Below are 72,089 nucleotides of genomic sequence, written 5' to 3'. Positions count from 1 at the left end.
CAAGTAACGCTGTTGCTGCTGGTAAGGGTGCCACCTTTGGGAACCATTGATTTAAGCTATGGTAATGATTAAATATTCTATTTGGTTTCTTGCCATAAGTATTGAGACTACAAAGATGCTGTTTAGAAAGAAAGATGTGAGGGTATAGATGGGCCAGTATAAGTATCAAGCCAATATAAGTGATGAGATAATTTAAATACTGTATCTGTGGATTCAAAACCAATGAAGGAAATCTGCAAAATCAGGAGTTTTGTTAAGAGAGCTCTTGTTATGTTTGAAATAAATCCAACTGCTTTTAGCTCTTTCATTCTCTTCTGCAACATGACAATCTTTTGAAATCAGATGAACTAGGAATGGAAATTTTTAAAATAGTAAATTGTAAAATATTTTTGATGAGTTTGGGAAAGATTAATGCATTAGTTTTCTAAGGCTGTCATAACAAATATCACAAACTGGGTGGCTTAAAACAACAGAAGTTTATTCTTTCATGGTTATGTGTGTCAGAAGTCTGAAATCAATGTGTGAGTTTAAGTCCTAGCTGAGCTGTCTTTATCAATATTAGCCAAGAAGAGCTATCACTGTCAAACCCTGCTCAAGTTGCAGAATTATGAGCAAATAAAAAATGTTTTTAACCCACAGAGTTTTGTGGGGTTCTTTGTTATGCAGCAGTAGATAATTGAAATAGTTCGTTTTAAATTTAAACAACCAGTACATATATAATTAAAGAAACTGGTATTTGTTAATGAGGATATAAAGTAATGTCCCCTTATTGTAAGAAAATTCATTCTTTGTTTTATTAATAACTGTCCAATAAGTATCAAATGACTGTCTTCTGATTTTCTGTTTATTTCTATCAAAATTATTTTACCATGATCTGAGATGGTAAAACTTGAAAGGGTCAGGAAATAACTTAGTGAGAAAATGCAATTGTTAGACAGGGAAGGATGTTATTATTCCTTTCTTTCTACCTTCTTACTTTTTCTAGGAAGGGCCAGGTAAACATAAATATATTGGAGAAAGAGACATACATGACAACAAAGTTGTAAAGACGTTGAGCCTAGTTTAGAACATTAAGTTTCAATTGAAGGAATTTTGACTGAGCAGTAAATAGCCATTTTATGTAATAGATTTTTAAAATAGGAAAATCGAAGTTTTACTTTCAGACTGGCATCAATGCCTTCCCATTGCTCACTAATTAATCTGTGTTTATCATACTGCTCTAAACATCAGTAAAAGGGAATCGAGATGTTTGAATACTAGAACAGACGCTAGAGATACAACTCTAAATGAGATAGCCAATCAAGAACCTATGGTCCACAACTTCTTGCACATTTTTCCATTAAAATGGCTTCCCGTTGCTTGCAGGTGTGGTAAGCAGCAGTCTTTTGATGATAATGGAGAATAGCAATGGAGGCTGAAGAAGTAGAAAGCCAGTTAAGGAACCAGCTATAAAGGCTAGTTTTAATTATATTGAGCTTAAGGTGGCATTAAAATGTTAACAGATGATTGTGAAAGGAAAGGGGCAAATGCTGTATGCATGGATTTAGGATCAGACAAAATGACTGGAGCCGCAGCAATGCTTTTGGACCATGAGGAAAATATCAAAAGAAGAGCAGAGCCCTTGATTTTGACATCTTTGAGTCATTTAATCATGTCAGAAAACATTTACAAAATATGCTAGACTTCTCATTACACAAAATAAATTTAAATATAAATCCTGTGTGTTTAAGATTTGTAGACAGATCTGTTATTGTCTAACATAATTCCTAATTGTGCACTTCTATTGTTATTATGAATAAATTTATCAGTTAAGAAATGATTGCCTTAAGAAAAAAAAATAAATGAGTCCAAAGACAATGTATCATTAAATCCAAAAAAGAACAGTATCTCCAAAAGGAGTGATCTATTTTAAATATACTTTGTCTACAAATATATTTGTATATTCCCTTGCTTCCAGGATGTTAGCTGTAATCCCCAGGGTAACTATGAAGAAAATAACTAAGTATTATACAAAAAAAGGAAGTGAAAGAATCAAAAGGATACACTAAGAAAAAAAAACTAATATAAAATAAAGTAGCGGAGGATTTGAATGATAAAAAATATTATATATAGAACTTAAATGGCAAAATGGCAGACGTACTCCTTTATCTGTAATCATTTTAAATATAAATAGATTAGATCAATTAAAAGATAAAGATTGGCAGATGGACTCAAAAAATCATCTGTTGTGGTTAGAGATCCAACTATGTGTGGACTACAAGAGTCGCATTACAGCTAATGACACCATAAGTTGAAAATTATGTAAAAATATATTCTATACAAATATTACCAAAAAGAAAGCTGGGGTAGCTATGTTAATATCAGACAAAATTGCCTTTAAGTCAAAAATTATTACAAGAGACAAAAAATTATCTATTGATTAAAAGGTCAATTCATCAAAAAGACATAATAATTACAAATAAATATTCACTAAACAGTAGATCCTCTAAATATATAAAGCAAACTGACAGAATTGAAGAGGGAAATAGGTGGTCTACAAAAATAGTGGGAGACTCCAAATCCTTCTTTCAGTAATATTCACAAATAATGGTTAGAAATGTGAAAGTAACAAAAGTGACTCAAGAAGAAAGAAATAGAAAAATTAAAAAGACCAACAATAAGTAGAGATTGAAAAAGTAATCAAAGACTTTCTAACAAAAAACAACCAAGGACCAGATGGCTTCATTAGTGAATTCTAGCAAACATTTAAAGAATTAACACCAATCCTTCTCAAACTCTTCCACAAAATAAAAGAGAAAGGAACACTTTCTAACTTCTTATATGAGAACCACATCATCCTAATACCAAAGCCGAAACTATCACAAAACAGTAAAGATCAACGATCCTTATGAATGTAGATGCTAAAATCAAATATAATTACCAAACTACACTAACAGACTGAACAATAGCATATTGAAAAGGATTACACACCATGACCAAGTGGGATTTACCTCATGAATGCAAAGGTATTTCAATATAAAAAGTCAATATAATATATATTACATTAATATAACATAAGGAAAAAACTACATGATCATCTCAATTGATGCAGAGAAAGCATTTGACACAATTCAACACCTTTTTGTCAAACAAAAGCACTCAGAAAACTGAATAGAAGGGAAATTCCTCACGATGACAAAGGAAATTTATGAAAAACCCACAGCTGATGTCATATTCAATAATGAAAGACTACAAAATTTTCCCCATGATTAAGAACAAGAAAAAGATGCTCACTTTTACCACTGCTATTCAACATTATACTGGAAGTTCTAGACAGAAAAAAATGGGTAAAGAAAGGAAATGAAAGTCATCTGAATTGGAAAGGAAAAAGTAAAATTAATATTTGCAGATGACATGATCTTACAAAGAAAATCCCAAAGAATTCACCAAAAAAAAGACATAATGAAAGAATTCAGTAAAAATGCAGAGTGAAGATCACTATCAGCAACCTATAGCCAGAAAGTTATAAACCAGCAATAAACAATCTAAAAAAATTAACGAAATAATTTCATTTATAATAGAATCCAAAAGAATAAATTTCTAGGAATAAATTAACCAAGAAGGTGAAAGACTTGTATACTGAAAACTACAACAACAGTGTTGAAAACAATTAAAGACACAAAAGTGAAAAGACATTCCTTGTTCATGTATTGGAAGACTTAATATTGCTAAGATGGCAATAATACCCAAAGCCACCTACAAATTCAGTGCAAAATTCTACTGGTCCTTTTTTTCAGAAATGGAAAGATGATCCTCAAATTCTTATGTAAGTTCAAGGGGCCCTCAATAGCCAAGACAAAATTGAAAAAGAAAAACAAAAGGAATATATTTAGTAGTTTTAAAGCTTACTGCAAAGCTATAATAATCAAGACAGTGTGGTACTGGCATAAATATAGACCTCTAGACCAATGGAATAGAATTGAGAGTATAGAAAATACCCCAAATATAAATAGTAAAACAACCTAATATATATGGTAAATATAAGTGGTAAAACTAAAACTCTTAAGAGAAAACTTAGGTAAATTTTTATTCCAAAGCTTGGATTTAGCAATGGAGTCTTACAAATGACCCCTACAGCATAAGCAACAGAAGAAAAGATAGATAAGTTGGACCTCATCAAATTAAAAACTTTTGTGCATCAAAGAACATAATTAAGAAAGTGAAAAGACAACCTACAGAATGAGAGAAAATATCAGATATCTGATAAGGGTCTAGTATCCAAAGTACACAAAGAACTATTATACCTCAACAACAAAAAGTTAAGCAACTCAATTTTACAAATATGTAAATAGTTTGAAATAACATTTCTTCAAAAAAAAATAAAAATAGCCAAAAAGCATATGAGAAGGTGTTCAACATCATTAATCATTAAAGCCATGCAAATTAAAACCACATTGAAATATCTCTTCACACTCACTAGGATGGCAATAATTTTAAAAAGGGAAGGTAAGTCTTGGCGAGGAGGTGGAGACAATGAAACCTTTGTACATTGTTGGGGAATGTAAAACGGTGCAGTCATTATGGAAAACTTTTTTTGGTCCCTGAAAAAGTTAACATAGAATTAATATATGATGCCACAAGTCCTCTCCTAGGTGTCTACTTCCAAAATTAAAACAGGAATTAATATAAATATGTGTACATAAATGTTTATAGCAGCACTATTCAAAATAGTCAAAAAGTGGAAACAACCTAAATATCCAACAGTGGCTGAATGGATAAACAAATTGTGTTATGTATATCTATGTATATACATACATACATACATATGTATGTACACACACAATAGAATATAATCCAGCATAAAAAGGAAAGTAGTATGGATATGTGCACAATGTGTATGAATCTTAAAAACATTATGCCAACTGAAAGATCACATATTGTACGATTCCATTTATTTATTTAATTATTTATTGACTTTGTACATTTAATTTTATTTTTAAAATCTTTTTCTTAAAGTATAATTGACATATAATATTATGCTAGTTTTGGGTGTACAACACAATGATTTGACATTTATATACCTTATGATGTGATCACCACCCTAAGTCTAGTAACCATCTGTCTTTATGACTCCATTTATATAAACTATCCAGAAGAGGTAAATCTATAGAAACAGAAAGCAGATTGGCAGTTGCTAGGGGCTGAGGGAAGGGAAAAAGGAAGTGATTGCTTAATGGGTATGGGAGTTTTTGGGCGGATGATGAAAATATATTGGGACTAGATAGAGGTGGTTGTTGCACAATATGGTGGTTATACTAACTGCCATAGAATTGTGCATTTTAAAATGGTTAATTTGACTGTGGGTGGTGAACACAATGCAATATACAGAGGATATGTTATCAAACTGTACACTTGAAACCTATGGAATTTTATTAACCAATGTCACCCCAATACATTTAATGTAAAAAAGTAAAAAAATATTAAAAGATAAAATGATTTATTTTTAAATCCAAATTTTACCTCAATTAAAAAAATCAAATGAAATAAGTTATTGATTAGAAGTAAGAATGTCAAATAGGAGTCTGCAAATATGATGAATTCGTTAGATGAAATGACCCAATTTCAAAAATTTATAGTAATACTTTTTATCTTTGTTACCTATTCTAATATGTTATTTAATTGCTATAAATGCTATTAGATACTTCTAAATTATACTTGCCTTGAACTGAGGGGGAATGAGTGAATAAGAATTGGAATTAGAGTATTTAATTTACTAATCTTTTCTAAAACCAGTCAAGCTTTCTCAGTACTCTTCTACCAGCACAAACCAATACTGTGTACTAAAACAAACACATCTGATCCCACCTTGTCAATCCATGAACATTGTCTTTTTTTAAACACAAAGGTATCACCTTAGAATGATTTGTGATTGTACTGCTTGTAGTTCATTTTCTAATCTACTAGTTAAGTCCCTCTTCACAAATATATAAGCATATTCAGAACTTGATGGTCATATGGGAAATTGCCTTGGTGCAATGGTAATCTCCAAGTATACTTTACTGTTGAGCTATCCCAAAGAGGCTAAATTAAGATCCTTGAATCATTCTATTTATTAAATCAATTTAAAACAAACGGAAAGGAAGAAGAAGTGGTAGGTTAACACATTAAGTATAAATTGCAGATAGTATAGGACCAGACTATTTAGATCTTCATTTAAGCAATGGTTACATGACTTGCCACTCCCTCTGCTGCATTAGCATTTCATATTGATCTTAAAGTTATGAGAACCGGAGTTAAGGTTGAGCAAAGGAGGTTAGCAGATAGAAGGTCCTCAGAGTTAACATTACACGCAGTTGCTCTTGGAATACAGGGACAAATATCGACCACAGCTGAATTTCACCAATCAGCCTGATGAGTAGTTATGTATTTTATTTGTACTTCTTTCATTGACAAGTCTGGCCTGAATGGTGTCAACAATCAATATAAGATCTCACAAATAATTGAATGCTTAATATATCTCATATGTTAGTATATCATAAATATTAGGTTCGTCTTGGTCTTTTAATCCCTACCTTACATTGCTGTGTTCTAACATGCCTTACAGGTTAATAATTTACTTATCTATGTTAATGTACTTAAGGACTGCTGCCCATGTCATAGAAACCATTCAATTACTTATTATCTACACTTAGCACATTTAACAAGTCTTACCTATGTTTCGAAACTACTAACTTCTTTATTATCTATGCTTATCATGGCTCTTAAGTTTTATCCATCACACTTGGTTTTCTTGTGTTCCACAATAGAATTAAATATTCTCAGTTAATGTATGAAACAAATATTGCATTAATTAATTGGAAGTTACATTTTAATACCATGAGCTATGTTCATGTATTACATTATATAATAAAATTTACATATACATATACATATAATAAAACTTACTCCAGACTTTTAGCCAATAAGTGCAAAAGATCAGATTAAATAGTGATAACCCACATTTCACTGACTAATGCCATACTTCACTAACATAGGACCTAGTACTATCCAATTCTCTGGAAAGTAATTTGGGGAGTCCTCAGAATGCCTCAAATGTATTCTAAAACAGTCTGCTTCATAATTGTACGGTGCTTTTCTGATAGATACAGTGTACTAATATATTTCAGGAATAGAATAGTTTACCTTCTAGGAGGTATATGAGCCAGCAGAGAAACTTGTTTTCCATTGCCATTTAGAATTTTTTAATAATTTTTTATTTTTTCAATTACGGTTGACATACAGTATTAGTTTCAAGTGTACAACACAGTGATTAGACATTTATATAACATATGAGGTGATCTCCCTGATAAATCTAGTACCCATCTTATACCATGTATAGTTATTACAATATTATTAACTATATTCCATATATATACTTTACATCCCCTGACTATTTTGTAACTACCAATTTGTACTTCTTAATCTCTTCTTTTTCACCTGTTCCCCCAACCACCCTGCCATCTAGCAACCATGAAAATATTCTCTGTATCTAAGTTTGTTTCTGTTTTTTTTTTTAATTTATTTTGTTTTTTAAATTCAAAATGTAAGTGAAATCATATAACATTTGTCTTTCCCTTTCCAACTTATTTCACTTAGCATAATACCCTTTGGGTCTACCCATGTTACTTCAGATAACAAAATTTCATTCTTTTTTTATGGCTGAGTAATAAGTCTACTGTATATATGTACCACCCCTTCTTTATCCATTCATCTATTCATGGACATTTAGGTCTCCTCCCTATCTTGGCTATTGTAAATAATGCTGCAGTAAACACACAGATGCACATGTATTTTCGAGTTAGTATTTTGGGTTTCTTTGGATAAGTACCCAGAAGTAGAATTTCTGGGTTCTTCCTTATCTCTTATTTTAGCCTTTATATTAAAGTCATTTTGTCTGGTATAAGTATTGCTCCCTCAGCTTTTTGTTGTTGTTGTTCGTTTGTTTCATTCGCATGAAATATCTTTTTCCATCCCCTTATTTTCAATCATGTGTGTCTTTCAGTATGAAATGAGCCTCTTGTAGGCCACATATGTAAGAGTCTTGCTTTCTCATCCATTCAGCCACCCTATGTCTTTTGATTGGGGCATTTAATCCATTTACATTTAAAGTGATTGTTGATAGGTATGCAGTTATTGCCATTTTATTCTTTATATTTTGATATCTTATAGAAATTTCTTTAACATTTCTTATAATACTGATTTGGTGTTGATAAATTCCTTTCTCTTTCTCTTGCCTGAGAAGCTCTTTATCTGTCCTATAACTCTAGATGATAGCTTTGCTGAGTAGAGTAATCTTGGTTGTAAGACTTTGCTTTTCATCACTTTAAATATTTCATGTCAGTCCCTTCTGGCCTGCAGTTTCTGTTGAGAAATCATCTGACAGTCTTATGGGAGCTCTGATATAGTTAACTAAATGCTTTTCTCTTGCTGTTTTTAAGATTCTCTCTGTTTTTAACCTTCGGCATTTTAATTATGATGTGTCATGGCATAGACCAATTTGGGCTCATTTGGTTTGGGACTCTCTGAGCTTTCTGGGGTTGTATGTCTATTTACTTCACCAGGTTAAGAAAGTTTTTCATCATTATTTCTTCAAGTAGATTCACAATTTCTTGCTCTCTCTCTTCTCCTTTTGGTACCCCTATGATGTGAATGTTGGTACACTTGATGTTGTTCCAGAGGCCCCTTAAACTATCCCCATTCTTTTAGATTCTTTTTTCCTTTTTGCTATTCTGATTAGGTGTTTTCTGCTACCTTATCTTCCAAATCACTAATTTGATCCTCTGCTTCATGTAATCTGTCAATTCCCCCTAATGTATTCTTCATTTCAGCTATTGTATTCTTCATTTCTGACTGGTTCATTATTGCATTTTTTATCTCCATTTTTATGTTTCCTATCTCTTTGTTGAAGTTCTCACTGAGATATTGAGCATTCTTGTAACCAATGTTTTGACCTCTGCCTCTAGTAAATTGTTTGTCTTCATGTTGCTTAATTCTTTTTTCTGGAGCTTTGATCTGTTCCATCATTTGAGATATTTTTTTTGTCTCCCCATTTTAGCTGCCACCCTGTGTTTGTTTCTATGCATTAAGTAGGGCTGCTATGTCTCCCAGTCCTAGTAGAATGCCCTTATGTAGTAGGTGTCCTGAGGGGCCCAGAGGCACAGTCTCTCTGGTCACCTGAGCCAAGTGCTCCAGGTGTGTCCCTTATGTGGACTGTGTGTACCCTCCTGGTGGAGTTGAGCCTTGTTTGCAGTTGTTACTTCAGTGGGAGGGATTGACCCTCAGGCAGATTGGTTGTGAGGAGTGGCAGTGACTACAGTGGAAGAGCTATTATTCAGGGGCTGACACTATGGAACAAATTTTGCTTTAGCAGGGCTCTGGTGCTTGCTGTGTCTGCCCTTTGGTGTGTCATTTTGGAAGTGGTTGGTTGGAGTTCTGGTGTGATCTGAAGCTGGCTACTGGGCCACTAGGTGGTCAAGATCCACTGCTGCCTGTGTCCTGCATGGGGCCACTTGATATGAGCTACAATGTGATCTGCAGATGGTTGCCACTTGTGCTGGGCTTGGAGGTGCCTTAGAGAGGCTAAGCTGGTAACTGAGGCTGGCTCCCACTAGTGCAAGACTTGAGGCTGCTTAACAAGTGGTATTGGGCATGCTGAGGCCAGATGTTGCTTGTTTGTGTTTTGTGAACCTTTGAGAGATTTTAGGAAAGTCCTCAGCGTGAGCCTAGGCAGGCTACTTGTATGGAAAAACCACTGGAAGTGCCTCGGGTTACCCACAAGATCCCCTGCCAGGATCCCAGGGAATCACCAGTGCAGGCGAACAGTGATAGCCAGGTTGATGGAGGCTCAGATATGGTGCCTACCAATGCGTTTAGGCTTGGTGAGGGAAGTCTCAATGAAGAATAATGAGTTCTGCCACCACCTCTGTCTGAGAGAAAGCTACTTGTTTAGCCCTTTCCCTGAAGACAGACAAGTCAGTCCTTTTCATATGTCCCTGGGACCTTTTGAGCTGCTGCCCCAGTGCTGAAACTCAGAGCAAGTGAATCTGTCATTAAGTCTGTTCATAGGCTCTTGAGGGGAGTGCCTGGGACTCCAGCAGCCCTCAGTCTCACTCAGCCACAATCTACACTGGTTTTCACAGATAAAAGTTGTGCAGACATCTCTTCCTGACTCTGGAACCCTTTTGAGGCTGGTACTCATTGCTCCTCAGAGGGGAAACCTATGCTGCTGCTACATTCCTCTTGATTTTTAACCACCACATGAGGGTGTGGGACCAACCTTATCTGGGTCTCTGCCATTCCCACCAAATTCAAAGTGCCTTATTCTGTATTTCCATAGTTATAGGACTTATTATGTCCAAGTGGACTTCAGGCAGTTCTTAATGATGGCTTTTCTGTAGTTTAGTTATAATTTTGAAGAGGTCTGGGAAATGATGTACACAGTATTTACTTACTACCTTATCTCGCCTGGAGGTTTTTTAGAATTTATTTTGATTTTTTTTCCTTCATGTCACTGAGGTTTTTGTAAATCCAATGTTGTAACTGAGTAAAACCATACCTCAAGGATCTGAGTAAGTCTGAAAATAGTAGTATCTGAGTCTGTCTTGCTGGATCAAGCTCAATATTCTTGACCCTTCCTTAAAGAATCTCTCTTTTTTTAAAGACACCATGATCCTATTCCAATGGATTTCTTGTGGTCCTACCCCACTGATTCATCAAGAACAACCACATATATGTGTCAGTCTCTGACTCAAGCTGAGACACCTCACACCCACACATAAATTATATATTTATTATTCCAAAATTTTTTAGCAAGCTTGAATGATAGGTACTATTGTGATTGAAGACTGTGTGGTTCCATGGGATAAAGAAACTTGCCAGAGTATGATAATTCCTACCTAGGCCTGTCATGCTCAAACCCTCTTAGCTCTTGTCATGCTGGAGGTGAATGCACATATGCTTATATTGTTTCAAGGTGACTAAGGATAGGAAACACCTTCTCATTACTAACATATAACCTCCTAACAGTGAAGCCAGATACTTCTTGTGGAGAAAAAAATGGTTTCTGGATCCTGACTGTTAACTCCAAGTGACGGGGTTTGTATCAAGGTATAATTAATTATGCCCTTCTCGTTGCATCATGCTGATGGTAGCAGTACAAGTAGTCGTTATGTAGGTGAGTGAAAATTGGACAGACCATCAATCCAATATTGGTCTCATGGATTCCCTTCTATATCTTTTTGAGCCTTGGAAACAAGGAAATGGAAATTATTACAAGATATTATTACAATTTCTGTCCCATAGTCCCAGATTTTAATCTATTGACTGTAAGAGATATTGTACGCTAAGACCATGTCTCTAGCAGAAATCTTAATTTAAAAAAATTCTAAACAGCAGCCCCTTCATAAAGATATCCACTTGAGTATTGCAATTTGGAGGCTGAAAAATTATCTGCTTCCTTTAAGGAAAACTTTGGACCAAGAGGCAATATTTAAGCAGATCCCTGGTTCTCAAAGTCAATGGCATATTTCAGAACAATCAAATTTAATATGGTTTGAGGTTTTGCAATAAAATCTCATATGATTCTAAGCAAAGAATGAAACTCTGCAGAGTCCAGGAAAGAACTAATGATACTAAAAAATAGGTTAAACCAAACCAAAGGAAGCAGACAGTAGGATGGGAGGCTCTGCCAACACAGGGTGGATTGGAATAGATAGTCACATACATTATCATTTTCCAAAACATCCTCTCTCCTGAAAGCCAATGTTACCACTTGGCCTGCCAAAGGCTTTGTGACCAGCCATTAATAACATGCTCAGGTCAACCATATCCTATGAAACTCTTAACCCTTTAATCTCACAACAGTACTTTTTTGAAGATGAGTTGGCATATTTCTGTGTTGAAAAAATTTGAAGATTTGGAATTGGCCAAAAAAAGTTGTCTTTCAGAAGTTATGTAGTCTTTTCCTCTGCTGAATACTGCAGAAGACAGTTAAAATTGTGCCTCATATTTTAAGCCATTCACAATTTATGGAAAATTATTTGCTGTATTTGGATATTCCTCAAGTAAAAAAAAGTAAGTGCTATATTTAAGCACATGAAATAAAAATGTTATTAATTATTGAAATGCTATTTAAACTTTCTAGCCAGACACTGTATTTGGAATTTTCATGCTGTTCTAATTTAATCTTCTAAATAACTCTGTTTTGCAGAGTTGAAAGTTGGAGGAAACAGGCTTACAGGAGCTAAATAATGATTTTACTCAGTCTGGAATACTGGCTTTAAGGGATTAAAGTCTCCTACTCCACCCCTCTGCTACCCATATCATTCCTAGAGAAAGCATAACCAAACTTTTCTTTGCAACTTAAATATGTATTTCTTAGTAAAACTTCTATTTCAAAATTTTTGTGGTAAAATACTAATAACATAAAATGTACCATATTAATCATTTCCAAGTGTACAGTTCAGTGATATTAAGTACATTCATATTATTGTGCAACTATCACCACAATCAATCTCTGGAACTCTTTTCATCTTGCAAAACTGAAACTCTGTACCCATTAAACAATGAAGCTCAATCACCATGATAACTTTCTATCTTTATTACTTCGATTACTCTAGATCTCTCATATAAGTGGAATTATACAATATTTGTCTTTTTGCAGATAGTTTATTTCCTTTAGCATGATGTCCTCAAAGTTCATCCATATGTCAGAACTGCCTTCCTTTTTAAAGCTGAATAATAGTCTATTGTATGCACATATGACATTTTGCTTATCCATTCATCTCTTGATGGACACCTGGGTTGCATCCATGCTTTAAATATTACAAATGCTGCTATGAACATGGGTATACAAACATCTGATTTTAATTCTTTTGGGTATATACCTAGAAGTAAAATTGCTGGATTATGTGGTAATTCTATGTTTAATTTTTGAAGAAATGCCATACTCTTTATACATCAGTGGTGCCATTTTACATCCCTGTCAATAGTGCACAAGGTTCCAGTTTCTCCACATTCTTGACAACACTGATTATTTTTTTTCTTTTTTTTAAAATAGCAGGAGATGGTATCTCATGGTTATGATTTGCATTTCCCTAATTATTAGTAATGTTGAGCATCTTTTATTTGCTTTAAAAGATGAGATAGAATGAGTTAAGGAGTGTTCCCTTTTCGATTTCTTGGAAAAGTTGGAGAAGAATTCGTATTAGTTGTTCTTTAAATCATAGAATTTGCCAGGGAAGCCATCACGTCCAGGCTTTTCTTCAGTGGAAGATTAATGATTTTTGATTAGTTATTCAATGTCCTCCCCAGTTACAGGCCTATTGTTTAACAGCCACAAATTTTAGAAATTTTCAGTTTACTTCTGTTACAGATTTCTCACTTCATCCCATTGTGGTTGGAGAAGATACTTTGTATGATCTATCTTTCTAAATCTATACAGATATAGTTTGTGGCCTAGTACTTGTTCTATCCTGGAAAACATCTCGTGTGCACTTGAGAAAAATGTGTGTGCCTTTGTTATTGAGTAGAGAGTTGTGTATATGTCTGTTAGATATGTATATTATGTTGTTCAAGTCCTCTATTTCTTTACTTATCTCTGTCTGGTTGTCATATCCATTATTGAAAGTAGGGTATTGAAGGCTCCAATTGTTATTGTAGAAATTCCTATATCTTTCTTTAATTCTGTCAGTTTTTGATTTGTACATTTTGATTGTAATAAGGGGCATAAATATTGATAATTGTTATACTCTTTGCTTTATTGAAGATTTATTTATTAATACATGTCATTCTTTGTCTCATACTTTTTTGATTTAAAGGTAATTTTGTCTGATATTAGCCTAGCCACTTCTGCTTGCTCGCTGTTGGTTACTATTTGCATGGAACATCATTTTCCATCCTTTCATTTTCACCCTATTCGTGTCTTTGGATAAAGTGAGTCTCTTATAAATAGCACATAGGTAAAATCTTTTTTTGTTTAAGTTCAGTCTGCCAATCTTTGTCTTTTGATGAGAGAATTTAGTCCACTTATATTTAAAGTAATTACTGATAAGAAGAGACTTCTGTAATTTTTTAATTTGTTTTCTATATGGCTTATGTATTTTTTTGTCCCTCTTTTTCTGTATTATTCTTTCTTTTCTATTTAGTTGACTTTTTTTTGTAGTGAAATGTTTGTTTTAAGTCACTTTTTAATTTTTTTTTCATGTATATTCTAAACCTATTTTCTTCGTGGTTACTATGGGCATTGCATTCAACATTCTATAAAGTTTTAACATTCTGTTTTGAATTCATACAAGTTTAACTTCAGTAACTTACCAAAACACTGCTCATTTACAGCATGATCCTCATCTGCTATTGATGTCACAAAGTTACATTTTTGTACATTGTGGGTCTGAAAACATAACATAGCTGTTTTCTTAATGTAGTAATCTGTTAACTTATGTAGAAACGAAATGTGGAGTTGTAAACCAAAGCCAAAATGCTGCTAGTTTTTAGATTAATAATTTAAATATATATAATATATAATATGTAATATGTATATTAGTCTGTTAAATCATGTACAAAAAAAGTTACAAAATGCTGTTACAATAATTACAACTATTATAATTACCTGTGTAATTACTTTTACTGATATCTTTATTTCTGCATATGGTATTGAGATAATGTCTTTTAATTTCAATCTGCAGGCCTCCCTTTAGGATTTCTTGCAGGGCAGGTCTTGTGGTAACAAATTCCCTCCCTTTGGTTTATCTGGAAATGTCTTAATTTCCCCCTCACCTTTGAAGAACTGTTTTGCTGGATATAGTATCATGGTTGATAGGTTTCTTTTCTTTCTTTCTTTCTTTCTTTCTTTCTTTCTTTCTTTCTTTCTTTCTTTCTTTCTTTCTTTCTTTCTTTCTTTCTTTCTTTCTTTTTTAGCACTTTAAGTATTTTAGTTCACTGCTTTTTAGCTCCAGTTGTTGTTTCGAGAAATCTTCTGATAATTTTATTAAGTATCTCTTGTATCTGACAAGTCACTTCCTTCTTGCTACTTTCAAGATTCTCTCTTTCTCTTTGGCCGTCAACAGTTTGATTATGATATGTGTTGGTGTAGGTCTCTTTGAGTTCAACATACTTTAAGTTCTCTGAGATTCCTGTATGTTTACATTCCTGTATTTCCTGGTCATTACTTTCTCAAATAATCTTTCTGCCCCTTTTCTCTTTCTTCTCCTTCTGGGACTTCCACAATGAGTATATGGTGTCCCACAGGTTCCTTTACACTCTGCTCACTTTTCTTCATTTTTCTTTCTGTTTTTCAAACTCATTAATTTCAATTGTCCTGTCTTCATATTTGCTAATTCTTTCGTCTTCCTGCTTAAATCCCACTAGTGAATTTTTCAAGTCAGTAATTGTAATCCTCAGCACTAGAATTTATTTTTTAGGTTCTTTTCCAGTTTTCTATTTATCATATTCATATTTTTCTCATAAATTGTTTTCTTGACAATTTCCACATCTCCCTTTAGTTCTTTGGGCATATTTAAAACAGTTGTTTTAAAGTTTATGTCTAGTAAATCTTCCATCTGCTTTTTTTCCTCAGAGACAGTTTTTATTTGTTAGTTAGTTAGTTAGTTTGTTTTTCCTTTGAATTGGCTATACAACCCTGTTTCTTTGTATACTTTGTGGGTTTTTTTGGTTCAAAATTGGACATTTGAATTTAATAATGCAGTACCTCTGAAAACCAGGTTATCCCCTTTTCTCAAAGTTTACCATTTTTTGTATTAGTTTGTATTTGTCATTATAGGCTGTTTCTATGCTAAGCATCAGCCAATCTAAGTTATAATTGTAAGGTCTTCTCAGGTATATTTTAAGCCTGTAACTTTTCCTGAGCATATGCAGTGACTTTCATTTTCCTGCACATGCAGTTGATTTTGAGTGCCTTAGTCTTTAATATATGGCTACTAGATGGGTAAAATGAGAAAAAATAATGTGGTGAGGGGAAGGATACTGCTTTGTAAATCCCCTGGGAGTGCTTCAGCCAGAGGAGTAGCTCACAATAATAAGTTTCAACAATGGCTGCCTGCCTCTGTGCCTGTGCCTTCAGATTTAGAAGCAGCAATCAGCCACGAGAACACTTCTTCCTGATATTTGAAGGACAATGTGTTTTTCCTCACCTTGGCTCTCTCAAACTTCATGCAAGCTGCTCCAGGGACATGTGTACAACTTTCTGCCATTGTTCTAGAGGGTATAGATAGTTGCTGCTAAGAGCTGAAATCGATCGAAATTAACCACAATTTACCATCCAAACTTTCCTCAGGAAATATCAAGCCTTAAATATATTCTAGAGCTCCAAAATACTTACATTATACAGATTCTTCTAGTGCAATTGTTGTCTATTGTTGGGGAGGGAGAGAGACAGATTTCTAGTGCTTCCTACTACACCATCTTTCTGTCCTTAGTGAAATATTTTTAAGAAGTGGTTCATTCTGATCATCTTTCATTTGCACATCTTTTTAGATAATTTACACATATATTATTTTTATTAATATTTTATCATAACTTACATACTTAGTTTTTAGTTGAATATGTTTTGCCTTTTCCATTTTTCCTGGCTTTTTTCTCTCTCTTCCCCTTTTTTCTTCTACCTAAATCAGCCTTTCCTTTTTCCCAGTGATATAGCAGCAACCTACTATGCATCCACTTTCTTCATGTTCATATAATCAAACACAGCAATGTAAATATGTAGATAAAAGTTTTTGTCATTTTTGATAATGCCATTATATATAACTATTTGTATCTTGCTTATCTCACTCAAGTCATGAAATTCTCTCCTAATCTATTGGTATAGCTTTAACATATTAGAGTGCATTCTTCTACTAAGAATTCTGCAGCCTCATGCACAGGCATTTCTTTCTATAAGGAATGGCTTTTGAATCTTAATCATCACACTTTCACCATCAGTTATATTCATATGATTTTTCCCTTTTAATTTGTTAATGTAATAAAATATATTGATAAAATCTAGTAATGTTTCAAAATAAGAGTAAACTTTAATAATCAAATAGGATTTATTTTAGGATTCCAGTGGTGGCTCTACACATAAAAAAAAAAAAGCTTTATTTTTTAATATTTTGTGCAATGTATACATCTGTGTAAATGAGATCAGTATAATGTGTGTATGTGTATGTACACACATATATTTAATATTGTCTTTATCTGGTTTTAGTTTTAAAGTTATCCTGGGTTCATAAAATTATTTAGAGAGTTTTCCATTTTACATTAGCCTGGGATAACACATATTTTACATAATAAATTTTGAAACCAAGAAAGAAAAATTCCTAAGTACCTGAACCAAAAATGGAAACAAAGCTATAATGATGAGTAGGAATACAAGCCAGAACTGAGTTCTCTAAATAAAGTCAGGATTTATGTTGGGCCATCTGTTTTATGCGCCAAGGCTTAGAAGAATTGTACCTTACTACCTTGAGAAACTGTAAGATTCTTATCATCTGCCTAAGCCATTTCATTATGTGGAATAAAGAACTACCTTAAGACATTAAAACAGGTGTGGGGAACAAAACATATATTACCCATATAAACCCAAGCCAAAAAATTAACAGTGAAATACATTAAAACCACTTGATCCATAGGGGTTCTCAACAAAAGTGAAGGTTTTGGGGAATGCCTACATAACCTGTATAACAACCTCTGCTGGAGAGGTACTCAGTCCAAAATGAGAAACCACTGCAGACAAATCACCATGAAGGAAATTCAGGAGATAGTACAAACAAGAGAATCATTCAAAACTGGAATTGAAAAATATAGTACTTTAAATTTAAAAACTCAATAGATAAATTAAATAGATGAGACTAGCTAAATATAATTGATACATCAAAGGTTTGATCAATAGAAAATATTAAAAAGGTATTAGTAAATACAGATAGTAGGATAGAAGACACCAATTTAGGTCAAAGAAGTTTCATGAGGCAAGAATAGAAAGAATGCTATACACTGTACAAAGGGTTAGTGAAGGGAAAATTTCTAGAATAAAGACATAAATTTTTCAGAGTAAAAGATGATGCTCAGTCACAAATGCTACAAATTAAAACAAATCACAACTGGACACATTATATTAAAAAACAACTAAGCTTCAGAGATTAAAAATAATTTAAAACAACTTCTGGTACTTCTCCATATACTATATCCTTAGCCTATACACATACTTTTTCATTAACCACTTAATTCCTTCTTGCCTTAACTAAAATATTTCTGTTACCTCAGAGCTCTGTTTTAGCAAATACATTTTCATCTCCCATCCCAAATGTTATGGATGACCTTGTTTCACAAGCACATTAAGAAACAATTGTTCTTCCAATTTTTGTTAAAATTCCATCTTCTGAGATTATGGCATGTTATTATAGCACTCTTTCTATCTCTCACCATTTTTGTCATTGATTCTCCTGGTTGTTATTTATCATTAATTTATAAATATTTGTGGGCTGAAAGTTCAATAAAATAGAAGATTTCAATAACTCTGAAAAATGGTCTCAAGTTGTTTATCTAATGTGGTGATCCACTGACTTCAGTCTCTTTCAGTCAGTCTGGTCCTTTATCATTTATCCAGTGTTGCTCAATCTGGTCTTTTATCGTTTACCCAGCATAATTATAAATTTAATTATACCGGATTTCATAATTTATTATGTAACTATTATGCCAGCATTTTTAACTACCTCATTTATTAATCCTTCCTTTTTCTTCCAAAAAGCCAACCCTAGATCAATCCAAATGGCTATGGTTGATCATTATATACCCAGACTAGTAGCTCTGCATGGTTAAAAATAATCCGTGTAGATTAGTTACCGATTCAGGGTCTCCATGTCCATTTGGGCTCTTGATATTGTCTGCCATTTCTTCCACATATCTTCAGTTAACTCTTCTGATACTCACAATAATTACTTTGTACCTTACCACATTTATCAAGTGGTAACTTGATGAAACTTACCCATCACAGCGCCTATCCTTTACTTCATAGAAAATAGATGCTCAGAAGACTATGTTAAATGTTCTTCACAAAGAACAACACATAAAAAATTAAACTGGAAAAAGATTTATAATATTCATATCATAATAGGCAATGGACTATTTATAATATAAAACAAATGTAAATAAGAAAAATATTATATTTTCATTTAAAATGAAAACGAAACATTTTCATTAAAAAATGGACAAAGAACATGACCATCCATATGACTGACTAAAGTTTGCATGAGATATCATTTTTTCATCCATCAGTCTACCCAACATTGGGCATAGGAAGGACTTGTTTGACAAGTATTCAAGGAAATTGTTACTATCTGCAGGTGGTAGAAATAAGTAAGTTATACCAATTTGGGTACATATTGCTAGAATTTAAAAATTTAATTCCACTTTTAGGAATTCATCCAAAAAATGTGAAAATGATTTTTTTCTTATAATTTTATAGAAGAAAGTAGAGATAGACTACTAAGCTGAAAACTGATGTGTGAGCAACAGCTATTTGTAGGGTCTAAGATATATGAAATAAGCCAGTCAAGAGACTGAGGGAGGTAGATGAGAAATCAGAAAGTGCAATATCAAGGAAATCAGACAGGAAATGGAATTCCAACAGGAAGTCAACAGTATTAACATCTATAAGGAATCAGTTAACGTGATTTTCAAATGGATAAAATGTGCTGACTCATTTGAAAGCTGATATTGTAATACTGTTGAGAATGAGAACGTCTTTGACATTTAATATCACTTTTGGAAATTGTAAAATACACCTGTTGCTCACCAACTGGATAAACCTCTATGAGGAGTAAATACACATTCATATTTAATGTTGTTGCCTTTTTAAAGTCTCTTGTATTCAGATTAAAACCAAATGATAAATAGGTCTAAAGTTTGAATCTCAGGCTTTTCACTAGGCAACGTTGCATTGGTATTTTGCTCTAGGCCATCAAAATAAAAACTATTTGAGAAGTTGGCTGCTGCTTTAAATGTCATTTGGAAAGTCCAGGGAAGGGCCCTGAGCTGCTGCTGGGAAAGAGAAATTGTTCTCTGGCCCGTGAGCTGGTGTGTTTGTCTGCTGAGTGGCTTCAGTGGTTTCATCCATTGCTGAAAGAGCCAAGAAAAAGGGATAAAACGGGACTGTAACCCAGACCACAATGAGCAGGACAAGAACAGTAGCCAAGTGAGTGTTTTATTTGTGTGCTGCCTCTCCTGGCACATCAAATTGCTGCACGTATTGTATGGGCTTTTAATCATCATTTAAATATGAGCGATTCAGCCTTGGCATTCACTGAGTTTTTATACCACTTATGGATAATCCACAGGTGCTAGCACATCTAACTCTAAATTATGATTTTCCAATGTATAGTGTGCCATGGCAGGAAGGGTAAACACCTCCCTGTGTATATTTATTAGATCTTCACGGAGAGAAAAGGCTAGATAAAACATCTAGAATCTGATTTTTGCTTTCAGTTAGACAGTCTCTGGTTAAGCACTGACTCCATTTCAAATCATGAAAATAGGCTGTAGTCATATCACAATTTGGATCTCTGAGAGTCAAATAGTTAGTTCAACACTGGGCATTGAAAATTCTCTCTTCTAAGTCTTTTTACTCTTGATCCTGAAGTACTGAGGAATAAAACCAGAAAACATCTATAAGAATATTCCATTAAAAATACCAGACTAATTAATGAAGATAATAAAGAAAGAACAAAACTCGGTTTTTATGGAAATCACACAAGGAAATATGAAGATGTATACTTATTCTCATTGGTAAGAGAGAAGATTGTCCCATATCTTCCAGATGAAAATAGGACCCAAATTTTTAATTCTCTATTGACTTAGCAATGATGCTTATAGGAATTTATCATAAATATCTAATAAGACAAGTGTCTAAATATATAAGTATAAGGATAATTGTAATCTGGCTTATACTGTAAAAATTAAATGACCTAAATATTTAACAGTGATTGAATTGTATTCTACATTATAAATTTTATAGATTTAATCAGTCCTTTAAAATGTGTAGAAACATTTGATATGGGAACATGTCATATGTTCTTTTTCTCACTAACATTTTAATATGAAAAATTTTGAAAACTGCAGAAGAGTTGAACAAGGTGTACAGAGAACATCTACATAACTACCACCTAGATGCTGTAAATAACATTTAACTATATATGCTTTATCATATATCTATCCACCTGTTCATCTCTGTCTCCATCTATCTTTTTTAAAAATTCATTTTAAAGTAAGAGGCAGACATCAGTTTACTTCCTCCTAAATACTTTAGCATGTGTATTATTAACTAGAGTTCAATTTTGCTGTTCTTTTCTTAGGTAAAATTTACATACAATGGAATGTACAGATCTTAAGTTGCCTGTCAGATGAGTTTCATACATGCATATATCTGTGTAACCCAAATCCCTATCAAAAGATAGAACATTACAACCACCCCAGAAAGTTAACTTTTGCCCCATCCTCACTCCCTAACCCATTCTGCCAAGGCAACTTTTCTTATTTATTTTTCATCATAGATGAGCTTTACCTGTTCTAAAACTTCATATGAGTGGACTCATACAATGTGTACTTTTTGAGTAAAGCCGCTTTCACTTAGCATTAATTTTTGAGATCCATCTATGTTGTTGTGTGTGTAAGTGGTTCGTTTCTTTTTATTGATAAGTAATACTCTATTGTATAAATGTACCATATTTGCTTATCTATTCTCTTGTTTATGGACACCTGGGCTAGGAAAAATGTAATGTGTTCATAAGTGAAAAGAAAAAGACTACAAAATAAGATATATCATATGTTTTCATATTTGTAAAACAAACAGGCACTCAAATATATATCTATATGCATAGATATATGTATATCTATATATGTACATGTAGATACATATGTATATCTATATATAAATATGTAGATATATAGATATAAATATCAGTTTGATTCTCTTAGATTCATATTGTTGGAGATATATACAAAATAATATATTATATATAATATATTATATATTTTATATATAATGTATAATATATAATGTATAATATATGTATATCATTTTCTTAGAGCTTTCTATGTAAGTAGTATTTAAAAACTTTCAATGTAAATAGTACTCAAATGTTATTTTATATGTAATATGTATTTATATTGATATCAAGTATTAATACTTGAGTATTAAATAAATATATATGTATGACATATGAATAAATATGTATTATATATGTACTATATATCATTTATGTATTTAAATAAATATATATTTTATATTTAGTATCTATGCTAAATAAAAAAACACTTTTGAGTACTATTTACATAGAAAGCTATCTAAGGATAGTTAACAACACTATATCAATGTAACAGGCCATCTCCTCAGTGATAGAATTTTTTTTTGCTTCAATGCATTCTACCTTCTATAATAAACATTTAATAACTTAACATTATTTCTTTTTATTATTAGACTGCATGTGATGGGACCATAGGGAGCAGAGATTGAAAAAAAAAACATGGAGCTGTAACACAAGTCTCTTTCCCTGAAATCAGTGGGAAGAACAGAATGTAACTGCTTGGCTGGAAGAGCTGTGACATGATCGTCTCCCCACAGAGAGAGGTCTGGTTACTGTAAAGTGACCAAAGTGCTGTCTGTGGAGAAACAGCTTGTGAAAAACTCCTCTCTAAACAAAGACTCAGACTGGAGTCCTGTGCCTTGATTAGAAAGCCACCTCATAAAATTTCCCAAAGTTATTTTTTCTCTACAAAGATTGTAAATTAACCTTTTGTTGTTTCCTAGGGGTGAAGAAAAAAATGAAACATTTTACTAAAGGTGATTGAAAATAAGAGTGTCAAGTTTGTGTGAAAGGATAAAAAGATAATGCTAACTAAATGCATTGCATCATCTCATCTTTAAAGCCATGCCAGCTACACTGGCAAAGTGGGAATAGTTTGGTGATTGGGACTTCGCAGAAATCATGGGAAGCGATAGCTTAGAACCCTCATACCCTTGGTCATAAACCAAAACTCTCCCTGCTATATCTGTTAAGGGCCCTCAATTACATTATTATACTATTTAAAACATTTTTTAAGTTATATCTTTAAAAAAAGGTGATATTTGTCATTAAAGCTAAAAGGCAAAAGGAGTCATTTGAAATAGACAACAGTCTTCAGGAAAATACCGAGAAGAAAAGGGAGCATCAAACTTTGTGTTCCAGCCTTCCTGAGGAACCAGGTAGTTCAGTTTCCTGTTCTTGCAAAACAGATGGTAGGCTGAAGAGCTAGCCCTGATTTTTCTCTCTCCTTTTCTTACACAGAAGGGAAATGATATGAGAGCTCAGTATTATTTGTGAGGCAGGAACAGAACATAGACTTTCTCATTTTTGATTTGAGAGTCATGTTTTGAATGAAGCGTAGGCAGGGTCACTTGAGGGCCAGCAGAAACCTTGGTTCCATGGGTACCACAGGTCTCTGCATTTAGCCCTCATTATGGAAAAAAGAGTCCAATTACAACTTTAGCCGATCAACTGTGTGAGAGCCTCAGAGAGCAGCCCTCACGTCCACAGGAGGACCAGGGCATCCTGTAGCTCCAGGATGTAGATCTGGTAGAAAGACCATTTGGCTGAGTAGGCAAAGCGCTGGATGTGGAGTCAGAAGATGAATTTAATCCTTGTCCTACCCAGGGCATCAGGGCACTTAAACTCTCAAGTGTTTCCTAATATGGGTGGAAAATATGTCAAATAAAATACTTATCACATGAAAGCACTTTCTATAGGCCACCATTTTAATATCCCTTATTAGAATAATGAATTCAGATTTTTTGTTAGTGCTCATTTGTTTAACACTTTTTGCTAGGCATTGATGACTATATAAAGACAATTTAATGATTGAAAATCTAGACTCCAGAGTTAGGCTATCTCAGTTTAAATCTCAGCTTCACCACTGATTATCAGCAGGAGATTGGGAGGTTATTTAATATCTCTGCTCAGTTTTCTTCTCTGTAAAGTGAAAATGGTAAAAGTACCTTCTTCATAGGATATTTTAAGTATTAAATTAGTTTATCTATGTAAGACACTTAGAACAGCTCCTGGCCCGTAGTAGGTGTTATATAGTTGGCTATTATTACTGTTATTAGATATGATAAAGACAGGAATAATTACAGAGAGTAAAATATGTATACAGGTGCTATCTTGATGGAGGTATGCCCCCCTCCCACAAAAAAAATCAATAGTCAATTTGTATATGAGCTAGGAAGTTTATATGAACTAATTTGCCATCAGAATTAATCAACTGGCCAAGAATAGCTATGTACACCACCCAAAGAAATGTAAAGCAACTATTAATCTGCTCAAGCTTTCTAGGTCTGACCTGATGCAGTGTCCTGTGATGACATATGATTAACCAGGGCCATGGATCCCTTTGACTCTGTAAGCTGCCACAAGTAGCAGCTTGGGGAAAGGGGGTTGGCTGGGGAAGGGTCACAGGGAAAGAGCTGTAAACTCATTATGGTTAACTCAGGAGCCAACTTCTCTGACCCAGTCTGACTGTATAATCCTTTCTCTTCTTAGAAGCACAGCAAAAGGTATGCTGACCTTTTCCATTGCACCTCCCTATTCTTTTCTCCAGATTTATTTCTCCTTAGGGGAAGATTAAGAAGTATAAAAGAATTGCACAACATTTACCCTTTCTGCCTTCACTTAAATTATACTAATATACTGGCCACAAATCACCAGCAACTCTAAAACAGGAGTCTGCCAAGAGTCAGTTGTTGGGATAGAGACCACATGCTACAACCAGTTGGAGAAGGCAGGGCAAGATTGAGAAGGCAAGCCAGAATCAGAGACCAGCTGTCAGTATGGAAATTTCTAAGAGCTGCCTAAGGATGAAAACAAAGACCAAAAAAAGGAACCAGCTGAAGCAAGAAGCAAAAGGTGGTGGTTGAAGAATTATTAAATTATTTCTAGATAATATTTTAAGATGTAGAATCATCTTTTTAATAAATAGAATTAGGCCACATTCACACTTATCCTGTGAGACTTTTTTTTGTTTCTGTTTTGTTTGTTGGTTTATTTTGATTTTAGATTCTACATATAAGTGAAATCAATGGTGTTTATCTTTTTCTGACTTATTTCACTTAGTTTAATACATGTAAGACTTCTTAAAGATACCAGTTAGCTGAAATTGACAGAAATAATTTTTTTATACTACTTACTTTTGGGAAGAAAGTTATTGATTTTCAGGAAAAAAACTAAAAACATACCAGTACTCTGAAGGGAGAAATTCTCAGAGTTTTTGTTTTTTAATTTAATTAACCATTTGTGGAATAGACTATCCATGTAGAAAGCCCAAAGAACCATGAGGTTGAGTCAAGAAGCATGATGAGAGGGGTGAGATGTCTGGAGGCAAGAAGAAAGACTCTCCCTGGCATCAGAATTGAGTATCACCTCTCTCTTGGTTCAGGCGGATACCAAGAGCTTGGTCTCTGTGATACCTCCCGTGTACAGTACGGAGGCTGTCCTCTGCCAAACTACACTGCCTTCTTGATATCAAGAATCCAGCCTCTTCTTAAAGAAGCCTTATGACTGTTCTGGATCATTGAAAAGAGAGGCAGTTCAGATAAGACTGCAGTCTCGGGACACAGGCAGTTCTTCCTGACAAATTATCAACCGGTGATAGATGGGAGCTTTCCCTTTATGATAACTAGGAGAACAACCAATATTATCCTCTAGAAATGTAGTAGACTATGTAATTATTAGATCAAGATGGACAGTGATCTCTCTAGCGGAAACTAAGCCAGCTCCCAACTCTTGTGCATCTGGTCACTTCAGGTGCAGTCCCCCGCATGGGGCTCTACTGACTTCCTCTGAGGTCATGTTTTGTCCCCATTCCAGCCCTTTCTTCCCTTAGGGGGAGATGGTCACCCAGTTTTTCATCAAATCTCTTTCTAGGCTATGATTTATGTCATATACTCTATCCTTGATTCCTTAGTTTTATTTTTACTCTCAAAGTTTGTGTTGACAATGTTATTTTTTTAAAAATCATTAATTTCTTCATCACTTGTCAGGCTGGCTTACTGACACTTGTGGTTGATCTTTGTTTCTGTTCTCCAACTCCATGCCCACATTCTCCCTAAAAAAACTCCAGATATATCAGTACATGTGCTAACTTTTTTTTTTCCCACACAGTTCACCTTGCACACATACATTGAGATCTAGAGACCCTCAAGCAAGAACCTGATAAAGACCTCTCATTTAGAAGTTCAGGCATATCCTCCCTAGGAAATAGATCCTGTGGACAGACAACTATATAAGGTTCAATGAAGTCTCATATGTTTAAAATTCAATTCCCAAACTGGTAGGTGATGCTTTCAAATACTGGCTTTCTTTTCTATTAGGTAGGCATAATCTACTTTAGGTCCTAGTCCCAGGACCCCATTATAAAATACCCAAGCATTTCAAAGTCCCTAAAGTCACATCTTTTGCCCTCCTTATTTCCAACCCCAATTCAAAGGAATTAAGATAGCTACTCCTACCCACAGAGTCCTCAAACTGCTATAGCAGTCCAAACTTCGATAGATTCAACATTTGAGGATTTAAGAAGTGAAGGATGAGATGAAAGAGGAAACGAAGACCTCAAAAAAGACTTGTTCCTGCTTAGACAATGAGCAAACAGAATTAGAAGTCAACACATAAGCCACCTCAGATCCATGTAGAAACGAGTGTGAATGTGGGGAGCAGAGTAAAAGACACCTAATCATTTATTCTAGGTTTCAAGCCATAGTCTCTTTTCTTCCATTCTCCCTTTTATCAGCTCAAGTTTTTCAATAATTCCCTTCATGTAAGCAATTAAGAGTCATACAGTTCCTTCTTCATGTCACCGTGGAAAGTAAGTTCCAACTAGCATAATCAGGAGGTCCTCACAAATGAGCAGGGTCAACGTTCTTTAGTTCCTCATACCTGGGATCTATGAGAATGTTTCAAATCCCAGCTATATTAGGTAAACTTTCACCTTTGGAGAATATTTTTAAAGGACTCCATTGCTGTTGATGATTCTGGTTTAAGTCAGCGTGTATGTGGGTGGGGGGAGAAAGTTCTGCTCCAGATCATTGCTCTAAATGGCTGAAGTCTTCCAAAAGGAAGAGCCTGGAAGTCCATGTTTTCTTTTTTGGCCCCTTCTAGAACCATTTAGAAATGTAGCAGTTGTGATTTGCTAAGTCATTATGGAAAAATCTTCTAGATATTTTAGATTTGAGCTAAATGTATTACATACAGGAAACCCTGATCTGTGAACTGAATAGAAATATACTTCTCCAAAAGAAGTGAGCAAATTTTTTTAGCATATACCTCCTTTTGGTGTTGCCCATCTTGACATGGTATAACATATTCTATATTTAGATCAGTGATATTTATTCAAGCTAATGGCTATGTGTTAGTTTACTCATAACAAAAGTTAAAAGAGTCCAAATACAAGTAAGGGCACTTATTTCAACACAATAAACTGCAATAACAATGTGTTTGCATTCCTTTTATAAGTTAAGTATTTTTAATATTTCTTATGCAAACATTTAAAGTTTTATATTTTGTAAATTAAAATGTACCTAGGAAAGTAGTGAAACATAACATCAAGAAAGTATTTCTAGAATTTTGGAATGGAAAGGAATCTTATAAATAAAGGAATTGAGTACTAAAATAGAAGGTTAAAGTAAATAATTCATTTACCAATGCCATAGGTATTAAAATAATAGAATCCATTCTGATTTATTTTTCCTCTTTGAATTATGAACTATTTTAAATACACAGAAAAGAATGGAGAACATAATACAACATCTTGATATAAAATTTTACCATATTTTAGTCAAGAATTGTTTAATCTGAATTTTAAAACCCTATTCACACCTCACTGATCCTATTTCCCTGTCTCCCTCCTCTGTTAACCATTCTTCTCAATTTGCTGTTTATCATTTCAGACATGTTTTAATACATTTAAATTATGCTTAATTATCTATAAATGTATGTATAATATTTCATGCATTTAAACTTTTTTGTTGGTAATTTTTGTCTTTATATTTTTTGCAGTTTGGAATTCTATATAATAAAGAACATAAAAAATAATGTTGAAGACCAGCCACAGAATGAGAAAAAATATTTGCAAAGACACATATAATAAAGGGCCATTATACAAATTCTACAAAGAACTCTTAAAACTCAACAATAAAGAAAACAACCTGATCAAAAACTGAGCCAAATACAACTATAGACTCCTCACTGAAGTAAATATGCAGATGGCAAATAAGCTCATGAAAAGATGCTCCATATCATATGTCATCAGGAAAATACAAATTAAAACAACAATGAACTGCCACTGCATACCTATTAGCATGGCCAAAATCTGGAACACTGTCAACACCAGGAGCCGTGAGAACGTGGAACAGGAATTCTTATTCATTGCTGGTAGGAATTTAAAATGCTACAACCACTGTGGAAGACAGTTTGGCAGTTTCTTACAAAACTAAATATACTCTTACCATAGGATCCAATGCTTGCAGTCCTTGTTATTTACCCAAAGGAGTTGAAAACATGTCCAACATAAAAACCTGCACATGGATGTTTAAAACAGCTTTATTCGAAACCGTCAAAGATTGAAAACATTTGAGATGTTTTTCAGCAGTCAAAGGATAAATAAACTGTTGTATATTCAGACAATTGAATATTATTCAGGGCTAAAAATAAATGAGATATCAAGTCCCCAAAAGATGGGGAGAAACTTTAAATACTTATTACTAAGTGAAAGAAGCCAATATGAAAAGTCTCCATACTGTATGATTCCAATATATGATATGCCAAAAAAAAAAAAAAAAAAAAAAAAAGCAAAACTATGCAGACAGTAGAAAGATCAGTAGTTTCCAGGGTTTGACGGTGGGAGGATAAATAGGCTGAGCATAAAATGTTTTTAGGACAGTGAAAAAACTGTAAAACACCAAGAGTGGACTGCAAGGTAACCTGTGGACTTTGGGTGATTATATGTCACTGTAGGTTCATCAGTTGTAACAAGTGGTGGAGAATGTTGATAATGAGAAAGGCTATGTATGTGTGGGAGCAGGAAGTATATGACAGTTTCTCTACTTTCCCCTCAATTTTACTGTGAACCTAAAACTGATCTAAATATAGTCTTAATTTAAAAGTCTTTTAAAAAGTTAGGCCTGATTATAAAAAACACTGATATTATACATGTATTATATATATATGGAAGTATTAATGATGTATAAATAACTTAACCACTTTTATTTTCTGGCTTGAGCTACTAAGTAGGTAAGATATGAGATCCCAAGATATAAGATTTCCAGAAAGCAAATGTGAACATCAATATTTGAGAGATGGATGGAGCAGCCGCAGAGAAGTCAGAAGGAACAGAACCGCAAAGAAAAATAGAGGAATGTGATATTATCATAGAGCATCAGCAAAGGATTGGAATAGTTGACAGTGTCAAAAGTGACAGACATTATTTAAGGGAATAGGACAACATTTAGTTTTCACATAGAAAGGAATGAGAGAAACTGAAGAATTTATTTTTACCACAGGACATGCAAGCATTCCACTCTTTGCTTGGTCAACAGTCCCAGGCACATAGTTAAGTTCTTTTATTTAGAGAAACTTATGTGACAATATCCACAATAAATGAATTTCAGACTTGTAATCTTCATATTATTAATCACTATAAAATAATGCAGAGTACAATTTCTTCTTATCTATTATTTTCATCTATAAGAATATTACTTAAAACTATGCTACAAGGCTTCAGTAATCAAAACACAATACTGGCATTGAAAAAAGCTACATTGATCAATGAAACAGAGTAGATAGCCCAGAAATAAATCCACTTCTATACACTCACTTAATATATGACAAAGGAGGCAAAATATACAATGCTGTAAAGACAGTCTCTTCAATAAATGATGCTGGGAAAATTGGATGGATACATGCAAAAAAGAAAAGAAACTGGACCACCTTCTTACACTGTGTACAAGAATAGAATAAAAATGGATTAAAGATTTAAATGTAAAACCTGAAATCATAAAACTTCTAGAAAAAAACAAGCAGGAGACTCTGATATTGCTAATAGAAATTTTGGATATATTTCCTTGAGCAAAGGAAACAAAAGAAAAAATAAAGAAATCAGACTACATCAAACTGAAAAGGTTTTGTAAAGCAAAGGAAACCATCAACAAAACAAAAAAGCAACCAACCGATTGGGAGAAGATAGTCACATGATACATCTGATAAAAGGTTTATTTCAAAAAATATATAAAGAACTCATACAGCCCAACAACAAAAAACAAACAATCCACTTTAAAAGTGGGCAGAAGACCTGAACAGATATTTCTCCAAAGAGGAAATAGAAGTGGCCAATAGACATATGAAAAGATGCTCAAGGTTACTAATCATCACAGAAATGAAAATTAAAACCACAATGAGATATCATCACCTCACACCTGTCAGAATAGCTATCATCAATAAATCAAAGAACAACAAGTGCTTGGGAAGATTTGGAGAAAAATGAACTCTTATACACTGTTGGCGGGAATCCAAATTGGTATAGCTACTATGGAAAACACTCTGGAGATTTCTCAAAAAATGAAAAAGGGCTATATCTTTTGATGCGGCAATTGCACTTCTGGATATTTATCCAAAGAAAACCAAAATAATAATTTGTAAAGGTCTATGCACCCCTTTGTTAATGGCAGCACAACTTTCAACAGCCAAGATAAGAAGCAACCTACGTGCCCATCAACAGAAGATTGGATAAAGAAGTTATGGTTCATATATACAATGGAATGTTACTCCATTTCATTTTCTAAAAAATGAAATCCTACCATTTGCAACGACATGGATGGACCTAGTGGTTATTTGCTGAGTGAAATAAGTCAGAGAAAGTTAAATACCATATAATTTCACATATGTGGAATCTAAGCAATAAAAAGAACAAACTAATCAAAAATAGACTCACAAATATAGAGGACAATCTGGGGATGGCCAGAAGGGAGGGAGATTGGAGGGTTGGGAAAATGGGGTGAAGGGTTAAGGAAGAACAAATTAGTAGAGGATAGTTGGTCATGAGGTGGGGACCACGCAGAGGGAATGCAGTTAGCATTAATATAATGGCTAAGTGGAGAGCCGAAAGAAAGAACAAGTAAGGGGATTGTTTTATTAACTATATAAATGTTTAGCCAATGTACTGTATACTTGAAACTAATAATAAAATTAAATTTAAAAAAAGAATATTACTTAAATCATTGTTTATCCAAACTAAACCCTATATAAATTCTTACCCACTGCTATGTTGCCTCCTCCAAAACAAACTTAAGAGTTTGGGTTTGGAGCCAGTCAGAATTCCATCATCAGCACTTAGCTGTGTAACATTGGGCAAGTTATTTAACCACTGTGAGCTTCAGTTTCCTTTGCTTAAATGGAAATTATAGGGTTATTTCAAGGATAAGTTAGATAATTCATGTAGTAAGTGCTTAATGAATTATAATAATGCTAAGACTCTCATAACATATTTTAAAATGCCATTGGTTTTGCTTTTGTAATTCTTCCTCTCAACACCTGAACCCATGTCTTTGTGTTTGAAAAGTACCTTCTAATCTATGCTCTAATTTACAAGTACCTATTTATAACTGCATTAGTATAAACAACATTACATCTCCTTGACAAAATTGAGCCCTTGCCCTTCTTTCTGTGTGGGAGGGGCTAAAAACACAGGGATCGACTACATGGAAATAAAGTTTTTAGTGCCTATGTTATTGCCTTTAATTCAGAAAAACTATGGTTTTATATGAAAGTTAATCTTTTTATTCTTCCAGAGAGCTCTTCTGCCCTCTGAAAAGAGGTAGACCAGGCTTCCATTTAATTAGTTTGTATAAAGTATTCTAAGCTGTTTGAGATTTTTTAACAATTGTGTTGAGATGATAAGATTTCAAATAATTTCCTATTGGAAAAGATACTTTTAAACAGCATTAGGGGTAATGGAGACAGGGACCATCTAGCAAAGTATTTTTTTAAAATTTTTTGATCTGATTTTGTTTAGAAAGGAAAATGTCACCTTGCTGGATGAGAACTGAGAAAAAGCAATAGAGAGAAATATGCTATGGATTTTTAAAAAGTTTTCCACTAAGTGGAAAGTATAGATATCGGCTTCAGGTTTAGCTGGATGCAGATACTTTCATAGCATGACCAGAAACCTATATTTATCTTTCATCTCTGAGGTTTTTGTTTGTTCGTTTGTTTGTTTGTTGTTTTTTACATTATCTTTATTCTCTGAAAGACTCTTCCCACCTGGTGGTGGTAAAGATGTACATGAGTAACTCAAGTGTTCATTCTACTACCTTCACAACTCCAGTCCAACAGATGTACCCTATTCTGATAGCATCAGCCAAAGTCTTTGGATTAACTCTAGTTTTCAAGACCTGTGTGATTGGGGCTAGGACCAGCCTTACCTGAATCACATGGACAAAAAAATGTAGAAGGGAGTTTTCCCAAAGTGGTGCTATGTTGAACATCTATTGCTTAAAAAGTATTTGCCATTCTTCTAAAATCACCAGTCTTACCAATATATCTGTCTTGCTCTTAGGAGGCACTATGGTTGTTTTCACTACTGAGGTTTGCCTCCTTGTTAGTTGTTCACACTTTCAGATGTATATGGCACATTGGAACTGTTTTATTTTTTTTTCCCATGGAAATAGTATGGATTTAAAAATCAGTGGTGTTTTTCAAGTTGCCATATTTCTATTTAATAAAGTACTTGATATATGTGAATTTTAAAGATGTGGCCCATAATTACTTGGCTCAGATTTTGGAACACCTCCCTCCCAAAAAGTACTCAATGAGATATCTTAATTCCAAAGGGGAACTTTATTCAGCAGCCATTTTAGAAGTGCCTGTAAATTATGCTCTATTTAGGCACATGGTATGTTAATTAACAAGTAAATTAGGTCACTGCCCATGAGGTTCCAGTGCAACAAAACTAATTTCCCCAAGTTCAGATTTATCTCTTCTCTCCCTAATCTGAGCTTATATTTGACCCCATGTAAGAAATTTAAATTTTGTCACAAGACAAGATGCCCACTCTCATCACTTTTATTCAACATAGGAATGGAACTTCTAACCACCGAAATCAGGTAAGATAAAGAGATAAAAGCCATCTGAATTGGAAAGAAAGAAGTAAAATTGTCACTATTTGCAAGTGACATTATACTATATAGAGAAAACCATGAAGACTCCACCCAAAAACTATTAGAACTAATAAATGAATTTAGTAAAGTTGAAGGATGCAAAGTTAATATACAGAAATCTATTGCATTTCTATACAGTAATAATGAATGAACAGGAGAAATTAAGAAAATAATCTCATTTACAATTGCATCAAAAAGCATTAAATACTCAGAAATAAATTTAACCATAACTAGAACAACTAATCCTAAAATTTATATGGAACCACAAAAGACCCCCAATAGCCACGGCAACCTTGAGAAAGAACAACCTGGGAGGTATCACACTCCCTGATTTCAAACTACACTATAAAGCTATATTAATCAAAACAGTGAGGTACTGGTGCAAAACAGACACATAGATCAATGGAGTAGGATAGAGAGCCCAGAAATAAGCCCATACTTATATGATCAATTAATAGGACAAAGGAGGCAAGAATATATAATGAAGAAAAAAATTATCTTCACTAAATTGTGTTGGGAAAACTGGACAGATACATGCAAAAATAAAAATAAAACTGGACCACTTTTTTATACCATATACAATAACAAACTCAAAGTGGATTAAAGACTTAAATTAAGACCTAAAACCATATAACTTCTGGAAGAAAACATAGACAGCAAATACTTTGGCCTGGTCTTAGCAATATCTTCTTAGATATGTCTCCTTGGGCAAAGGCAACAAAAACAAGAATAAACAAATAGGGTTACATCAAACTAAAGTTTTTGTAAAGCAAAGGAAACCATCAACAAAATAAAAGGCAACCTACAGAATGGGAGAATAGATTCATAAATGACATATTCAATAATGGGTTGATATCCAAAACATATACATAATATCGGCAATAAAAAAAAATAAAATATTGCAATTTGCAAAACATGGATAGACCTAGCGAGTATTATGCTGAGTGAAATAATACATACAAAGACAAATATTGTATGGTTTCACCTACACGTGGAAGCTAAAAAAAACATATGAATAAACAAACAGAAACAGACCCATAGAAAAAAAAGAAATTAAAATTTTGTCAACTGAAGTTCAATATATCACATTAACCATAACTATATTTGAAGGTTTTTTTCAATAAGTGTGGTCTGATACAAATGACACTATTCATAGAAAACATGCCAGCTGCAGTTTTGAGCCATATTTCAGTAAATAGAATATGCATTAGAACTCCGATGACTAGGTCAAGTTTCTACAACTCAATAATTTAAATAATGAATGTGATAAGTTTCTTAAAACCAATTCCTGTGTCACAATCTGTAACCAAAGTGGTGTTTCTGGACATTGTTCTTGAAATAACTTATAATAAAAGGTATTTTCTTCTCTATGTCTTTTTTTAGGAAAAAGCAAAAGGCAACCTAATGAATCGGAGATAATTGGAGGTTGTTTCTAAGGGCAGAGTCAGAGTTTGTAGGAAATAGCATTTCATTCTTCCCCTTTGTCCCTGGTTTCACTTGCCCAGGTTCTTGGTGGTAGCCAGTGTTCTCAGTTATCTGAAGGGCAAGAAATTGTGAAGACACCTTAAAGAATCCTAGTTATGCCACCTAAAATGAGTTGTGATCATAAATATAAACAAAGTCAAGAACCCCTAAACTTTGGTATTTCTGGAAACAGGCACATGTAGGTGCCAGGTATGGCGGTGGACACGTAGGTGACAGCCCAGACTGAGCCCTGCATGAGTAGTCAATTCCATCGGGCTACACTGAGGCAGCTCTTGCTTCTGGGGCAAGATTTCCTTTGAGGAAATCTTGAGTGAGATCTTGGAGCTGTCTAACCGACTGATATGGGAAACCCACACCAAGTGGCAAAGGCACCAGAAGGGGATTGAGTTTAGAATTTTTGTCATCTGTTACAATCTCCATTTTATTCTAGGAAGCAGGCAATGCACTTATCCATTTTGCAAAGCTGAGAGAAAGTTTTCCAAGGAAACATTAAAGCTAAGGTCAGTTTAGGTTCAGAAAGTCACTGCACCAAAGATTCAATGAACCTCTCCATGCAGAAATGAGGAGGGTAGTTCTGGGTCAAGCTGGTTCTTAACATATGTGCAAAATGAACCACCCAAGAAATAATTCTTCCTAAGTGAAAAGGGCCTTCCTTTTGTCTTCCTCCGTTTGCAACTCTGAGACCAGGAGCTAGCTGAGGACAACAGTTCAGGGGCATAAAGGATCATTCTTATTCATTGTGGGCATTTAAGACAGCAGATACCAGGAGGAATACTATTAGAAGACTTCACCAGTGGCTATTATATGTAAAGTTTTCCAGAGGCAAAGAATAGGAAAGGTTTAACAACACAGTCAACTCACAAATGCATTTTCGTGTCTTTCTTTCATACTTGTACAATATGACAAATTCAGGCAGAGGTACCCTGGGGATATCTTGGACTAATTATAAATAAGTGGTTTTGCTGTAATATCACTATTTCTGAAGGCCCACTGTCTAAGCCTCCCTTTGCATATTATACTTCTAGTATTATTTATTCTTTCTGGCTGTTATATAACTTGCCTTTTTAGCTCTCTCTTCCAAATAATACCAAGTTTAGCTTAAGGCTTTGACATCTATTAAAACACAAGGTGTCTTTCCAGTAGTAATATACTTGATTACTGTTTTCACATAAGATACGAAGTTCAGAATCCTATCGGTTGGGCTCAAAATAACCTCAACCAAGTTCACCAGTTTTCAGACTGCGGACTAAATCTGGCCTGCAGATATTTTGTTTGGCTTGCTCAATGGTTTTTGTTTTGCTTTGTCTTGATTTTGTTTGGTTTTGTTTTGTAATTGAATTTGAAAGACTTGGCAGAAGGTTCTTTCTCAGATTCCATAGATCCTGCCCCTCCCTATTCCCATGAATCTGGAGGCATTTGGTTTTGTGATGCTGCCCTTTATAGTAAGTGGTGACAGCAAGCATCCATGTCTCATTCCCAATCTAATAATAAAGCTTTCAATATTTCACCTCTAAATTTGATGATTCTTTTTTGTTTGTATCTGCACTACTTGAGCTTTTTTGAGATGATCATTCTCAGACAAATAACTTTTTTATTCCTAGTGTACTATAAGTCACTATCGTGAATACATATGGAATTTTATCACATGCTTTTTCTGCCTTTATTGAAATGACCATATTATTGTTTTTCCTTTTTTCTGTTAATTACTACATTACATTCCTTGATCATCAAATGTTAACTTAACATCATATTCTCAGAATAGTCCATGTTGGTTGTGATATATTACCCTTTTTATATAAAGCTTGATTAGGTTTGCAATTTTTTATTTAGAACTTTTACCTAAATTGAAGAGAAGCTTAGTTTTTAATTTTCCTTTAGAGAAAAGAAAATGCCTTTTTGGGTTGTGGAAGTCAAGGAAGTGCTGGGCGCATTACGGAAACTGGAGGCGTTTCCTATTTTCTATTCTCTGGGAGACCTTGAGGAAAATGTAGGTTATTTCATATTGCAGGAAGAGTATTAATTTCAAATTCATTTTTAATAGACATAGAACTTTTTGTATCTTATTTTTCTTCATGTTAAACTTTTTCTAGAAATTTGAGATTTTAAAAATATTTAGTTTCAAGTTAATGATATAGTGTTGTAAATAATAGCCTCTTATTATCTTCTTAATACCTACATGATTTCTAATGATGTCTTCTTTTTTATTTCTGATATTGACAATTTGAATGTTTTTTCTATTTTTCATCAGTCCTACCAGGAGTTTATTGATTTATTAACCATTTGGCTTTATTTTCTCTATTATGTTTGTTTTTAATTTAATTACTTTGAATTTATAATGACTCAGATATGACTACACCATGCGACATAATTAAGCCTACAGATGTTTGCAACCATGTGTAGAATCATCATGAATGTGATAGCTATAGACTCTGATCATTCAAGTGTGTTATGTCAGTGGCCCAAATAACACAAGTAACATTGCTTTCAGTGAATAAGGTGGTGAATAGCTCATAGAATCATTCTAATCAAACCAAATAAAATCTGTCAATTTACAGTTATTATTGGAAAATTCAATGTATATTAAAACTATACAGAAATGTTTTGTGTTAGTATAAAAGAAGTTCTAGGTAGATTTTTTTCATTTATTTAAATATTTAGAGAGACAATTTGGAAGTCGTACAGGATGTGGGGCAATTATTTCATTTCAGGACACCTTTTATTCCTGACCCTTCTCACCGAATGTCCATAGTGTTTCCAATCACTGTGGCAAAAGGAGAATAAACCTAAAATTTCTGAACTACCTTTAGGTGATTCTACTATTCGCATTGAGGTATAACCATGAGTAGGGTTAACTCAGAACATAGCGCTTCCACATTCTCAGAAGACTGATAGCTGCCCCTCCAATAGCCAAGGAAGGCAGTACACAAAGAGCGTTCAGTAGTGCCTACTCTCAAGGATACTTTCTGCTGCTCCAATGGACATTATTTGCTCCTGTAGCCAAGCAGCATGTCTTGGTCCCATTCATCAGGGAAGGCGGCTGCTCCCCTCCATTTGCTTGCTCTTGGTCAGCAGTTTTTCTCCCTGCAGTTTCGACTAGCCACTGCTGAAGCTTCCCTGCCTCGTGAGTAATAAAAGACATTTCTCACCCCTCTGGTCCTCCTGGTGGTTCTTCTGGAATATCCAAACCCAGGTGCCAGTTCCAGGCCTGGGGCTCCTGCATTACACTGTGGGTTTAAGGGAAAAGTCAAATGGCAGATACCCTTACTTTTCATTGTCAAAAATGGATATTTGTTTTACTCCTCCATTTTCATCATTGTTTGGGGTTGACTACTGGGCTCCACTTTCTCTCCCCTGCTCAGGTATGTTGAGGCTCCCTGGGATTTGCCTTGCCAAAGGCTTCCTCTAGCTGTATTCAGTCCACTTCTACTATGTATAGTGCTCACTTGGCACTGCTACAGCTATGCTAGTGTAAAACCTGTTCTCAAACTGAGTGGCAGCCTTGATTTTGATCTCTCTAAAGCCCCTGTGAGTATGCTTTCAACCAACTTCTTCATTTGGGCTGGGTTACCCTGGACTGACTTCCATTATAGCCTGAGCCCTTCATTCTAGCAGGTGGTTACCTGGGCATAAGGCTTCCTTTCTGGAGATACCAGAGGACTTTCCAGAACCAAAATTGTCATCAGGGCTGTGTAGAAGCAGAGTAGGTCCTGATTGAGTTTGGTACTCCAGGTCATTACATTTTTTAGGAGCATTGTCTGGATTATTTGTCACTTTCAAATTTCTTCACCAGTGCTTTAACCTAGTTATTACGTCTGTCTCTTTCTTGGTCCCTCAACTACCTCCTTTCTTGGACCACCATGGTGTTGTGTACCAGTTATAAAACTGGCATTCTCTATGCTAGTAGCAAATTCTCAGGTGGTATTACCTCACCAAATTACAGGAGATGCACCTTCCAGCCCCATAGCTAGCTAGAATTTTCTCCTGTTACTGATGGATTCTACATTTGCTTGATACTGGGGCCTTAAGCTCAGGGACTTGTGATACTGCCTGCACTGAGACAGCTTTCTTCCTCTAAGCACACCTACCCAGATTAGACATCAAATCTCTTCTAACCTTTCTTCCACATGAAGTGAAAGCAGCCACTTACCTACCAAGTTAGGGGAGAGGGCGTCATCATCAACAATGTAACCAGTGGCTCTCTGCTGCAAGGGCTGTGCAGGTACTGACCTGACTTGATGAAACTCTTCCTTGAATTGAAAATCCTTTTCCTGATGAAACTCCTGAGAGTTATGGCCATGTATACCCAGAGACTTCCATATCCAGGCAAACCACATCTCCAGCTGTTCACCAGGGCACTGCCAAATCAAGACTTTAAAAGAGCCTAATCTTTGCAAAAGTATCGACTTTTTGTTTTGTTTTGTATTTTTGTTTTAGTTATGCTTTCCTCTTTCCTGCTGTGACCCAGCAACAATTATCAGAGAGACATATGCAATCAATTTTAATATAACCAATGAATGGGACATACGTAAACCAATTTTAACATAACTAATGTGGTCTGAGGCTGTTTTAACAAATGGTCAAAAAATGGTTAGTCAAAATTTTCCTGAGTGTGGGTGTGGTTTAACAAGACAGGACTGACCTGGGGAAAGCATTATTCTATGTTGGATACTATTTAGATCTTCCTATACCCACATATTTTTCTATATTCGAGATTCTTACTCCACCTCCCCACTTGCCTGAGCTGGCCTTACTCATCTACCAAATGTAGACAAATCCAAGGCCATGAGCAGAAATGTACATATGAATGCTCTGTTGTGAGCACTCTAATTTTGGCCACGAGCTGACTCCTCTTATGTGTGGAATGCTCCTAAATTAGCTGCTCAAGGTGGGTAGTGCCAACACTGTATTATAATATGAGAACATACATAGAATGGACTCTGAAAGATATCAGCATGTATAAGCTACATAGACATTGACTAAACCTTATTTTTGTAAATATCTTCTTTATAGTTAGTCACTAAAAATTACAGAGCTTCAGTTGCAAAAAAAAAAATATGTATTTTTTTATGCATGATCACTGAAACCAGAAGTGTAACTTGATTCTGCAATTGAAATAGTACATTTTATTTGTTTGTTTGTTTGTTTTCCCATGGGAAATGACTGACTTTGGTAGAGTAGAAATAGAAATTTAAAGCTTATGAAGAAACAAATATGTCTAATGTACAAAGCACCCATTACATGTTTGAGAAGTCAAATTTCACCTATAAAATTAAAAACAGTTAAAGAGTATTATTTCTTGGCTTTGTAAAGAACTAAGCTATATCTGAGTTTAACTTTTGGCTGTTCAAAAGCTCTCTAAAATATTTGGTCAAATGGATTCTTTCTCAACACAGATGGTTTCAGATTCACCTGTGAGGCCACAGTCTCAGACTATAAGCATTTCCTTCCAGTGCCCTTGTATGTTTCCTGGTTTGGTCACCAATGGCCACACCAAATATCTTCATTGATAGAAATATTATTCAAGAGGGATAATGGACAAAAAACAAAACAAAACAAAAACAAAACCACACAATTTATTGCCATCCACCTTCGGTGGTTTTTTTGCAATATTGCTAGCATAGAAAGGTCTGTCATGTAAATAAGAATGTCTCCCATGAAAAATGAATGAAATACTCCTTTTAAGGAACACAAATAGAGATATAGCACTTCTGGTCAAGATAGCGGAGTAGGTAAATGCTCTGCAAGCCTCCTCCTGTGACCACATCAAAATTACAACTAAACTACAGAACAACCATCATTGAGAACTGCTTGAAATCTAGATTAACAGAAGTCCTATAACTAAGGCTATAGAAAAGATGCCACACCAAAACTGATAGGAGGAGTGGAGATGCTGAATGGGCTGCTCCAACATTCATGTGAAGAGGTTAAAAATCTGGAGATATCCCAGTTGTGAAGGTCCCCCTGAGAAGTGAGGGGACCCAGGCTCAAACCAGGCTCCTTAACCCAGAGTTCCAGTGCCAAGAAGAGAAATCCCTGTAACTCCTGGCTGTGAAAATCAGCAGAGATTGTGGCTGAGTAAGACTGAGGGCTGCTGGAATTCCAGGTGCTCCTCTTAAAGAGACCATGCATGGACTTACATGCTCATAGATTCACTTTCTCTGAGTTCCAGCGCTTGGATAGTAGTTCGAAAAGCACTAAGGACCTATGGGGAAAAACTAGGTTGTCTGGCTTCAGGGTGAGGGCTGGAGGGGCAGCTTTCTTCCAGACAGGTGCTTGCAGACGCCATTGTTTCTTTATTGAGCCCTTCTCTCACCTAGCCTGAATGCATAGGTAATCTTCATATTTAGTTTCTATCAAACTAACATTGTTCACCCTTCCCAATGATTCCCTGAGACTTTGCCCCACCTAAGCCTCTTCCAGTGGCATTTCTATATAAACAGCATGTCTTGGCTCATGCTGTAGACTCTCTTAAAATCTCTCAAAGGTTGACAAAACCCGAACAAGCAGTATTTGTCCTCAGTGAACCCTACCTCTTGCTAAGCAGCTTGGCCTTGGTTCCCAGCTCAGCCTGTCCGAGGCACCTCCAAGCCCAGCATGAAAGGCAAACATCTACAGATCACTTTATAGATCATAACAAATGGCCCCAGGTAGGGCGCAGGCAGCGGCTGACCATGGCCAGCAACAAAGACCTTCCAAGAGACCCCAGAACTAACACACCTGGTAGCTGCTTCAGACCATGCCAGAGTACCATCCAACCACCTCCACAAAAGATACACGCAGAAGGCAAACTTAGCAAGCACCAGAGCCCTGTTAAAGTAAATTCTGTTCTGTAAGGACAGCCCCTGCACAACAGCTCCTCCACTCTAGTCACAGCCATTCTTCATAACCAATCAGCCTGAGAGTTAATCCCTCCCATTGAAGTGGCAACTACAACAGGAGGGCACACACAATCCACAAAGAGACACACCTAGAGCATCCGGCATAGGAGACCAGAGAGACTGTGCCACTAAGTCCTGAAGAGCACCTACTACATAAGGCCAATCTCCTAATTCCATGAGATGTAGCAGCTCTACCAAATACATAGAAACATACACAGGGAGGTAGCCAAAACTGGGAGGCAAAGAAACATGTCTTAAATGAAAGATCAGAACAAAGCTTCAGAAAATGAACTAAAAAAAATGGAGACAAGCCACATACCAGATGGAGAGCTCAAACACTGGTTTTAAAGATTCTCAATGATCTCAGTGAGAAGTTCAACAAAGAGATAGGAAATGTGAAAACAGAGATAGAAAACATAAAATAAACCCAGTCAAAAATAAAAAATACGATAAATGAAATGCAGAATACGTTAGAGAGAATCGACATTAGATTACATGATATGGAGGATCGAGTCAGCAATTTGGAACATAAGTCTGCTGCAAATTCTGAGACTCCAAAATGAACTTTATTTCCAGAGAGGCCAGAACCCAGTCCTTGTCAGCTACAACTAGCCAAGGCTATGTTTTACCTGAAGGTAAAATCATGTCAAACAATTTTTGTTGCTGGAATTGATGTTAGGATGGATGAAATCAAAATAGAAAGTTTCTTTGCTAGATATGGTTCAGTAAAAGAAGTGAAGAGAATCACTGAACTGGTATGCCCAAAGGCTATGGATTTGTTTCTGTTTATAATGGTGTGGATGTTCAGAAGATAGTAGAATCACAGAAAAATTTCCATGGTAAAAAGTTGAAACTGGGCCTTGCAGTCGGGAAACAAAATTTATGTACTTATCATGTGCAGCCACACCCTGTGGTTTTTAATCCTTTTCATCCACCATAGTTTCGGAGTGTCTGGAGTAATCCAAACACTGAACTTATATACAGCCTTCAAACATGATGATCCTGTAATTCAGCATGGTCAGGCATATTCTCCTTATCCAAGTTCACCAGTTAGATCATCATTGGATATCAGGTGGCTGTATATAATTATCAGATGTCACACAGTGGTCTCCTGATCAAAAGAAAGCAAATGTGAAAATGGCAATTCTTCCACATATTGAATGTCCATTACAGGCCAAGTGCTTTAGGTCTACAATCCTGATTTACAGATGAGGGAACCAAAGTATAGACGTGGCCCAACCCAACAAGCTGAGAAATGGCAGAGTCAGGTTTTAGACAATTTTTGTTTGATTTCAATGTCCTACTTTCCATGAAACAATAATACCCTTATAATTTACCATGCCTTTATAATAATTTTTATGCTTTTCACAGTGCTGTTATATAATAAATGCTTTATTTGTTGACTAATATGATAATAAAAGAATTGTTTACCACAGAAACAGACTCATAGATACAGAAAACATTTTGATGGTTGCCAGATAGGAAGAGTTGGGGAGGGGCAGGTAAAAAAGGGGAAGGGATTAAGAAGCACAAATTGCCAATTATAAAAACAGTCATAGAAATGTTAAGTATAGCATAGAGAATATAGTCAGTCATACTGTAATAACTATGTATGGTATCATATGGGTACTAGACTTATTAGGGTGATCACTTCATAAGTTATGTAAATGTCTAATCACTATGTTGTACACCTGAAACTAATATAATATTGTTATGTTGACTATAATTGAAAAAAATTAATTATTTTAAAAAAGTATTTTTTGTTATATTGACATGTATGGCTAATGGAAATTTTTGCAACATTGAAAAATCCAAAAAGCATTTAATCGTTGTTATTTTAAATGTAAATCCTCTCTATTCTTTTTTGAAAGTTGTGCTCTAAAACATTTCAACCTGAATATTGAGGATAAAGAAATCTTCTATTCAGTTTTGATCTGATTTCAAGCCTAAAAAACTCTTGTGCTGGGGTTTGAAACAAAGCGCTATGGTCTTTGCTAGCCTATAAACCACAGTTCCTTCATTCAGATGGCCTCAAGTCTTGACCAGAGGGTACTCAGCTGCTTCTTTTGATTACCTTTTCATGCTAGCTTGTCCTTAATATAGCTAATGCTCTCCAGATGTATCAGCTGCTAGCTCTCTTTAACACTAACTGGTTTCACCTGTAGCACTGACTCCTTTTCACAGACATTGCTAGTGGAGAAAATTGCATCTTTCAAGTGCCATTAGGGCATGACAGTGCCATACAGGCAAAGCTACCAAATGCATGTTTTTATTTTAAATGGGTTTTTTTTTAAAATTTCAAAATATATGTAAAGAATAATATAATAAATTCCCCATATGCCATTATCCAGCTTCAACAAATTTTTTCATGTAAACCCTTACCTACAACCACCTTCCTAAATCATTTTGTAGCAAATTCCAGATGACATTTATTTTATGGACAAATATTTGAGTTAGTAACTCTAAAATAAAAGGACTCTTTTCTTTTTAAATAAACATAATATGATTAGATCTTTAAAAATTAATAACTCTGAATGTCATCAAATATTCGGTCACCGTTCAAATTTGCAGTTATATCTTTAATGACACATTTTTTTCTGGTATGAATCAGTATCCAAACAAGGCCTACATATAATTATTGATTAATATATTTATTTCCAGTCTCTTTTTACCTATTGGTTTCCTCCTCCATCTTCCCCCCCGCCCTTTGCAATTTGCAATTTATTTGGTGAAGAAACTCGATTGTTCACCCTGTAGGATTTGGCTGATTACATCCCCATAGTATAGTTTAACATGTTCCCCTTTCTTTTGAATTTTCTGTAAATTTGTAATTCGATCCGACTGACCAGATTCAAGTTTGATTTTCAGAAAAGACTCATTAGGAAGTTCTTTATTCCTCCACCAGGAAACATCTAATATTTGATTCTCTCTCTCTTTTTGATATTAGCATTAATTGATGCTCAATGCCTAGATCCATTAGTTCATTTTGAGCTCCAAAAGGATGATATTCAATTCTATTATTTCTTTTTTATCTATTTGCTGAAATATCACAATAAAAAAGATCTCGTTTTTATCTACTCTCTGATTATCCAGTGTTTTATTAAAAGTCATTTAAAAAAATTTTACTTTTCAATTACAGTTGGCACACAATATTATATGTGTTTCAAGTGTACAATATAGTGATTAGACATTTATCTACCTTATGAAATGATCATCCTGATAAATCTAGTACTCATCTGACACCATACATAATTACAATGTTATTGGCTATATTCCTTTTGCTATACTTCACATCCCCATGACTATTTTATAACTACCAATTTGTACTTCTTAATCTCTGCTCCTTTTTTACCTACCCCCAACTTCCCTCCCATTTGGTGACTATCAAAATTCTCTGTATCTATGAATTTGTTTCTGCTATATTTGTTTGTTTATTTTGTTTTTTAGATTCCAAATGTAAGTGAAATCACATGGCATTTGTCTTTCTCTTTCTTACTCCATTTAACATAATAACCTGTAGGTCCATCTATGTTGTTGCAGATGCCAAGATTTCATTCTTTTTTATGACTAAGTAATATTCAATTGTCTATATGTGCCACCAGTTCTTTATCCATTCATCCACTTAGGGATACCTAGATTGCCTCCATATCTTGGCTATTGTAAATAATGCAATAATGAATGTACAGAAGTACATGTCCCTTCGAAGCAGTGCTTTGGATTTCTTCAGATAAGTATCCAGAAGTTTGATTACTGGGTTCTTTGTCTCTTGTTACAGCCTTTTTTTAAAGTCTATTTTGTCTGGTATAAGTATTGCTACCCTAGTTTTTGTTGTTGTTGTTTGTTTCCATTTTCATGAAATATCTTTTTCTTTCCCTTTACTTTCAGTCTCTGTGTGTATCTTTCAATCTCAAGTGATCTCTTCTAGGCAGCATATGTAAGGATCTTGTTTTCCTATCCATTCAGTCACCCTATCTTTTAATTGGTACATTTAATCTTTTTACATTTAAAGTATTTATTGATAGATATGTAGTTATTGCCATTTTATTATTCATATATATATATGTATATATGAATAATAAAATGGTATGTATGTGTTTTTAATCTTTTCCTCCTTCTTCTTAAAGAAATCCCTCTAACATTTCATGCAATACTGGTTTGGGGGTGATAAGTTCCTTAAGCTTTTTATTGCCTGGAAAGCTCTTTATCTGTCCCTTGATTCTAAATAATAGCTTTGCTTGCTAGAGTAATCTTGGTTGTAGGGCCCTGCTTTTCATCACTTTGAATATTTTGTGCCAATCCCTTCTCACCTGCAAAGTTGCTGCTGATAAATCAGCTGACAGTCATATGGGAGCTGCCCTGTAATTAACTAAATGCTTTTCTCTTGACACTTTTAAGATTATCTCTTTGTCTTTACTCCTTGGCATTTTAATTATGGTGTGTCTTTATGTGGGCCTCTTTGAGTTTATCTTGTTTGGGACTCTCTGAGCTTCCTGGGCTTGTATGCCTATTTCTTTTGTCAGGTTAGGGAAGTTTTGTCATTCTTTCTTCAAATAGGTTTTTACTCCTTTGCTCTCTCTCTCCTCCTTCTGGTACTCCCAGATGTCAATGTGGGTACATGATATTGTCTCAGAGGTCCTTTAAACTATCCTTATTTTTTGGATTATTTTTTCCTTTTTGCCATTCTGATTGTTTTCTGCTACCTCTCTTCTAAATTGCTGATTCAATCCTCTGCCTCATCTAACTATTGTCAATTGCCTCTAATGTATTCTTTATTTTAGTTGTTGTATCCTTCATTTCTGACTTTTTTCTATCTCTGTTTTTATGTTTTTTTATCTTTTGTTGAAATTCTCACTGAGATCATTAATATTCTTATAATCAGTGTTTTGAGCTCTGCATCTGGAAGATTGCTTATCTCCATTTTGTTTAGTTCTTTTTCTGCATCTTTGTTCTGTTCTTTTATTTGGGATATGTTTCTTTGTCTCCCCATTTTGGCTGTTTTCCTGTATTTGTTTCTATGTATTAGGTAGAGTTGCTATATCTCCTGGTCTCAGGAGAATGAGCTTAGGTAGTAACTGTTTTTCATCATCCAGTGGTAGTTTCCCTAGTCACCTAAGCCAGGTGCTCCAGGTGTGTCCCTTGTGTGGAATGTGTGTGTCTTTCTGTTGTAGTTGAGCCTTGGTTGCTATTTACATGTCAGTGGGAGGAATCGAACCTTGGGCTGGTTCTCTCTGAGGACTGGCCAGTGAGAAGCCTACCCTATGGAGCAAGATATGCTTTGGCATGGATTTGGTGCCTTTGTAGTATGCCATTTAAGTGTGTCACCCTCAGGTGGTGCTCTGGCTCAGTCAAAAGTCAGCCACCAGGCATGACAGCCCCAGGGCCTCCTGGGAAGGACCCTACTGCAGGCCAGGTTCAAGTATAGCCTGTGCCCTGGCCAGGCTACCTGGCAAGAATCACCAAGCAATCCGCAGATGGCCACCACCCACTCTGGGCTTTGAGGTACCTTGAGAGGTCAAGCCATGAACTATGCCTACTGCTTTAGTGCGAGACTTGGCGCTACTCATCAAGAGGTACAGGGCATGCCAAGACAAAATGCTGCTTGTTTGGGTTTTGTGAACCTTTAAGAGATTTTAGGAAAGTCTGCAGCATGAACCAAGATAGGTCATTTGTATGCAAAAGGCACCACAAGCAGCTTGAGTCGGCCTGCAAATTGGGAAGGGTGGGGTGTCAGGGAATTACCAGGACAGATAGACCAGTGTTAGCCAGGTTGTTGGAAACTGAGATATGGCAGGGCCTGTGTCTAGATATGGGCAGGGGTGAAATCTCAACAAAGAGACAATGGATTCTGCTAGCACTTCTGTCTGGGAGAAAGCTGCCTCTCTAGTCCTTGCCCTGTACCCAGACAACCCGGTTCCTACCTTTATGTTCTTGGCACATTTTGAGCTGCTGCCTCAGTGCTGGAGCTCAGATAGAGTGAGTCCATCACTGAGTAAGCCTGCATGGTAGGTCCCTGAAGAGTAATGTCTGCAATTCTAGCCACCCTCCATCTCACTCAGCCATGATCTCCACTGGTTTTTATAGCCAGAATTTGTGAGCACTTCTCTTCCCAGCACTGGAACCCTGTACAAATGGGACCCCCTCACTTCTCTGGGAGTGATGGGGAGACTTTGCAGCTGAGATATACCTCCTGATTCTCAACTGCCACAGGCAGTATGCGGGACAGCTTGTTCCAGTGCTCCTTCCCTCTTATCAGTCTCAAGGTGGCCTTTTGTGCGTGTCCCCAGATGTAGGACTTCTGTTCAGCTAGACTTCAGACAACTCCCAATGATGGTTGTTCTGCCATTTAGTTGTAATTTTGATGTGGTCATGAGAGGAGTTAAGCACAGCATTTACCTATTCTGCCTTCTGAACTGAAACATATCCAGTGCCTTTTGTTGTTGTTTGTGAGTTTTCAAAATAATGAGTTGATTTACTAGCATCTTCCAATCGCTGACCAATTGTTTTCTAAGTATCATTATAAACTCATGGATTTACACTTATTTTGATATATTTCAGTCTTTTGAAGTTTTTTTCCTCACTTTTCTTCATATTGTCTCATCTTTGAGTCTCTGCAAGTTGATTCTCAAGTCTTTGACACAAAGCTAGTAATCTTTGCTAGCTTCCTTATTATCTGATGTTACAAGAATTTCCGAGATAATCTAGTATATTTCCTGCCCCAGATCTGGAATTAACCATTTCTCCAAGAAGTTCTGGTTCTTTTCAGAAGGAAATTGAATTTTGATACCACATTCTGGATGCTGGAGGCACTCTTGATACTGGATGCATCAGTATATCTAAGAATTTTCAGTTGAAAATGTTAAGAATTTTTTTTCAAGCAGTAAATATTCTCAAGTTATATTTATACTTCAAATTCAGGATTAAAAGATTCCTCACTCAATCTCTTCTTTCTTACATGTTTTTCCTTCCTCCCTTGCCAAGAATCTTGCTTGTGAAGGACACCGGATATTAGGATTATAATATCATAGAATTATATTTTATATGCACAATATTTTTTTGAATTTCAAAACCATCCTATAATCTAATAATATAATATTGTTACGGAAAACTGTTTAAAATTATTTCCATCATTTTTTGTCCTTAGGGCATATAGTATTAAGGATGTGTAGTCAAAAACTATTTTTAAAAGTTACTTGAACTAGTTTCTGTGTGGTTATGCCAGCAACTAGTTACCCATTTAGATTTATTATCATTTTAATTTCAATTTTAAGGGATTAAAATTTTTACTGCATAAGATTCTTACATGGTTTCAAAGTCAATTCTATAAAACAAGATATATTTAAAGAAGCCTACCTTCTATCCTTGTTCCTTTATCCTATTCACTCTGTCCCCTGAGGGAACATGTCAACATTAGGATTGATACATGTAACTATTGCATGTTGTATTTCTTACTTTATTACCATCATCTCTTCCTACTGCTACAATTAATTATATGGTAATCCTTACCAACAGTCTTAAATTAATATATTTCCAGTTATTTGAATTGTCTAAAGATTGTTCTCTAGTAGATACTTCAGGAATAAAGCATGGGATACTGAAAATAGTTTGACTTCCAACCTGAAAAACATTTTAACTAAACATAAAATATTTGGCTCAGATTTTATTTTTTGGTTTACCCCTGAAGCCATAAATTGTTGCTATTGAAAATTCTTGACAATTTAATTTTCTTTCAGTTATAAATGACTTAAACTTTTTATCCAAATGTCAAAAGAATTTACTACTCACTTTCTTTAATGACCAATAATTTTTTTAGACTTTTCTTAGTGTGTTCAGTCTATTTTCCCAGGCACATAGTATACTTTTCAACATATACTTTCAGATCTACGTATTCTTAATTTTAGGAAAGTTTGTTTTAAATTATAGATTTGATTTTTTTGTCTTTCCTATTTCATTATTTTGGTTTTCTTCTTTGAAGACTCTTATTATATATTATTTCCTCTTTTGCTGTAAGGCTGAATGTATGAGAGATTTTAGAGGGCTGATATCTGAATTTCACCTATTGAAAGCCCAACTTTGAGTAAAAAGTAAAATTTCAGAGAATATAATCTAAGGATAGAAGTGATTAACAACCAAGTGAGTTGAATGTGTATTCTCTATGATTCGACGACCAATAGGTTTCCTGTTTCCTAGGAATCATATGTCCTCTTATTTTCCTAATGGCCAAAATAAAAAAAAAAATTACATTAAATTTACTATTGCATTTGGGATTATACATAGTTTCCAAAGTAAATTTTATAAAAGTGTCCCAGGTAAAATCATTTATAATTCATTGCTAGGCAAAACTTTTTTTCCTAAGAGCTGTGTTTCCTTTTGTGGTGAGAGTCATGTTAACTAGGCTCTCTGTTTCCCACTGGCTGCTACAAATCTCAGCCAGTTGTGGTTCAATCTTATAATAATAAACACAATTATGTAGAGATCATTGTTGTATGCATGTATTCTTTAACTTGGACCCAACTTGTACTTCAAAGATTTATAAACTTTGGTGTCAAAGGACAAGTTTGCAGAGAAAGCATATACAAAATTTAGTTTGAATATGCATTTCTTTTCTGGAAAGACCTAGACATTTTATTAGATTCTGATTCTAAAAGGGATCTGTGATGCAAAAAGAATGTTAAAACTACTGTTTTCATATTATATTATTTAATTCATAAATCAGAAGCTTTTGTTCTAGTTTAAAGTTTAACTTCCAGTGACAAATTGTTTATTTTATTTTTTTAATTAGAGTTATTGGGGTGACATTGGTTAATAAAATCAGATAGCTTTCATGTGTACAATTTGATAATACAGCACCTATAGTTTGCATTGTGTGTTCACCACCCAAAGTTAAATTTCCATCTGTCACCATATATTTGACCCCCTTTACCCTTATCTACCTCTTCCCTTCCCACCTTTCCCCCTGGTAACCACTAAACTGTTATCTGTATCTATGAATTTTTGTTTGTCTTGTTCATTTGTTGCTTTCAGTTTTATATCCCACACATAAGTGAAATTATATGGTTCTCAACTTTTTCTGACTTATTTCGCTTGGCATGATTATCTCAGGATCTATCCATGTTGTCTCAAATTGTAGTATTTCATTTTTCTTATGGCTGAGTAGTATTCCATTGTATATTTGTACCATCGCTTCTTTATCCAATCATATACTGAAGGGCACTTCAGTTGTTTCCATTCTTGGCCACTGTCAATAATGCTGAAATGAACATTGGGATGCATATGTCTTTACGGATAAATGTTTTCAAAAACTGGGGGTAGATACCCAGGATAGGTATTGCTAGGTCATATAATAATTCTGTTCTTAATTTTCTAAGGAACCTCCATACTTTTTCCATAGTGGCTATAACAATTTACAATCACACCAGCAGTGCCTGAGGGTTAGTTTTTCCCCCACAGCCTCTCCAACACTTGTCTTCTTGATAATAGCCATTCTAACAGATGTAAAGTGGTATCTCATTGTGGTTTTGATTTGCATTTCCTTAACAACTAGTGAAGTTGAGTATCTTTTCCTATATCTATTGGTTATTTATTTGTATGTTCTCTTGGGAGAGGTATCCATTCAGGTCCACTGCCCATTTTTTAATTGGATTGTTTGTTTTTGTTGCAGTTGAATTGTATGAGTTCTTTGTATATTTTAGATATTAGCCCTTATCAGAGGTGTTGTTTGCAAATATCTTTTCCCATTCAATGGGCTGCCTCTTTGTCTTGTTGATGGTTTCTTTTGCTGTGTAGAAGCTTTTTAGTTTGATACACTCCCATTCGTTTATTTTTGCTTTTACTTCCCTTGCCTTGAGGTCAAATTTATAAAATCTTTTCTAAAACCAAGGAAATAGACACACCAGACCAACAGAAGAGAACTGAGAGTCCAGAAATATATATATTTATATGTATGTAATTTTTGACAAAGGAGCCAAAATCATACAATGAAGAAAAGAAAGCCTCTTCAATAAGTGGTTTTGGGAAAATTAGAAAGCTACATGCAAAAGTATGAAACTAGACTCCTATCTGTCGCCATACTCCAAAATTAACCCAAAATTAATTCAAAAATATACACTACACATTTATCTTGACAAAATATAATTAATAATAAAATGATGAATTTATAGTACAGACCCCAATCACTGAAAATTAAATCATGCCACTTACAAGCCTAGCTCATGTAACACAGGAAAAAAATGCTAAGCTCTTTTTCTGCAAATATTAAGAGCCTGATAAAAATGCACCATTTTGGTTCACTAACTTTGAAAAGAAGACTAGCATCATATGTGAGAAATAAAATTAACTTTTTTATTATTTTGAACCTATTAGAAATGTGGTTGCAATTTACATTCTCCTTGCAATTATCTAAGAAGTTAGCTCTGATTATTTCTTCCTGTTTTGCTATTCTTAGTGCTATTAACCACTTTAAAATTTGGAAAATTTATAATTGACTTGAGATTTGAAACTATTTAGTAAGCTACTGATAATTAAATATTAAATAATAGAAATGTATATAATTTTTCATGATGAATAAAAATATTAGTGAAAATTTCCAAATTTGCACTTTAAGCAAATAATTACATATTTTTGGTCTGTTGAGTTATTCAACCAACTAGAAAAAGTAGTTAACTTGTAATTTGATGCACCTGAGATAGGTGAAAAATATTTAAGGTTGGAATTTGTTTATATGAATTATTTCATTAATTGTAGAGTCAGCTTAAACGCCTAAAGTAGATTCTGACACTGACACTTTTCTTTCTCTCTGCTGATTCGATTTGCAGAATCAGTGACATTTAAGGGGCCAAATCATTAGGTTACATGCAGTTATTAAGATAAGCAAAGTCTCACCATTTCTTGTGGTCAGATATCCGCTTTTCATTAGAAGAGAGGTAAATAACCATTGATGCTCTGGTTAAATAGAGGTTGGTATGCTTTACCAATCTCATTAGAGCTTATAGCTTGCCAGTTTACACACACACACACACACACACACAGACACACACACAGAAGAGGTCTGAAATAAAGTCTAGTTTCTGTATTCTTTGTATCTGTATTCTACTGATAATTTTCCAGAGGGATAAATACAGCTTCAAATGCAACCCTAGCTTAAAAAAGTGAAAAATACAAAAAAATCAAAATTGACCAGATTTCAGTTCAGATTCTCTAATACCCGTCCTTCAGCGCCAACCCCTAGGTCTCATTAGGACTATATTACTCAGTTATTTATCCCTAAATCACGAAATCCCATTTCTCTACCACTTCTTATTTTCTTTAACTGCACTCTAACCCCTGCCAAAAACAAAAGACCAAAAATATCAAAGAAAATCCCACAAAAGTTTTGCTTAACTTCCCTTTCACCCCACTTTTCATCAAATGAATTCCTTAGAAGTCACGTCATGATTAATAGTGTTGGTTTTCAGTAGACTTATTTTACTAATTTAACAAAAATCAGCATCATAAAGATAGATGATTGAACATTATACACACATTCTTGTTTCTTCTGCATTTTATACTATATTCCTAAAAAAAATTGATTTTTACTAATGTATCATCACAACTTATGAAGCACATCAGAAAAAATTTACTTTAATAAACTTAATTCATTTTACAATAACCTCACTCAGCTTACTATTAATGTTATTTTTCAATAATTTTTCCCTCAACCTCCATCAACCTCGATTAAATTTGTGTGCTTATTAAATGGAGTTTGGATGACTTTTCATCTCTATTTTCTACTTCTCTATATTTCTGGTAGTCATACTACCTAAAGATAAGCCTGCACAAAGCTTCAAAATGTTTTGTAATATTGATTACCTTCCTGCACTGAAGAAATAACCAGGGAATATATTCCATGCCCCATGGCCTCTAAGTAACCATGTGCACAAACAACCATAACTGAGAGTAGACTCAAGATCTAGGAAGCAATAGGCCACATGTGGTTATAGGCACCATTTTAAAGATCAGACTAGCTCTGAATTGCTATGGGCAAGCTACTCAAAATAAATCTGTTCTATTGATTTCACCTGGTATGTAGGTTTGTTTATATAGTTTGGTGTAAAGGGTATCAGTGGGAAACAACTAAATTCTCAGTTTAATGGCTAAAATTAAAAACAAAAACACTTGCAAATACAAGGCATGTTTATTCTCACTTCGGCAACTATTTCTTAGAGAATTAAAGGGTGAATTTTACTGTATATACATTATAGCTAAAAAAATGCCTACCATATAGTAATAGTTTCATAAAACACTATTTTTTAAAGCTCTCAAAATCTAGAAGTGTTAAGCAAAAATAACAATTAACATGGTTAAGTAACAATGAATATGATTTACTTTCACAGCTTTAGTTTAGTAGCAGCTTAAGAATTTCAGTGCTGTATCTGAATTAACTTTAAGTACTCTGGCCAAAATAAGGAGCTTAAGGATTTCCAATAAAGATTCAGTACATTGATGAATTTAATGAAGCTTTAATGGTTTAAAATCAATTATTTAAATAAAAACTTATTCAAAAATATTTAACAAGTCTTGTTCCTCAAGTACTAGTTAGAAAACTGTTCAAATATTCAGAATCTATAATTTGCATGTTTTGATTCTTTTCAAATTTCAAAAGTAATATATTTGTACTATAATATGTAAAACAACACAAGGCAGTTCAAAAATGGGCAAAGCTAGCAATGACATACCTCAACAGCCCAAATCCTATGAAACACATGCCACCCTGAGGTCTGCCCTGCAGATCTTATTGTGTATCTTTCCACACTCTTATTTTTGCTCATACAGACACATTTGTGTATTGTGTGCCCATTGAGCTGGCTCTCACTCCTGGCGAATTTATGATTGATGTCCACAACAGCCTTGCTCAGCTGCTGGAGACTCATGCCTGTGGCTTCTTTTATGGAGTCAATCCATCTTATATTTAGTCTTCCTCTTTTCCTGTTGCCTTCTATTTTTTTCCCAGAATTATTGTCATTTCCAAAGAACCCTGCCATCTCATGATGTGCCCAAAGTGGGACAGCTCCAGTTTTGTCATTTTTGCCTTCAGTGATTTTTCAGGTTCATTTTGCACTAGGATCCATCTGTTCATCTTTATAGCAGTCCAGGGTATCCACAGAGTTCTACAATACCATATTTCCAATGAACCATTTTTTTTTCTTATCAGCCTTCTTTACTTTCCACTTTTGTATCCATACATAGTAATCAGAAATAGAAGAGTGTGGGTGATATTAGCCTTGGTCTCTAATGACACATCTTTGCTCTTACTGAGATTTCTTAATTCTCCCACTGCTGTCCTTCCAAGTCTCAGCTTTCTCTTGATTTCTGGCTGCAGTCTCTATTTGAATTGATGACTAAAGCAAAGTAAGCAAAATCTTTAACAATTTTAAGGTCTTCATTGTTTAGGTTAAAGTTGTATATTTCTTCTGTAGCCATGTTTTTTGTCTTTGTGATATTTAAGAGCTGTTCTGCTTTGGCATTTTTTTCTTTCACTTTCATTGCCATCACATCATTGCTAACTTCTACCAGGAAGATGGTGTCATATATATCTTAAATTACCAATATTTCTTCCACCAATACATATATAGCCACACACATAAGCATAGATATATTTACATAAAAATGTGGTTTATTTCCTTTATCTTGAAAAAGAATCATAAAGTACTACTAATTTTTTTTTAGTTAATGCACCATGGGCATTCCTATAAGTCAATGGGTAGATCCAACCTGTTCTAATTTCTTTAAGGATACATATACACATATAATTTCATATAAATCATATTGTAGTATTATGTATTCTTTATTAGTAGTTTTCGCCCAACTTTGATTTTCTGTTTATCTTACTACCCTACTCTATTCTTTGCTCTCATTTACCTTCCCACCTCACATTATGTATCCTTTGTAATTTTATGTACATACACATTCCATATAATTTTTGTTATTGTTTACTTTACGAAAGTGAAATATTAAATACCTTTCCCTACAGGTAATTTTCTTCATTCAACACATTTTGGAATACTCCCAAGTCCCATGTCAATTCACATAGCTTAATTATTCTTTCATAATATTTGTTAATATTGCATAATATGTATGCATAATTTAACCATTTCCACTTGGTTGGCATTCATCTTGCTTATACTTTATTTTTTTGCCACTTTAAACAATGCTGCAATAACTTATATACATACACATGTATATATATACATTATTATATATATACGTGTGTGTGTGTGTGTGTGTGTGTGTATGTTTCCCTTTATATATTCTGATACTCTTATGCCCGTGGGATACAGTCCCAAAAGCTAGACTGTTGGCCTGAAGTGTATGCAAATTTCTAATTATAGTATATTGTCAGTTGTTTTTCAAAAAGATGGTAACCATTTATTTTCACCACTCTCATACCATCAGTAGATATTATCACTCATTTTATATTTGTATAGTCATATACCTATTGTTTAGAACTATTATAAGACAGTTTCTTGTTCTCTGATAAATATGAGTACCCTTAAACAACTAGAAATCGGGGGGGGGGACTATAACTCCTTCCTCCAAATTTCATCTAATGTTATAATTAAAGCAAGTCATGAACTGAATTTTATACATGTGCATTAATTAACAAACAGTCACTAAAACAGTCTATCTGTTCCTCTAAGCAGTCCAAAATCTCTGCTCTCAGTCCTTAACACACTCTGAAAACATCTTGCTTTAAAGATTTATCTCAAAGGAAATGCAAGAAAAATTTGGGGCAATAAGAGCTCTTGTTTTTCAATCAATAAAGATGACAAAATCCTCTGTTAAGTGGTTGCAATGGAAGGGTAGAGGTATGGTGGCGTATGTAGTTCTAGTCCTAAGGTTTTATTTGCTGCACAAATATTAGAATGTTGAGCTTACCAGATTCTTATACCCTATTTGTGAAAGGGTGGAGGAACCCAAACTAATCTTCCTTGCTAAACACATATCTTGATCACCACTCATTTCACCAAAGAAAACTCATTGCTAATCAACAGATGCAGTGGTGAAGATTTAGACCTTGCAATTTAACATATTTTTTTTTGTATTTACTTCTGGAGAGGCAGACACCCGACAGGGTCTCTCAAGGGCTAACCAACCCACCATGGAGTATGAATTCAGGATTAGGAAATCACAAACATCAACTAACTTCTCTAGACTGTAGACTGAACATAGCTTATATACACACATTGTATTGTCCAAACTAAAATACTTCAAAGTAAATACAATGGCATAGTAGGTGTAAGACAGCAGCTTGGCTTCATTGTTTTTCCTATAGCAAGTGACAGCAAAAGGGAAAACACATTTCTTTGTTTTACCTGATATATTTCAGTAATTTAAAGCCATCAGTAATAAGACCTCCATTAATCGAGGTTACAAGAGGAGATGAGGAGACAGCAGCCAGGATCTGGCAACTGAGAGGAAAAAATCATAAACTCATGCCTATGGCATTAAATTCTTGGAGAAAGAGGCCTTATGGGTACTCATTTGCAGATGATGAGCAAAAATAGACAAACTGTGTCTATTGTGTTCTTCACAATTCTTCCTAATTGTCAAGTAGTTCATTTAAGATTTAAAATACCTGAGGCTGTACTATAATGGTAACAGACAGACTGAAACTATTTTTTTCCCCACAGCACACACACTCATATTTCTTCAAGGAAGATTCTGAAAACATAGTTACAAAATTGGAAATAGTTCCGCTACTTTATGAAGTATGGAAAAATGTTCAAAAGACACTTTGATATAATTATCAAACTTAAAGTATAAGTCTAATATGATAAGCATTTACAGGCGTGCAGAGATTAAATGCTTTCCCAAAGATAATGGAGTCACTTTGAGTGATAGCCATTTGGTTGTCCTTGTTTTTGACACAGTGATGAGAGTATGTTATGGTCACTGCAGTTTGATAAGTGACCTTCCCACCATTCTCATTTTGTGGGTTTAGGTCAGACACTCATATTGTGACTTGGTTGATGTGGAGCCTGGTGTTTTACTGTATTTTTAGAATATTTAGTCTATTTAGAAAGTTTACATAATTTTGGTTACAGTGACTAAAGTGACTAGGACTAAAAATAAAATTGGCTTTTACCAAAATAAGCTCTTCTAGTGTTAGAAGATTGCAGTGTGTCCCAGCGTTCATTCAGAGTCCTCCTGATTCCAGGTTTGGTGCTAAGAGTTGCAAATGAGAGTGCTCAAGGAGAAGAGAAAATACTTTGTTATTTGTAAAAATAGAATGTTCCTGAAAGACGAAATGAAAAATTGTATTTTTTATCATGCCACTTGGTCTAGAATAGAGATGGAAAGTAAGTTTCATTTATTTTGCCAACTCTGAAGAATTGATAGTGGCTTCCAAGAGTATTCTGTTGAAAAGAATTAGGATAGAGAATTGGTACCCTGCTAGAAAAGATGCTAAATGTTAGTGACAAATGTCAGGATTGAGTATGAGAATGAGAGGAGAGGCAGGACACATGTAACATACTGATATTTCTAGATTAATAGGAAGTAAGATGGGTATGGTCAAATATTCCATTTCTAATTGAAATTTCCTGGATAATTTATACCATGCTTTGAATCTACTGAATCAGAAATTCAGTGTAAGCTGATTTTATTTAACTTATTTATTTATTTTTTATTATTTATCATTATTTATGCCTACAGCTCCTGGTCTTCCTAGGTGGTCTCCCATCCAAGTACTAACCAGGCCTGACCCTGCTTAGCTTCTGAGATCAGACAGTAGGCTTCTTTATGGTGGCACGGCCATAGACCATGGACTGTGGCTCCACTGGGCTATGAATCCAGGACCTTCTGCATGTAAGGTAGAGGTGCTGCTACACTATGGAACCATGTCCTGGGCTTATTTTAAAAAAATAAATTCTGATATATATAGTTTATAAACATAAAAATGTACTTCCACAGCTGCTACACACACCTATGTATGTATGCTTCTTTATCACAATGAAAGAATTTTAATTTTAATATAATTAAAGTCTTCAACAATTTTAATTATTTTGATGGATTTTAATTTTTTAAGAATTGCACTTGAAAATCTAGTTGAAATGAAAACAAATTTTGCTTAGTAGCTAAATAATATGTTAAGAACATATTTTAAGATGAGATTTTAATGAAGATTGCGATCACAGGGAAAGTATAAAGATATACTTTGGTGGTCTACATTCAGAGTCTGAAAACTAGCAAATACCTTTTGCTAAATACCTTCGGCTAAACTTGTATATGTCTGAGTGGCATGAAGTTTTAAAAACTTCTCATTTTCTTATAAATTCTTTTTAAAAGATTTATATTCATGCTATAAAAGATACCTGTCTCATGTTTGTTTTTAAAAAATGAAGGTTTTACGTATTTTTTTTTATCAGTCTGTAGGGTTTCTTTATAATTTCTGGATACTAATCTGTTGTGGTTGTATGAATTCAAATATATTTTTCTAGTTTGAGAGTTATTTTTTTTCATTTTGTTTGTGGTGACTTTTGATGACAAGAAGTTCTTAATTTTAATATAGTCAAAATTATTAATAATTTTCTTATTGTTTATGCTTTCTCGTATCTTGTTTAGAATATCTTTCCCTACCCTGATGTCATAAAGATTCTCCTATATTGTCATCTAAAAGTTTTACAGTTTTGTTTCCTATATTTAAATCTTTAATCCACTTGGATTTATTTTTGCATATAGTATGAAATAGTAAATTCTCACAACACAATTACTAAACAGTCCATTTTTCCTTAAGTGGTCTGAGATCCAAACTTAGGATGAAGTTTCCATGTTATGTTTGGGTCTATGTCCAGTTCTCCATTCTTCTCCACTAGTTATCTAAATAAATAACTATTTCTGTAACAAGATTATATATACTGTGTTATTTCCTACATATTTATAATAAGTATTGATAGCTGATAGTGCAGTCTGCCCCACCATCACCAATTTCCCAACTTTGTTCTTTAGGAGTTTCTCGACTATTCTTGGATTTTGCACTTTCATATAAATTCTAGTATCAGTTTCTCAAGTTCCACAACAAACCTTGTATTCACTTGGATTCCTTGAGAAATAGGTTCACTTGGATTCCTTGAGAAATGGAGATTTATGTGCAGTAGTTCATGCACTTGCAATCAATACCTCAGAAGCAGTTAGACAAGCAGGGTAGGGAAGAGGGAATGTTTAACTGTGGTGCAGGTTCACCAGAGGTCTCACTATATATCGTGAGGAATGCTGGATCTGGGTTGACTCTTCAGAGAGGTCTCAAATTGAGTTAAAGAGGCCAGGCCTTTTAACTCTAATATCTACCAAATGTTGCATGGGTACTACTTATGCAAAGGGAATAGCATTGTGTAAGGCAGTTCCTTTCAGCCAAAAGCAATTCTATAGGGAGAGTCAGATAAAATCAACAGTCAATAAATACTCAGGCAGTTTGGGGAATGAGTGCCATGGTGGATTTGGGTGGTGCACTACAGCATCCACTATAGTTGAGCTTCTTCAGGTTTCCACTTGTTCTCTTTTTTGGGGAAATTCACAAGAGGATGGCTAGTGGAATTAACTATAGATTGTGTTAATTACTCAAGTAACTGCTGAAGTTATTCAAGGTTGTAACTCATAATTCCCCCTCTCCACCACTTTTATAGATCCCCTCACCCTCTACTAGTCTAGGTGACTTATAGAAGGCATGACTCAGGCCCTTGTTCCTGAAGATCTGAGACTGCTTATCATGGCCTTCTTAGGACATGGCTCCTGCACTTCCCCATTTACTACTAAAACTGGGCAAGAGAGTTGCAAGAGATGATACAGTGGTTTACCTAGGTGCCAAAATTTTTTTTCTTACCTGCATTGTATATTAGCCCTACCTCCTCTTGAAGAGGATCAGAGTCAATTATCTTCTCTCTTTGCCTGTTTTTCTGTTTACATGAGAGATTTTCAGGGAATGGGCAGTAACCATAATTTAAAGTTCAATCACACTTTGTTTTCTTAGTGGAAACAAATGTCTTTTGGAAATCAGGAGTTCTAGACCTACAGTTTCCAGAGATAGAGATATATCCCGGAGGTTGGCATCCCATCTTTTTAAGGCATTATCTTTAAATTGATGCTTCAGCTGTACCTTTAAAAAGCCATTTAATAGCTCTAGTAGGCCAGTGTATTTTGAATAGTGCATTTTGTTATAGAATCCATGAATCTCATGGACCATATTTGTTGTAAAGTGAGGCCTGTGGTTCAAGGCAGTGTTAAGTAATACTCTGTTCTGTATTGCTGAAACACTGTAAACTTTATGCTGGCCAAGGTCCTGCACACAAGAAAGGAAAACTATGTCCATAATGTATATCAATTCTAGATGAGATAAATCGCTGCCCCTGCCAAGGGTGAAAGTGGTCCTATATTAGTTTCATAGGGCTACAGTAACAAACTACCACAAACCGAATGGGTTAAAACAATAGAAAAGATTCTCTCACAATTCTTTAGACTAGAAGTCTAGAGTCAATATATTGGCAAGGTTATGCTCTCTCAGCTTCTTGTGGTTGTTGGTAATCCTTCGCATTTTTTAGTTTAATTCATAACTCCCATATTTGCCTCTGTTGTCACATGATCTTCTTATTCCTATGTGTCCATATCTTCACATGGCATTCTCTTCTCTGTGTATCTGTCTCTGTATCTCTTCTCCTCTTCTTATAAGGATACCAGTCATATTGGATTAAGGGCCCACTCTCTCTCTTCTTAATTTACATCTTAATTACATGTTCAAAGACCATATTTCTAAACAATGTCACATTCACAAATACCAAGGGTTAGAACTTAAACATATCTATTTGGAGGACATAATTCAACTCACGACAGGTCCAATATAGGTGGTTGCTTCCTCTCTTTGAGGGATATGTGGAACAATTGTTGTTGGACCCATGCACAATGTCCCTCACCGCAACCACAACTACTTTATGCTTGAGCCCACTATGCTAGCACTGGAGCTAACCAATGGCAGAGACTGGCTGAGGTCAGTTATTTACACCATTCTGTCTACAGCCTGAATAATGCTCACTGATAGGTGTTATCACGTAAATTAAAGATACCATGTACCTTAGGCTATGTTAATCTGCTCTAGCAAAGACACCTCGCCTCACATAGCAACTGTGACTGGGGGTACCTGTTGGTTGAGTCTGTGATGGATCACTGTCATCCACCGGGATCCATATCATTTTTGTAGGGGTCCCACAGGTGAATTAAATGGGTACGTAGTGGAGAGCACCACCTCTGCACACTTTAGATGTGTATCACTCATCTCTGGCAACTACCCCTCAACTTAAAGATGCAGTATTGTTTGTAATTTACTATTTGGGCTGGGGGAAGGAGAGAACTTTAGAGACTTCAATTTGGCTTCCCCACTGGGATAGGTATTATTCTATAGATCAGGAAATAAATGTGAAGATTATGCCAACTATCAAGTATACTGTTTCAGAGCTGAGAAAAATGACCGCTGCCTGGATTCACAGACTCAGAGGATACTCTGAGAACTGAACCTGAGTCAAGATTCCTTTTATTACTTTGCTTCTACATGTTCTTATCCTAAAAGAAGGGCCATTTGTCACTTCAGGACAACTTGGAACCTGTGCTCAATAGTTCTCAATATGTTTTCCTTTTCACCACTGGTAAATGTCTTTTATATCCTTTGAGGAAGGACTAGGAAAATTACCAAAAGTGCTGTGATATAGTGTCCTATCTCCTAGCCACTCAGCCCATGTTATGCCCAATGGATCTGGGTCAGAAAAGGATCTATCTCTTGGGCTCCTGGGAAGACTGTGCTCTGTTAAATATCTCCATAACTGCTCCTGGCTGCTACTCTAACTGGCCATTGCTTGCAATATCTGTGTTTACCTCCATTTTCTTAGTGAAGTCAAACCTCTTGTCCTCTATTATTTGGGGATTATTCTATCTGTGAGCTCAGTTCTGCAATAACAATCTCAAATAGAAAACTGGTCTCTATCCCATTTTATTGACCTAGCACCTTCAGAATCCAGATTCATGTCCTCTACCACCTTCTACTATATATATTGATTAGGCCCTGTAGCTTCACACTGCCCTCTACAAACTACTTTGGAATTTTTGTTGGAAGTTCATCAAATCTATAGCTTAAGATAGGTGAAACTGAGTCTTTCCAGGAACAAGTTATTTCTCTCCACTTGTTTAAGTCATACTTGATGGTTTCTATCAAAATTTTATAATTTTCTCCATTAAAGATTTGCATGCCATTTGATAGAATAATCCCTAAGTATTTTTATATTTTTAATTGCCACTGAAAATAACCTTTTTAAAACTGCCTGCTCCAGATGTACAAATATAAATGACATATATATTGATTTTTGTATTAAAAAAAATTGTCGAACTTTATTAAATGTCTTAATTTTAAAAATTTATTTTAGATTTTCTATATTAAGATGAAAATTATATCTGCAAAAACGAGACTTTTGGCCTTTTCTTTTCTTATTGGTTTTCTTTTTTTCTTGTTCCAAATCCATTGCACTAGCTAGATCCCATAGTCAATGGTGAAATAGAATTCATGGTACCTTGAGGTTTTAAAGATCTTTTTCCTGATCTTAAAGAAAAGTCTTCAACATTACGTTTTTAAGTTCATGTTTGCTATACATTTTTTTTTGTTTGCATGTTTGTGATTTTTATAAAATTAATGAATTTTTATGTTTTTCTTAATTTGCTAAAGCATTCTTTAAATCACATCTTGATGATAAATTTAAAAAAATCTTTGTCTATATTAAGATAATCATCTGCCTTTCTCCTTTAAATAATGTGACACATCATATTTTTGATTTTTTATTATAAAACCAAAAGTGTATTTCTGGAACAAACTTACCTTATTCAAGATATATCAACTTCTTATATATTTCTGTATACAGATGGCTAACATTTGATTTAATTACTGATATTTTACATTTTTGTTTGAGAGCATAGTTATCTAATTTTTATTTATTTGACTATTCCAGCAAGGTTTGAATATTAAAACACTGGACTCATAAAATGAAATGAGATGTATTTTCTATTTCTCTATTCTCTTGGAAGAGTTTTATGAAAAAATGAAATTATTTTTTCCTTGAATGTGTGGTAGAACTACTCTTTAAAGTTGTCTGGGTCTGATGTTTTCTTTGTGGGAAAGTTTTTATTGACTTTGAATCATCTTTACTCAAAGAAAATATGTATTTCTTGGTATTTTCTGAGACACTAATTCCTTGGCAGGTGAATCATAGTACTTTTACTTTACCAAATTATAACAGCATCATTATCTATGAATAAGAATATACATACTGAATTTCTACCAACAGTGACTGGAGATTACTGAATGTTTCTGTTTCTATGGCAGAATTCCTGGCATCTCAAAAGAAATCACTTGACAATTTATATGTAAGTAACAAAAAAATTGTCAGTGTTGTCTATATATTTTATAAATCTGGATTTAGAAAGTAGTGACATTAGTGACATTAAGACAGAAGATAAATTTCCTTAATAACAAAACTAGTGTGGCATTACTGCTAATTCAGATGAATTTTCAGATTTTTCAATCATTTTCATTTGTTCACGACTTTATTTTCCTTTCGCTATTCTTTGGATACGTTCTTTCTTTTTATTTTATTTTATTTTATTAAATTTATTGGGGTGACATTGGTTAATAAAATGATATGTTTCACATGTACAACATACATGTATATGTTGCATTGCGTGTTCACCCCCCCCAAAGTTAAAAAAAAAAAAGAATATGTTTTAAGTGATATAAGTACAGCTGAACTCTATTTCTTGACTATGGTTAGACTATACTTAGACTACTGTTACTGCCCTAGATTTAGATATAAATCTATCATTCTAGCTATCAGTTTCTGGCCTGACATATTGAGAACTTGGAAGTCATCGCTCTTCTTTTCATAACGAGGAGAAAAACTGAACAAACTGAAAACTCAACAACTCTCCTTAGATCCACCTGAGAATTGAGTCACAGGGCAACCACTGCCTAAAAAACTAGAAAAAGAGAGGGGCATCTGAGAATCACAGCTATAGGAGCAGAAGCCCAGGAGAAGAAGCCTGAAGCTAGAGACAGTGCTGGCAGAAACGTAAATTATAATTGACAAATTGCTGGAGGTTCAGTGTGGATAAACTTCACACTTTTATAGATTTTACCTCTAGGAGCTCTACCAGGTTTGGGTGAAGATCAGAAAGATATCCCCTAGTGCTTTTAACAGGGGGAGGAGAAAGTAATCATTTTGAAATACATCCAGAGCTATCCACTCTCCTTAACAAAGTCCTACCCTCAAGAAAAACTATTTATTATAGACTAACTGACCTGGGGGAAAAGAAATACCCAAATTTAGCCCTCTGTTAAAGGTCTCTCAGCTACCTCTTGACATTGCCCATTCCATAGACGTTTGTCAATGTCTAGTCTGGTTTCACATCAAAATTGGATTAACATATTCTTACTAACTTTATTCAGGTTTTAATATCTGTTAAGCAACCCTACAAACTTTTCTCCAAGCTAATTCAAACTCATTAATAGTCTTCTACTTACTCACCTGTAGCTCTCTTGTCTCACCAAAGGATAGAGCAGAGGTGGGCAGATAGTAGAGTTTAGAAGTACTATGAAGGTCAGTGCAGGGCACAGACTCACTAAAAAATTAACACCTAATCACACCTTACTACCCCATCTTACCCCCACATTATTAGGGCTCCTTCATAATAACAGTAAATTATAGCTAAAAGAACTGCAAAGCTCAGACCCTATTTAAGAAGGAGTCTCTACAGAAACCCAAACACAGCAGGGGTCACTAAAGGAAGTAATGACACTAAAGGAAATTTCAACCTCTGACACCTATAGCTTTAATAAACATTATATGTGCTGCTGAAGCACATATAGCTGCAATAAACATTAAAAAGCCCAACTTTTAGTCAGATAAATCTATTATTCTAAATTGCATCGAATTTGTGTGGTCACTCTAATATTTACTCAAAGGAGCAGCTTTTGACATTATGCTGTTTTATTTTTTATGTGTGGTACTATTAAGCCACATCCTACATTTGACAGTTTTTTTTTTTAACCTAGGTCCAAGATCTTCTATTCAGCTCTGCTTCATGAACATTTGTGCTTGTTAATGATCAGTCACCTGTAAAGGTCTCTCAGTTCCTTCCCCCGCCCGACACCCCCCTCCCCCCCGCCATGATGTTGTCCATTCCATGGATATTTGTCATTGTCTATTCCAGTTTCACATCAAAATTGAATTAGAATATCCTTACCAACTTTATTCAGAGTTCGATATCTGTTAAGCATCCCTAGAAAATTCTCTCCAAGCTAAATCAAATTCATTAATAGTCCTCTTACTTATTCATCTGTAGTTATTCTTGGTCACAATGATAGGAAGTTTCAATCAGAAAAAAATTCTCAAAAACCTTGTAAAAAGACTTGCTGGAGTCCAGATATTAGGACAGAGTCAGTAGAGCATACAATCAGCAAATTACAATATAGCAAATGACATAAATTTTAAGTGACAAAAATGTACCGATTTTAACATTTGATGACTTCAATTTTTGAAAACCAACTTTTGAAAACACAATGTTAACATAATGTTACTCAAAATATTTCAAATGCATTAGGGAAAAAAAAACTTGAATAAAAGCCTCTGGAGTCTTAACTGCAATATGATATTTTGAGACATGTTAATGTGATTTTCTTATTTTTCTTTGCTTTTCCTTGTTTATAAACTTCCCTCATTCCTAGAACTTTAGGATAGTCTGATGAAATACCTAGAACTTTAGGATAGTCTGATGAAATATTCATTGAAAACAGTGCTCAGTGTTGACTTCTGAAACATGCTCCTAAAGCTGCCTAAAAGAGCACAACATTTAATCATATACAATGGGTAGAATGCCTAAGCTTGGAGACAAAGACAAGTAGAGGCTGGTAGGATAGAGGATTGTGTGACACCTTCTGGATTTGGAGGAAAGAAGCAGAATCAGTATCCAAAGTTTGTTCAGCCTTTGCCCTGTTGGCATCATGCATTACAATGAAGACTTTGTGAGCTAAGCCAATGATGCCCAGGTGCCATCCCTTGCCCTACAGTTGAGCACCCACTGCAGATACCTGTATTACTCATTGTCCAATAGGAGAGTGCTGTGAAATGTCCTAAGACTGTTGGCTTGTCTAAGTTAGCCTATGTAGGCAACCACCCATAAGCTCTGTGTATTCCTAAGATCCTCAAAATAGAAGATGGACCCAGGACACCCAAGGAGGCAGCGGTGATATGGAAAGGTTTGGATCCATCTTAAGATCTATATTTTCCCTTCATCTACTCCATCACCACAGTCCCCAGGAGAAGCAGTGGTGATGCCTTTGGCTATGACAAAAAGAATAAAAAATACTGCCATTAACAGGCATAGACTTTCTTTTATCTCTCTGATATATGTTTTTCTATCATTCTATTTTGAATTATGTCTCAAAAAATAGTAATGTAATTAAAGTGGAAAACAATGGCTGAATATCTACTAACAGAAAGGAAGTGTAATTTGGTAGAAGTAGTATTATTTAATATTTAAGAACACACATCTTGAAGCCACAATCAACAACTTAAGTTTTCTGACTTTCAGTCAACTGCTCTTTTAAACCTCTGTTTTCTCATTGGTAAAGTGAAGATAATATTTTCCTTAATTATTCTGAGACCTAAATGGGTTAGTATATACATACACCCACGTATAACCGCACAAAAACCTGGTTACATCACTTTTATCTGTTAGCACTACTTTCATCCAAATTTATTGAGCACGTATTACCTTGGGTGGCTGCAAATTGACTCCAATTGAGACAAAATTCTAAGAAACCATCAAGCAGAGGGATGCATTAGTGTTCCTAGATCCCTTGTAGTCACATATCCAAGGGCGACTTTTGCTCACAGGACAAGGTCAGAAAAAAGACAAGGATAATCAACTACTGGTCTCAGATCTAGACGTCTATATTAAAATATGCACAAGGGATCCTCAGGCCCAAAATATCTATATGAAACCCCAAACCACAACTGTTGTCACCTTGGTCTCAAATTTGGATGAGTACGTATATGAGATTTTTGTATACAATCCTTTGTGCAAAATATTCGATTGTGTGGTTTTTCTTATTTATTATTTTACACGATGAAGGTCTGCATTTGAACATGTTTCTCAATGTATATTAGGTATATTGTATACCATGAGACAGAAATCACAAACACACCTGTCCTTGGGAATCTTATAATATAGTGGGAGATACTTACCTATTGCTTTACAAACATGCAGCCAGCCCTGAAAAAATATGAGGTGAGGAGGTTTAAATCATCCTTAAATCATTATTTGGTTCTTGATTCCTCCTAACATACACCTTAAATCTATATTGCCATTTTCAAAAAGTCACAACCTACAAACGTACTTTCCTGGATGTATTTTCAAAGAAGTCGCAATAAAAGATAGAACATGTATAAAGAAAAGTAACTGGGGCAGAGGAAACAGAACTCAGGCCTGCATCTATAACTTATTCACCACGTGGCTGGTCAAAACCACAGCTTTGAGGGAAGAGACAAAGAGGAAGAATGCTCTAATTTTATCAGAGCTAAAATCATGAAAAAAAAAGTATCTCCCTCTGAGGAAAAGAAAAAAAAATAAAGGAAGGAAGGGAGGAAAGGGTGGCATTATATTTTATTTGCTAATTTGCAAGTGCAATTAAGGTTAAAGTCATACTTCCCTTTCACAAGAAAACATGACCGAAAGCATTATGAGCAAGAGAGTTTTGTTTGTAAAGAACTTTTCAAGATGCTGTTTTTCTCCTGGAAAATGTGGTTTCTCTAATTGATGGCTGAGGAAAACCATCTCTTTAAACTTCCCACTCAGTGAGTCAGCCTGGGGTGTGTCTGCCTTGTAGCATCCTGTGAGATCCAGTAATCTAAAGTGGCATGACCGATGCAGCCCCAAACTCATGCGTCAAGCAGAGCTACCGGCGCTGGGAAACCAGAGGGAGCCCAGTTTTCTAAACAGAGTGGTTAACAAAACTGCATGTTAGGAAGTGGGGTTTCATCCTTTAAAGGATCATTACCTATTTTTAAAAAGAACCTGTCGAATTGTTCCTATCAATAACCAGAAGTCTGCAACTGGTAAAGGGCAGGTAATTACTCCAACTGAAGGGCAGATATTATCATCTTAGGCTTTCTTCATGTTTACCTTGAAGAAAATTTCTATGCCACCACCAGTTACATTAAGTGGAGGTGTAATAGAGAATTTGGACAAGTCATTTTCCAAACATGACTTGAGATACCGACGAAGCAATGTGAATACTGAGCCAGATAGCCAATGAAACATCACTGAAAGAAATTAAAAATTGTCTACCTTATTTATTATAGATAGTCCAAAATAAGCATTTATCTAGGTATGATACAAGAATGTGACAGGATAGTATTGGAAATTCTTTAAAATTTATCTTATCAAATTTCTAGAACTAGTTCTTTAGAATAGATGTAGAGGCTATAAAATGAATCAAGAAAATGCAAGTGTTACTCCAGGCTAAAAAGCCTTTAAGCAAATCTTCAGGGATTAATATATGAGGTAAATTAAAGTTTTGGGGAGAATGAATGGGATACAAGATAGGTTAAGTTTCTTAAGAAGGTGAGCAGGGTTGTATGGGCTTTTTATTTTGGAGAAGCAGCAATATATAGAGATTTACTTTAACTTCTCTAACTTTTCTTACATGATTAAGAAAATGTATTAGATTCTGTGTAACACAAAGAGAAGGGAATGAGCTTAAAATAGACAAAAGAGCTATGACAGGAAAAAATCTTAATAAGTTAAATAATAAACTATGACAGGAAATGAGTTCTATAATATTATCACAGCTTTAGATTTCTAGGAACCTTATAAAGATATGCAAAATATGTGCCTTAGCTGCTTTAGGCAGAGTTTTTAGAGTAGTAGCATGTTTAGAATGGTCACCACATTATAGATCTAGGAGGATTCTCTGGAGGTTTAAGCCTGAGAAAACATGTGCTTCATGGTTCTCTGGTGTTTCCTCACTGCTCATTAGCAACAATATAATTTTCACTGCTCCATAGTCCAAGAAACATCACAATTATATCCCCAGGTCATGATAAGCTCTGGTCAGCTCTAGAAGAGAAAGTCGTGGCCACCCATGGGAAATTATGAAGGCTCCCTTTGCGTATAGTTGGCTACTGGAAATGAAGGCAAAGGACTGACAAACCACGTTATCATGGCTACTGATAGAATTCTTTTGCAACTGTGAATATCTATGAGTCCTTCACACTAGGTTTTGGACCCCTTCTTTAATATTTCCAAAAAGCATTATAACTGCAGATTCTTTTCTTTCTCTCCCTCCCTCCCTCCCTCCCTCCCTTTCTCCCTTCCTTCCTTCCTTCCTTCCTTCCTTCCTTCCTTCCTTCCTTCCTTCCTTCTCTCTCTCTCTGTCTCTCCTCTCTCTCTTTCTTTCTAATTTTCTTTTTATTAAGGTATATTGATATATAAAATTATGAAATATTTAAAGGGTGCATTGTGATGACTTGATATATGTATACATTATGAAAAGATTCCCTCCATCTATCACCTCATATATTTCTATTTTGGGGGGGGGGAGTGAAAACATTTAAATTCTATTCTCTTAGCAAATTTCAATTATATAATAAAATGTTATCAATTATAGTCATCATGCTTTACATTAGATCCTGAGACTTTATTCATTTGATAACTGAAATTTTGTACCCTTTTACCAACCTCCTCTCACTTTTCAGTCCCTGGTAACCATTTTTCTACTCTGTTTCTAACTGACATTTTTTTTTTAAAGAGTCCACATATCAAGCAGTATTTGTCTCTCTGTGTCTGACTTATTTCACTTGGCATGATGTCCTTGAGTTTCATTCCTGTTGTCTCAAATGACAGGATTTCCATCTTCTTATGGCTAAATGAGATATTCCATTGTATATATGTCACATCTTCTTTATCCCTTCATATGTTGATGGACACTTAGTAAATTTCCATACCTTGGCTATTGTAAATAATGCTGAAATAAACACAGGAGTGCAGATATCTCTTCAATCTCTTGTTTTTACTTCCTTGGGTATATACTCAGAATTGGGATTTCTAGATCATATGGTAGTTCTATTTTTAATGTGTTGAGGAACCTCCATACTGCTTTCTATAGTGGCTGTATTTATATTTCCACCATGCACAAGGGTTCCCTTTCTTCTACATTCTTGCTGTTACTTGTTATCGCTTGTCTTTTTGATGATAATCATTCTAACAGGCATGCCATGATATATCATTGTGGTTTTTCTTTGCATTCCCCTGATGATTAGTAATGTTGATCCCCTTTTCATGTATCTCTTCTCTATTTATATGTCTTCTTTGGAGAAATGTGTATTCATTTCCTTTGTCCATTTTTTTAAGTCGATTATTTGGGGGATTGTTTTTATTTTTGCTATTGTGTCCTTATATATTGTGGCTGTTACCCCTTATCAGATTTGTTTTTTTGCAAATAATTTCTCTCATTTGGTAGGATGTGTTTTTATTTCATTGATAGTTTCCTTTGCTGTGCAGAAGCTTTTTAGTTTGATGTAGTTCTAATTGTTTATTTTTGTTTTTGTTGCCTTTGCTCTTGTTATAGAATCACACACACACAAAAATCATTGCCTAGGCTGATGCCAAGGAATTTATCCCCTATGTTTCCTCCTAGAAGTTTTATGCTTATAGGTCTTATGTTCAAGTCTTTAATCCATTTTGAGTTGATTTTGGTCCAATTTCATTCTTTCGCAAGTGGCTGTTCATTTTCCCAATGCCATTTGTTGAAGAGATTATCCTTTCCTAATTGCATATTTTTGGTTCATCATAAATTAATTGACCATATATTCATGTTTTTGTTTTTTCTGGGCTCCGTAGTCTGTTCCATGGATCTATCTGCATGTTTTTATGCCAATACTATACTCTTTTGATTACTACAGGTTTATAATGTCATTCGAAAAGAGGAAATGTGATGTCTTATTCTTTGTTCTTCTTTCTCAAGTTTGTTTTGGCTATTCAGAGTCCTTTATGGTTCCATACAAATTTTAGCATTGTTTTTTATTCTTTGAAAAATGCCATTGGAATTTTGATAGGGATTTCAGTGAGGCTGTAATTGCTTTGAGTAGTTTGGACATTTAATAATATTAATTCTGATCTATGAGCACAGAATTTCCTTCCATTTACTTCTGTTGTCTTCAATTTCTATCATCAAAGTCTTATAGTTTTCAGTGTACAGATCTTTCATCTTTTTGGTTATTCCTAGGTATTTTGTTCTTTTTGATGCAATTGTAAATGAAATTGTTTTCTTAATTTCTCTTTCTGATAGTTTGTTATTGGTGTATAAATATGCAGCAGATTTTTGTATACTAATTTTGTATCCTGTGACTGTACTTAATCATTGATTA

At 34.6% G+C, this 72,089-nt stretch overlaps 1 pseudogene; it reads left to right on the top strand.

Annotated features, from left to right (window-relative positions):
- The first annotated feature begins 42,104 nt into the window (after positions 1 to 42,104).
- Positions 42,105 to 42,739, top strand: LOC107507059 (annotated as a pseudogene).
- The last annotated feature ends 29,350 nt before the right edge of the window (positions 42,740 to 72,089 follow it).

This window comes from Rousettus aegyptiacus, unplaced genomic scaffold (genome assembly GCF_014176215.1).
Source record: "Rousettus aegyptiacus isolate mRouAeg1 unplaced genomic scaffold, mRouAeg1.p scaffold_m13_p_13, whole genome shotgun sequence".
In the NCBI taxonomy this organism is placed as follows: domain Eukaryota; kingdom Metazoa; phylum Chordata; class Mammalia; order Chiroptera; family Pteropodidae; genus Rousettus; species Rousettus aegyptiacus.
The sequence above is the reverse complement of the archived record's forward strand: the minus strand, read 5'-3'. Positions and strand labels throughout refer to the sequence as shown.